Source organism: Daucus carota, chromosome 3 (assembly GCF_001625215.2).
Source record: "Daucus carota subsp. sativus chromosome 3, DH1 v3.0, whole genome shotgun sequence".
NCBI classification, from domain to species: domain Eukaryota; kingdom Viridiplantae; phylum Streptophyta; class Magnoliopsida; order Apiales; family Apiaceae; genus Daucus; species Daucus carota.
This window is the reverse complement of record NC_030383.2, coordinates 21,024,206-21,095,624: the sequence shown is the minus strand read 5'-3', so window position 1 is coordinate 21,095,624 and position 71,419 is coordinate 21,024,206. Positions and strand designations below refer to the sequence as shown.

Sequence of the window (71,419 nt, the reverse complement as noted above, 5' to 3'; positions counted from 1 at the left end):
ATCCTTTGCACAGATTGGAAATGAAATGGTATGGTCGTGGATACTAATTATCATGTTTTGCAATTATTTTGTCTATCAATCCTACTTGTTAATATTTTGTTCATTTTATGATAGAAAAAGAACCAGTCGACCCCTGATACACCTACAAAGGCGGATATATATCCTAAAACGCGCCAAGGTCATGATAAGAAGGTTAGGAATAATATTTTTATAAATTATTGAAATTACTTCTGTCATAAGATTATTATGAATGTTGAATATGTACATGCTGCAATATTGGGGCCATTGTATACACTAATATCTTTACATATTTTGATTTTTGTAGACTGAAAAGGACACTGAGAAGGACAATGAAAAGGACAATGAAAAGGACAATGACAAAGAAACTGAGAAAGACAATGAGGCTGAAGAAGCAGCAAATACAAAAGAAATAGATTTTCAGGCTCATGGACCAAATTGGCTTGTTGGGAGGACTGGTAGAACAAGGAAAACAGTCAACAATCAACAGCGTCAAAGCAAAAAGGCTGAAGAATTGGCAAGCCTAAGGAAGGAGATAGCTGCTGAGATGGAGGATAAGTTGAACAAAAAGCTAAAGAGAATCCTTGGACATTTGGCTGAGAAAAATCCATCGCTCCATATAGATGTGGATGAAATATGTGCATGCTGCGAGAGTGAACATGAGCCGGAGACTGATAGCGAAGCTGCTGATGATTCTTGATCATCAGTAGTAGTATATATATCTATGTTCAAGACTTAATTAATTAGCCTATTTTGATAATGTAAGAAGTTTGATGCAAATGTTCTAGCTAGACTTAAAATCTGTTTTTTGATCAGTCACAATGGTACTGATATTGTTTGTGGTAGTCTAGGACTTGCTTCTGGCATGAGCTTGTGGTTGGTAACAGTCTAAGTACTGTTTTGAATTTGTTGGTGTTGAACCATTAAATTGGTGGATTGATATATTTATGAAATGGTCATGTCCATTTTTTTTTATTCATAATGTTGCAATATGTCATTATAATGTTGCCTTAGAGGTTGTTTTTTATATTATAATTCACTAAAATAACAATACATTAGGACCAAAATTTGTTGCCACAGGTGCTCTATGGCAATGTTTAAATCAAAATAAAGTGTTGCAAATTTTGTTGCAATAATAGAACAAACTACAGCAATGATTTAAATTGCATTGCTATAGAGAAAAACTTGTTGCAATATGTGGCTCTGGCAATGAATTGAACATGTTGCAATACAAGGGTTAATTCATTGCAAAAAGGGCCCTATGGCAACGGGGGCAAACTTAACGGTCGAATTTTTGAAAATTGTTGCAATAGAGGCTATTGCAATGCTTTTTTATAATATAGCAACTATTTTTAGGGGTTGCTAAATGCAATCTATGGTATAGTGCTTGTTGCTTCATTATTGGCTAGATTGAAGTTGGAAACAACTTGTAGCTTCATTCCAGACTCGTTTGAAGTTGAAAACAACTTGTAGCTTCATTTTCGGTTGTTTAAAATTAGAATCGACTTGTAGTTTCATTCTTGACTCGTTTGAGCCCGGAAACAACTTGTGGCTTTATTATTGGCTAGATTGAAGTTGGAAACAACTTGTATCTTCATTCAGACTCGTTTGAGGTTGAAAACAACTTGTAGCTTCATTTTCGGTTGTTTAAAATTAGAATGAACTCGTAGTTTCATTCTTGACTCGTTTGAGCCCGGAAACGACTTGCTGCTTCATTATTGGCTAGTTTGAAGTTGAAAACAACTTGTGGCTTCATTTTCGGTTGTTTAAATTTAGAATGAACTCGTAGTTTCATTCTTGACTCGTTTAAGCATGTAAACAACTTGTTGCTAAATCACTGGCTAGATTGAAGTTGGAAACAACTTGTAGCTTCATTCCAGACTCGTTTGAAGTTTAAAACAACTTGTAGTTTCATTTTCGGTTGTTAAAAATTAGAATCAACTTCTAGTTTCATTCTTGACTCGTTTGAGCCTGTAAACAACTTGTTGCTTCATTATTGTCTAGATTGAAGTTGAAAAACAACTTGTAGCTTCATTCCAGACTCGTTTGAGGTTGGAAACAACTTGTAGCTTCATTTTCGGTTGTTTAAAATTAGAATGAACTCGTAGTTTCATTCTTGACTCGTTTGAGCCCGGAAACGACTTGCTACTTCATTATTGGCTAGTTTGAAGTTGGAAACAACTTGTAGCTTCATTCCAGACTCGTTTGAAGTTGAAAACACCTTGTAGCTTCATTTTCGGTTGTTTAAATTAGAATGAACTTGTAGTTTCATTCTTGACTCGTTGGAGCTTGGAAACAACTTGTTGCTTCATTATTGGCTAGATTGAAGTTAGAAACAACTTGTAGCTTCATTCCATACTCGTTTGAAGTCGAAAACAACTTGTAGTTTCATTTTCGGTTGTTTAAAATTAGAATCAACTTGTAGTTTAATTCTTGACTCGTTTGTGATAGGAAACAACTTTTTGCTTCATTATTGGCTAGATTGAAGTTGGAAACAACTTGTAGCTTCATTCCAGACTCATTTGAAGTTGAAAACAACTTGTAGCTTCATTTTCGGTTGTTTAAAATTAGAATCAACTTGTAGTTTCATTCTTGACTCGTTTGAGCCCGGAAAAAACTTGTTGCTTTATTATTGCCTAGATTGAAGTTTGAAACAACTTGTAGCTTCATTCCAGACTCGTTTGAAGTTGAAAACAACTGTAGCTTCATTTTCGGTTGTTTAAAATTAGAATGAACTTGTAGTTTCATTCATGACTCGTTGGAGCCCGGAAACAACTTATTGCTTCATTATTGGCTAGATTGAAGTTGGAAACAACTTGTAGCTTCATTCCAGACTCGTTTGAAGTTGAAAAGAACTTGTAGCTTCATTTTCGGTTGTTTAAAATTAGAATCAACTTGTAATTTCATTCTTGACTAGTTTGAGCCCGGAAACAACTTGTTGATTTATTATTGGCTAGATTGAAGTTGGAAACAACTTGTAGCTTCATTTCAGACTCGTTTGAAGCTGAAAACAACTTGTAGCTTCGTTTTCGGTTGTTTAAAATTAGAATGAACTCGTAGTTTCATTCTTGACTCGTTTGAGGCCGGAAACGACTTGCTGCTTCATTATTGGCTAGTTTGAAGTTGGAAACAACTTGTAGCTTCATTCCAGACTCGTTTGAAGTTGAAAACAACTTGTGGCTTCATTTTCAGTTGTTTAAATTTAGAATGAACTCGTAGTTTCATTCTTGACTCGTTTAAGCATGTAAACAACTTGTTGCTTCATCACTGGCTAGATTGAAGTTGGAAACAACTTGTAGCTTCATTCCAGACTCGTTTGAAGTTTAAAACAACTTGTAGTTTCATTTTCGGTTGTTAAAAATTAGAATCAACTTCTAGTTTCATTCTTGACTCATTTGAGCCTGTAAACAACTTGTTGCTTCATTATTGTCTAGATTGAAGTTGAAAAACAACTTGTAGCTTCATTCCAGACTCGTTTGAGGTTGGAAACAACTTGTAGCTTCATTTTCGGTTGTTTAAAATTAGAATGAACTCGTAGTTTCATTCTTGACTCGTTTGAGCCCGGAAACGACTTGCTGCTTCATTATTGGCTAGTTTGAAGTTGGAAACAACTTGTAGCTTCATTCCAGACTCGTTTGAAGTTGAAAACACCTTGTAGCTTCATTTTCGGTTGATTAAATTAGAATGAACTTGTAGTTTCATTCTTGACTCGTTGGAGCTTGGAAACAACTTGTTGCTTCATTATTGGCTAGATTGAAGTTAGAAACAACTTGTAGCTTCATTCCATACTCGTTTGAAGTCGAAAACAACTTGTAGTTTCATTTTCGGTTGTTTAAAATTAAGATCAACTTGTAGTTTAATTCTTGACTCGTTTGTGATAGGAAACAACTTTTTGCTTCATTATTGGCTAGATTGAAGTTGGAAACAACTTGTAGCTTCATTCCAGACTCATTTGAAGTTGAAAACAACTTGTAGCTTCATTTTCGGTTGTTTAAAATTAGAATCAACTTGTAGTTTCATTCTTGACTCGTTTGACCCCGGAAACGACTTGCTGCTTCATTATTGGCTTGTTTGAAATTGGAAACAACTTGTAGCTTCATTCCAGACTCGTTTTAAGTTGAAAACAACTTGTAGCTTCATTTTCGGTTGTTTAAAATTAGAATCAACTTGTAGTTTCATTCTTGACTCGTTTGAGCCCGGAAACAACTTGTTGCTTTATTATTGGCTAGATTGAAGTTGGAAACAACTTGTAGCTTCATTCCAGACTCATTTGAAGTTGAAAACAACTTGTAGCTTCATTTACGGTTGTTTAAAATTAGAATTAACTTGTAGTTTCATTCTTGACTCGTTTGAGCCCGGAAAAAACTTGTTGCTTTATTATTGCCTAGATAGAAGTTGGAAACAACTTGTAACTTCATTCCAGACTCGTTTGAAGTTGAAAACAACTGTAGCTTCATTTTCGGTTGTTTAAAATTAGAATGAACTTGTAGTTTCATTCATGACTCGTTGGAGCCCGGAAACAACTTGTTGCTTCATTATTGGCTACATTGAAGTTGGAAACAACTTGTAGCTTCATTCCAGACTCGTTTGAAGTTGAAAACAACTTGTAGCTTCATTTTCGGTTGTTTAAAATTAGAATCAACTTGTAGTTTCATTCTTGACTCGTTTGAGCCCGGAAACAACTTGTGGCTTTATTATTGGCTAGATTGAAGTTGGAAACAACTTGTATCTTCATTCAGACTCGTTTGAGGTTGAAAACAACTTGTAGCTTCATTTTCGGTTGTTTAAAATTAGAATGAACTCGTAGTTTCATTCTTGACTCGTTTGAGCCCGGAAACGACTTGATGCTTCATTATTGGCTAGTTTGAAGTTGGAAACAACTTGTAGCTTCATTCCAGACTCATTTGAACTTGAAAACAACTTGTAGCTTCATTTTCGGTTGTTTAAAATTAGAATCAACTTGTAGTTTCATTCTTGACTCGTTTGACCCCGGAAACGACTTGCTGCTTCATTATTGGCTTGTTTGAAGTTGGAAACAACTTGTAGCTTCATTCCAGACTCGTTTTAAGTTGAAAACAACTTGTAGCTTCATTTTCGGTTGTTTAAAATTAGAATCAACTTGTAGTTTCATTCTTGACTCGTTTGAGCCCGGAAACAACTTGTTGCTTTATTATTGGCTAGATTGAAGTTGGAAACAACTTGTAGCTTCATTCCAGACTCATTTGAAGTTGAAAACAACTTGTAGCTTCATTTTCGGTTGTTTAAAATTAGAATCAACTTGTAGTTTCATTCTTGACTCGTTTGAGCCCGGAAAAAACTTGTTGCTTTATTATTGCCTAGATTGAAGTTGGAAACAACTTGTAGCTTCATTCCAGACTCGTTTGAAGTTGAAAACAACTGTAGCTTCATTTTCGGTTGTTTAAAATTAGAATGAACTTGTAGTTTCATTCATGACTCGTTGGAGCCCAGAAACAACTTGTTGCTTCATTATTGGCTAGATTGAAGTTGGAAACAACTTGTAGCTTCATTCCAGACTCGTTTGAAGTTGAAAACAACTTGTAGCTTCATTTTCGGTTGTTTAAAATTAGAATCAACTTGTAGTTTCATTCTTGACTCGTTTGTGCCCGGAAACAACTTGTTGCTTTATTATTGGCTAGATTGAAGTTGGAAACAACTTGTAGCTTCATTCCAGACTCATTTGAAGTTGAAAACAACTTGTAGCTTCATTTACGGTTGTTTAAAATTAGAATTAACTTGTAGTTTCATTCTTGACTCGTTTGAGCCCGGAAAAAACTTGTTGCTTTATTATTGCCTAGATAGAAGTTGGAAACAACTTGTAACTTCATTCCAGACTCGTTTGAAGTTGAAAACAACTGTAGCTTCATTTTCGGTTGTTTAAAATTAGAATGAACTTGTAGTTTCATTCATGACTCGTTGGAGCCCGGAAACAACTTGTTGCTTCATTATTGGCTACATTGAAGTTGGAAACAACTTGTAGCTTCATTCCAGACTCGTTTGAAGTTGAAAACAACTTGTAGCTTCATTTTCGGTAGTTTAAAATTAGAATCAACTTGTAGTTTCATTCTTGACTCGTTTGAGCCCGGAAACAACTTGTGGCTTTATTATTGGCTAGATTGAAGTTGGAAACAACTTGTATCTTCATTCAGACTCGTTTGAGGTTGAAAACAACTTGTAGCTTCATTTTCGGTTGTTTAAAATTAGAATGAACTCGTAGTTTCATTCTTGACTCGTTTGAGCCCGGAAACGACTTGCTGCTTCATTATTGGCTAGTTTGAAGTTGGAAACAACTTGTAGCTTCATTCCAGACTCATTTGAACTTGAAAACAACTTGTAGCTTCATTTTCGGTTGTTTAAAATTAGAATCAACTTGTAGTTTCATTCTTGACTCGTTTGACCCCGGAAACGACTTGCTGCTTCATTATTGGCTTGTTTGAAGTTGGAAACAACTTGTAGCTTCATTCCAGACTCGTTTTAAGTTGAAAACAACTTGTAGCTTCATTTTCGGTTGTTTAAAATTAGAATCAACTTGTAGTTTCATTCTTGACTCGTTTGAGCCCGGAAACAACTTGTTGCTTTATTATTGGCTAGATTGAAGGTGGAAACAACTTGTAGCTTCATTCCAGACTCATTTGAAGTTGAAAACAACTTGTAGCTTCATTTTCGGTTGTTTAAAATTAGAATCAACTTGTAGTTTCATTCTTGACTCGTTTGAGCCCGGAAAAAACTTGTTGCTTTATTATTGCCTAGATTGAAGTTGGAAACAACTTGTAGCTTCATTCCAGACTCGTTTGAAGTTGAAAACAACTGTAGCTTCATTTTCGGTTGTTTAAAATTAGAATGAACTTGTAGTTTCATTCATGACTCGTTGGAGCCCAGAAACAACTTGTTGCTTCATTATTGGCTAGATTGAAGTTGGAAACAACTTGTAGCTTCATTCCAGACTCGTTTGAAGTTGAAAACAACTTGTAGCTTCATTTTCGGTTGTTTAAAATTAGAATCAACTTGTAATTTCATTCTTGACTAGTTTGAGCCCGGAAACAACTTGTTGATTTATTATTGGCTAGATTGAAGTTGGAAACAACTTGTAGCTTCATTTCAGACTCGTTTGAAGCTGAAAACAACTTGTAGCTTCGTTTTCGGTTGTTTAAAATTAGAATGAACTCGTAGTTTCATTCTTGACTCGTTTGAGCACGGAAACGACTTGCTGCTTCATTATTGGCTAGTTTGAAGTTGGAAACAACTTGTAGCTTCATTCCAGACTCGTTTGAAGTTGAAAACAACTTGTGGCTTCATTTTCGGTTGTTTAAAATTAGAATGAACTCGTAGTTTCATTCTTGACTCGTTTAAGCATGTAAACAACTTGTTGCTTCATCACTGGCTAGATTGAAGTTGAAAACAACTTGTAGCTTCATTCCAGACTCGTTTGAAGTTTAAAACAACTTGTAGTTTCATTTTCGATTGTTAAAAATTAGAATCAACTTCTAGTTTCATTCTTGACTCGTTTGAGCCTGTAAACAACTTGTTGCTTCATTATTGTCTAGATTGAAGTTGGAAACAACTTGTAGCTTCATTCCAGACTCGTTTGAGGTTGGAAACAACTTGTAGCTTCATTTTCGGTTGTTTAAAATTAGAATGAACTCGTAGTTTCATTCTTGACTCGTTTGAGCCCGGAAACGACTTGCTGCTTCATTATTGGCTAGTTTGAAGTTGGAAACAACTTGTAGCTTCATTCCAGACTCGTTTGAAGTTGAAAACACCTTGTAGCTTCATTTTCGGTTGTTTAAATTAGAATGAACTTGTAGTTTCATTCTTGACTCGTTGGAGCTTGGAAACAACTTGTTGCTTCATTATTGGCTAGATTGAAGTTAGAAACAACTTGTAGCTTCATTCCATACTCGTTTGAAGTCGAAAACAACTTGTAGCTTCATTTTCGGTTGTTTAAAATTAGAATCAACTTGTAGTTTCATTCTTGACTCGTTTGTGATAGGAAACAACTTTTTGCTTCATTATTGGCTAGATTGAAGTTGGAAACAACTTGTAGCCTCATTCCAGACTCGTTTGAAGTTGAAAACAACTTGTCGCTTCATTTTCGGTCGTTTAAAATTAGAATCAACTTGTAGTTTCACTCTTGACTCGTTTAAGCATGTAACCAACTTGTTGCTTCATTATTGGCTGGATTGAAGTTGGAAACAACTTGTAGCTTCATTCCGGACTCGTTTGAAGTTGAAAACAACTTGTAGCTTCATTTTCGGTTGTTTAAAATTAGAATGAACTCGTAGTTTCATTCTTGACTCGTTTGAGCCCGGAAACGACTTGCTGCTTCATTATTGGCTAGTTTGGAGTTGGAAACAACTTGTAGCTTCATTCCAGACTCGTTTGAAGTTGAAAACAACTTGTAGCTTCATTTTCAGTTGTTTAAAATTAGAATCAACTTGTAGTTTCATTCTTGACTCGTTTAAGCATGTAAACAACTTGTTGCTTCATCATTGGCTAGATTGAAGTTGTAAACAACTTGTAGCTTCATTCCAGACTAGTTTGAAGTTGAAAACAACTGTAGCTTCAATTTCGGTTGTTTAAAATTAGAACGAACTCGTAGTTTCATTCTTGACTCGTTTGAGCCCGGAAATGACTTGCTGCTTCATTATTGGCTAGTTTGAAGTTGGAAACAACTTGTAGCTTCATTCCAGACTCGTTTGAAGTTGAAAACAACTTGTGGCTTCATTTTCGGTTGTTTAAAATTAGAATGAACTCGTAGTTTCATTCTTGATTCGTTTAAGCATGTAAACAACTTGTTGCTTCATCGCTGGCTAGATTGAAGTTGGAAACAACTTGTAGCTTCATTCCAGACTCGTTTGAAGTTTAAAACAACTTGTAGCTTCATTTTCGGTTGTTAAAAATTAGAATCAACTTCTAGTTTTATTCTTGACTCGTTTGAGCCTGTAAACAACTTGTTGCTTCATTATTGTCTAGATTGAAGTTGGAAACAACTTGTAGCTTCATTCCAGACTCGTTTGAGGTTGAAAACAACTTGTAGCTTCATTTTCGGTTGTTTAAAATTAGAATGAACTCGTAGATTCATTCTTGACTCGTTGGAGCCCGGAAACGACTTGCTGCTTCATTATTGGCTAGTTTGGAGCTGGAAACAACTTGTAGCTTAATTCCAGACTCGTTTGAAGTTGAAAACAACTTGTAGCTTCATTTTCGGTTGTTTAAAATTAGAATCAACTTGTAGTTTCTTTCTTGACTCGTTTAAGCATGTAAACAACTTGTTGCTTCTTCATTGGCTAGATTGAAGTTGGAAACAACTTGTAGCTTCATTACAGACTCGCTTGAAGTTTAAAACAACTTGTAGCTTCATTTCCGATTGTTAAAAATTAGAATCAACTTCTAGTTTTTTTCTTGACTCGTTTGAGCCTGTAAACAACTTGTTGCTTCATTATTGTTTAGATTGAAGTTGGAAACAACTTGTAGCTTCATTCCAGACTCGTTTGAGGTTGAAAACAACTTGTAGCTTCATTTTCGGTTGTTTAAAATTAGAATGAACTCGTAGATTCATTCTTGACTCGTTTGAGCCCGGAAACGACTTGCTGCTTCATTATTGGCTAGTTTGGAGCTGGAAACAACTTGTAGCTTAATTCCAGACTCGTTTGAAGTTGAAAACAACTTGTAGCTTCATTTTCGGTTGTTTAAAATTAGAATCAACTTGTAGTTTCTTTCTTGACTCGTTTAAGCATGTAAACAACTTGTTGCTTCATCATTGGCTAGATTGAAGTTGGAAACAACTTGTAGCTTCATTACAGACTCGCTTCAAGTTTAAAACAACTTGTAGCTTCATTTCCGATTGTTAAAAATTAGAATCAACTTCTAGTTTTATTCTTGACTCGTTTGAGCCTGTAAACAACTTGTTGCTTCATTATTGTCTGCTTGAAGTTGGAAACAACTTGTAGCTTCATTCCAGACTCGTTTGAGGTTGAAAACAACTTGTAGCTTCATTTTCGGTTGTTTAAAATGGGAATGAACTCCTAGTTTCATTCTTGACTCCTTTGACCCCGAAAACGACTTGCTGCTTCATTATTGGCTAGTTTGAAGTTGGAAACAACTTGTAGCTTCATTCCAGACTCGTTTTAAGTTGAAAACAACTTGTAGCTTCATTTTCGGTTGTTTAAAATTAGAATCAACTTGTAGTTTCATTCTTGACTCGTTTGAGCCCGAAAACAACTTGTTGCTTTATTATTGGCTAGATTGAAGTTGGAAACAACTTGTAGCTTCATTCCAGACTCGTTTGAAGTTGAAAACACCTTGTAGCTTCATTTTCGGTTGTTTAAATTAGAATGAACTTGTAGTTTCATCTTGACTCGTTGGAGCTTGGAAACAACTTGTTGCTTCATTATTGGCTAGATTGAAGTTAGAAACAACTTGTAGCTTCATTCCATACTCGTTTGAAGTCGAAAACGACTTGTAGCTTCATTTTCGGTTGTTTAAAATTAGAATCAACTTGTAGTTTCATTCTTGACTCGTTTGTGATAGGAAACAACTTTTTTGCTTCATTATTGGCTAGATTGAAGTTGGAAACAACTTGTAGCCTCATTCCAGACTCGTTTGAAGTTGAAAACAACTTGTAGCTTCATTTTCGGTCGTTTAAAATTAGAATGAACTTGTAGTTTCATTCTTGACTCGTTGGAGCTTGGAAACAACTTGTTGCTTCATTATTGGCTAGATTGAAGTTAGAAACAACTTGTAGCTTCATTCCATACTCGTTTGAAGTCGAAAACAACTTGTAGCTTCATTTTCGGTTGTTTAAAATTAGAATCAACTTGTAGTTTCATTCTTCACTCGTTTGTGATAGGAAACAACTTTTTTGCTTCATTATTGGCTAGATTGAAGTTGGAAACAACTTGTAGCCTCATTCCAGACTCGTTTGAAGTTGAAAACAACTTGTAGCTTCATTTTCGGTCGTTTAAAATTAGAATCAACTTGTAGTTTCACTTTTGACTCGTTTAAGCATGTAAACAACTTGTTGCTTCATTATTGGCTAGATTGGAGTTGGAAACAACTTTTAGCTTCATTCCAGACTCGTTTGAAGTTGAAAACAACTTGTAGCTTCATTTTCGGTTGTTTAAAATTAGAATGAACTCGTAGTTTCATTCTTGACTCGTTTGTGCCCGGAAACGACTTGTTGCTTCATTATTGGCTAGTTTGGAGTTGGAAACAACTTGTAGCTTCATTCCAGACTCGTTTGAAGTTGAAAACAACTTGTAGCTTCATTTTCGGTTGTTTAAAATTAGAATCAACTTGTAGTTTCATTCTTGACTCATTTAAGCATGTAAACAACTTGTTGCTTCATCATTGGCTAGATTGAAGTTGGAAACAACTTGTAGCTTTATTCCAGACTCGCTTGAAGTTTAAAACAACATGTAGCTTCATTTTCGGTTGCTAAAAATTAGAATCAACTTCTAGTTTCATTCTTGACTCGTTTGAGCCTGTAAACAACTTGTTGCTTCATTATTGTCTAGATTGAAGTTGGAAACAACTTGTAGCTTAATTCCAGACTCGTTTGAGGTTGAAAACAACTTGTAGCTTCATTTTCGGTTGTTTAAAATTAGAATGAACTCGTAGTTTCATTCTTGACTCGTTTGAGCCTGTAAACAACTTGTTGCTTCATTATTGTCTAGATTGAAGTTGGAAACAACTTGTAGCTTCATTCCAGACTCGTTTGAAGTTGAAAACAACTTGTAGCTTCATTTTCGGTTGTTTAAAATTAGAATCAACTTGTAGTTTCTTTCTTGACTCGTTTAAGCATGTAAACAACTTGTTGCTTCATCATTGGCTAGATTGAAGTTGGAAACAACTTGTAGCTTCATTACAGACTCGCTTGAAGTTTAAAACAACTTGTAGCTTCATTTCCGATTGTTAAAAATTAGAATCAACTTCTAGTTTTATTCTTGACTCGTTTGAGCCTGTAAACAACTTGTTGCTTCATTATTGTCTAGATTGAAGTTGGAAACAACTTGTAGCTTCATTCCAGACTAGTTTGAGGTTGAAAACAACTTGTAGCTTCATTTTCGGTTGTTTAAAATTAGAATGAACTCGTAGTTTCATTCTTGACTCCTTTGACCCCGGAAACGACTTGCTGCTTCATTATTGGCTAGTTTGAAGTTGGAAACAACTTGTAGCTTCATTCCAGACTTGTTTTAAGTTGAAAACAACTTGTAGCTTCATTTTCGGTTGTTTAAAATTAGAATCAACTTGTAGTTTCATTCTTGACTCGTTTGAGCCCGAAAACAACTTGTTGCTTTATTATTGGCTAGATTGAAGTTGGAAACAACTTGTAGCTTCATTCCAGACACGTTTGAAGTTGAAAACACCTTGTAGCTTTATTTTCGGTTGTTTAAATTAGAATGAACTTGTAGTTTCATCTTGACTCGTTGGAGCTTGGAAACAACTTGTTGCTTCATTATTGGCTAGATTGAAGTTAGAAACAACTTGTAGCTTCATCCCATACTCGTTTGAAGTCGAAAACAACTTGTAGCTTCATTTTCGGTTGTTTAAAATTAGAATCAACTTGTAAATTCTTGACTCGTTTGTGATAGGAAACAACTTTTTTGCTTCATTATTGGCTAGATTGAAGTTGGAAACAACTTGTAGCCTCATTCCAGACTCGTTTGAAGTTGAAAACAACTTGTAGCTACATTTTCGGTCGTTTAAAATTAGAATGAACTTGTAGTTTCATTCTTGACTCGTTGGAGCTTGGAAACAACTTGTTGCTTCATTATTGGCTAGATTGAAGTTAGAAACAACTTGTAGCTTCATTCCATACTCGTTTGAAGTCGAAAACAACTTGTAGCTTCATTTTCGGTTGTTTAAAATTAGAATCAACTTGTAGTTTCATTCTTGACTCGTTTGTGATAGGAAACAACTTTTTTGCTTCATTATTGGCTAGATTGAAGTTGGAAACAACTTGTAGCCTCATTTCAGACTCGTTTGAAGTTGAAAACAACTTGTAGCTTCATTTTCGGTCGTTTAAAATTAGAATCAACTTGTAGTTTCACTTTTGACTCGTTTAAGCATGTAAACAACTTGTTGCTTCATTATTGGCTAGATTGAAGTTGGAAACAACTTGTAGCTTCATTCCAGACTCGTTTGAAGTTGAAAACAACTTGTAGCTTCATTTTCAGTTGTTTAAAATTAGAATGAACTCGTAGTTTCATTCTTGACTCGTTTGAGCCCGGAAACGACTTGCTGCTTCATTATTGGCTAGTTTGGAGTTGGAAACAACTTGTATCTTCATTCCAGACTCGTTTGAAGTTGAAAACAACTTGTAGCTTCATTTTCGGTTGTTTAAAATTAGAATCAACTTGTAGTTTCATTCTTGACTCGTTAGAGACCGGAAACAACTTGTTGCTTCATTATTGGCTAGATTGAAGTTGGAAACAACTTGTAGCTTCATTCCATACTCGTTTGAAGTTCAAAACAACTTGTAGCTTCATTTTCGGTTGTTTAAAATTAGAATCAACTTGTAAATTCTTGACTCGTTTGTGATAGGAAACAACTTTTTTGCTTCATTATTGGCTAGATTGAAGTTGGAAACAACTTGTAGCCTCATTCCAGACTCGTTTGAAGTTGAAAACAACTTGTAGCTACATTTTCGGTCGTTTAAAATTAGAATGAACTTGTAGTTTCATTCTTGACTCGTTGGAGCTTGGAAACAACTTGTTGCTTCATTATTGGCTAGATTGAAGTTAGAAACAACTTGTAGCTTCATTCCATACTCGTTTGAAGTCGAAAACAACTTGTAGCTTCATTTTCGGTTGTTTAAAATTAGAATCAACTTGTAGTTTCATTCTTGACTCGTTTGTGATAGGAAACAACTTTTTTGCTTCATTATTGGCTAGATTGAAGTTGGAAACAACTTGTAGCCTCATTTCAGACTCGTTTGAAGTTGAAAACAACTTGTAGCTTCATTTTCGGTCGTTTAAAATTAGAATCAACTTGTAGTTTCACTTTTGACTCGTTTAAGCATGTAAACAACTTGTTGCTTCATTATTGGCTAGATTGAAGTTGGAAACAACTTGTAGCTTCATTCCAGACTCGTTTGAAGTTGAAAACAACTTGTAGCTTCATTTTCAGTTGTTTAAAATTAGAATGAACTCGTAGTTTCATTCTTGACTCGTTTGAGCCTGGAAACGACTTGCTGCTTCATTATTGGCTAGTTTGGAGTTGGAAACAACTTGTATCTTCATTCCAGACTCGTTTGAAGTTGAAAACAACTTGTAGCTTCATTTTCGGTTGTTTAAAATTAGAATCAACTTGTAGTTTCATTCTTGACTCGTTTAAGCATGTAAACAACTTGTTGCTTCATCATTGGCTAGATTGAAGTTGGAAACAACTTGTAGCTTTATTCCAGAATCGCTTGAAGTTTAAAACAACATGTAGCTTCATTTTCGGTTGTTAAAAATTAGAATCAACTTCTAGTTTCATTCATGACTCGTTTGAGCCTGTAAACAACTTGTTGCTTCATTATTGTCTAGATTGAAGTTGGAAACAACATGTAGCTTCATTCCAGACTCGTTTGAGGTTGAAAACAACTTGTAGCTTCATTTTCGGTTGTTTAAAATTAGAATGAACTCGTAGTTTCATTCTTGACTCGTTTGAGCCTGTAAACAACTTGTTGCTTCATTATTGTCTAGATTGAAGTTGGAAACAACTTGTAGCTTTATTCCAGACTCGCTTGAAGTTTAAAACAACTTGTAGCTTCATTTCTGATTGTTAAAAATTAGAATCAACTTCTAGTTTTATTCTTGACTCGTTTGAGCCTGTAAACAACTTGTTGCTTCATTATTGTCTAGATTGAAGTTGGAAACAACTTGTAGCTTCATTCCAGACTCGTTTGAGGTTGAAAACAACTTGTAGCTTTATTTTCGGTTGTTTAAAATTAGAATGAACTTGTAGTTTCATTCTTGACTCCTTTGACCCCGGAAACGACTTGCTGCTTCATTATTGGCTAGTTTGAATTTGGAAACAACTTGTAGCTTCATTCCAGACTCGTTTGAAGTTGAAAACACCTTGTAGCTTCATTTTCGGTTGTTTAAATTAGAATGAACTTGTAGTTTCATCTTGACTCGTTGGAGCTTGGAAACAACTTGTTGCTTCATTATTGGCTAGATTGAAGTTAGAAACAACTTGTAGCTTCATTCCATACTCGTTTGAAGTCGAAAACAACTTGTAGCTTCATTTTCGGTTGTTTAAAATTAGAATCAACTTGTAGTTTCATTCTTGACTCGTTTGTGATAGGAAACAACTTTTTTGCTTCATTATTGGCTAGATTGACGTTAGAAACAACTTGTAGCTTCATTCCATACTCGTTTGAAGTCGAAAACAACTTGTAGCTTCATTTTCGGTCGTTTAAAATTAGAATCAACTTGTAGTTTCACTTTTGACTCGTTTAAGCATGTAAACAACTTGTTGCTTCATTATTGGCTAGATTGAAGTTGGAAACAACTTGTAGCTTCATTCCAGACTCGTTTGAAGTTGAAAACAACTTGTAGCTTCATTTTCAGTTGTTTAAAATTAGAATGAACTCGTAGTTTCATTCTTGACTCGTTTGAGCCCGGAAACGACTTGCTGCTTCATTATTGGCTAGTTTGGAGTTGGAAACAACTTGTATCTTCATTCCAGACTCGTTTGAAGTTGAAAACAACTTGTAGCTTCATTTTCGGTTGTTTAAAATTAGAATCAACTTGTAGTTTCATTCTTGACTCGTTAGAGACCGGAAACAACTTGTTGCTTCATTATTGGCTAGATTGAAGTTGGAAACAACTTGTAGCTTCATCCAGACTCGTTTGAAGTTCAAAACAACTTGTAGCTTCATTTTCGGTTGTTTAAAATTAGAATCAACTTGTAAATTCTTGACTCGTTTGTGATAGGAAACAACTTTTTTGCTTCATTATTGGCTAGATTGAAGTTGGAAACAACTTGTAGCCTCATTCCAGACTCGTTTGAAGTTGAAAACAACTTGTAGCTACATTTTCGGTCGTTTAAAATTAGAATGAACTTGTAGTTTCATTCTTGACTCGTTGGAGCTTGGAAACAACTTGTTGCTTCATTATTGGCTAGATTGAAGTTAGAAACAACTTGTAGCTTCATTCCATACTCGTTTGAAGTCGAAAACAACTTGTAGCTTCATTTTCGGTTGTTTAAAATTAGAATCAACTTGTAGTTTCATTCTTGACTCGTTTGTGATAGGAAACAACTTTTTTGCTTCATTATTGGCTAGATTGAAGTTGGAAACAACTTGTAGCCTCATTTCAGACTCGTTTGAAGTTGAAAACAACTTGTAGCTTCATTTTCGGTCGTTTAAAATTAGAATCAACTTGTAGTTTCACTTTTGACTCGTTTAAGCATGTAAACAACTTGTTGCTTCATTATTGGCTAGATTGAAGTTGGAAACAACTTGTAGCTTCATTCCAGACTCGTTTGAAGTTGAAAACAACTTGTAGCTTCATTTTCAGTTGTTTAAAATTAGAATGAACTCGTAGTTTCATTCTTGACTCGTTTGAGCCTGGAAACGACTTGCTGCTTCATTATTGGCTAGTTTGGAGTTGGAAACAACTTGTATCTTCATTCCAGACTCGTTTGAAGTTGAAAACAACTTGTAGCTTCATTTTCGGTTGTTTAAAATTAGAATCAACTTGTAGTTTCATTCTTGACTCGTTTAAGCATGTAAACAACTTGTTGCTTCATCATTGGCTAGATTGAAGTTGGAAACAACTTGTAGCTTTATTCCAGAATCGCTTGAAGTTTAAAACAACATGTAGCTTCATTTTCGGTTGTTAAAAATTAGAATCAACTTCTAGTTTCATTCATGACTCGTTTGAGCCTGTAAACAACTTGTTGCTTCATTATTGTCTAGATTGAAGTTGGAAACAACTTGTAGCTTCATTCCAGACTCGTTTGAGGTTGAAAACAACTTGTAGCTTCATTTTCGGTTGTTTAAAATTAGAATGAACTCGTAGTTTCATTCTTGACTCGTTTGAGCCTGTAAACAACTTGTTGCTTCATTATTGTCTAGATTGAAGTTGGAAACAACTTGTAGCTTTATTCCAGACTCGCTTGAAGTTTAAAACAACTTGTAGCTTCATTTCCGATTGTTAAAAATTAGAATCAACTTCTAGTTTTATTCTTGACTCGTTTGAGCCTGTAAACAACTTGTTGCTTCATTATTGTCTAGATTGAAGTTGGAAACAACTTGTAGCTTCATTCCAGACTCGTTTGAGGTTGAAAACAACTTGTAGCTTTATTTTCGGTTGTTTAAAATTAGAATGAACTCGTAGTTTCATTCTTGACTCCTTTGACCCCGGAAACGACTTGCTGCTTCATTATTGGCTAGTTTGAATTTGGAAACAACTTGTAGCTTCATTCCAGACTCGTTTGAAGTTGAAAACACCTTGTAGCTTCATTTTCGGTTGTTTAAATTAGAATGAACTTGTAGTTTCATCTTGACCCGTTGGAGCTTGGAAACAACTTGTTGCTTCATTATTGGCTAGATTGAAGTTAGAAACAACTTGTAGCTTCATTCCATACTCGTTTGAAGTCGAAAACAACTTGTAGCTTCATTTTCGGTTGTTTAAAATTAGAATCAACTTGTAGTTTCATTCTTGACTCGTTTGTGATAGGAAACAACTTTTTTGCTTCATTATTGGCTAGATTGACGTTAGAAACAACTTGTAGCTTCATTCCATACTCGTTTGAAGTCGAAAACAACTTGTAGCTTCATTTTCGGTTGTTTAAAATTAGAATCAACTTGTAGTTTCATTCTTGACTCGTTTGTGATAGGAAACAACTTTTTTGCTTCATTATTGGCTAGATTGAAGTTGGAAACAACTTGTAGCCTCATTCCAGACTCGTTTGAAGTTGAAAACAACTTGTAGCTTCATTTTCGGTCGTTTAAAATTGGGAAAAATCTCAAATTGGTCACTGAAGTGAGCCTGTAGTATCAAAAATTATATCAAACTTAACGGGGTCTCATCCGTACCACTTTAGTAATGAATAATGACATGTCCGTTAGTTTGACTGTTTGACTAAACAGAAAGCTGATGTGGCGAATGTTTTTCTGCCAGAGTGGCTGTCAGACGTCCCTATCTGCATCTACGTGGATTGTAACATTACAAAATGATTAAATACCCTTATCTCCTCTTCTCTTCTCTTTCCCGCGCTATATATATGTATGTATACTGTTGCCAGTGAGGCCAGGCTAAGTGGAGCATCAAATTATGTCTTTAGAAATAGGGCCTTTTGATCCTTACATTGCAAGCTCAGATACCCTCACTCAGGCCACCAAGCTGTACGCCAACGAACAGAAACACAATATTTATATTTACTAATTCATGTAAATATGATTCTCAGAAACTTGAATTTTTATGATATCATGTAATTATAATTATCTCCCAATTTGTTAGTATAAGATTAACTAATTCATTTATATCGATAAAAAAAGCTAATTTATTTATAAAAGTACTTAAAAATTTTAGAATTTAAAAAGTTTGTTATATTTGGATAGTGCATGGAATTTAAAAATTTTGTATAAAATAGTAAGAAAGATAAGAAAATGGGTAACAGGATGGGATCTATTAATATTTTATGCATGCATCTGCAGAAGTCCTTGTAGTATAATAACCACGGACACTCGAAAACGCGGTGAGGGAGACCTACATCATGCTAATCAACAAGAAGCAGCCCACTTTTCATCAAAAGCACGAGTTCCTTAATAGAGCACTGAACGAAAACAATTTAGTTTCATGCATCATTTCTAATGTCTCAAATTTAGTTTCATGCATCATTTCTAATGTCTCAAATTGTAATAGTTTTAGAACTTTAAAAGTGTAATAAGTTTAAATTCTTATTACGCGAGGATTCTTCACTATTATATGCTGCAACTTCAACCGTTGTTGAAGGAGATTCTTCCGGACTAACTCGGCTAGTTACAAACTCGGCTGCGGGTTCATAGTTAATGGAGGCATTATGTGGTTACCATATGAATAGGCGGCCCCCATCCAAAATCTGAATCGTATATTGGCAGTCTAGTCCGGCTGTTGATGTAGGTTTGGGCTTGCGAAGTATTGAGGTCCTCGGACAAGAGCTGATCATAGACCAGGCTGGCATTCCAGGAAGTCGGGTGCTGATCTCAAGTACTCATTTCCCATCTTTGACAATGCAGCGTGAATTCTCTTTGCAGAGTTCACTAAAGGCTCTGATATAATTTCACCTGCTGTGCCAACTGGGATGGCTAAAGACTACATTGCCTAGATAGCCTGGAGGAAGTGGAGGGCTCAGTCTGAACCGTCCATCCGTGACCACGTAAAGATATATATATACACACACTGGGATACAGAAGAGTAGAAGGGTTTTTAATTAGTTTATATTATTACAATCCACGTAGATGTAAATAGAGACGTTAGAAGCCACTCTGTCAAACATACACCCGCCATGTCAGCTTTCCGTCAGGTCAACCAGTCAAACTAACGGACATGTCATTATCCCTTACTAAAGTGGTACGAATGAGACCCCATTAAATTTGATAGAACTTTTGATACTACAGGCTCACTTCAGTTGTAATAACCCGGATTTTTAAAAATATTTTTATTAATATTATAAATGATTTTCTTTAAAGAAAGGAATAAGATTTAATATTTTATTCCAGTTTAACGAGTTTTCAAAAGTTTATATTTAAACCCCGGGTTATTGTGTTATTGATAAATAATTGTATTTTCAAAACGGATTTTCATATATTATTTTGAAAATTCTGTATGAATATTATGTGAATATAGGTGTTATGTGATTAAGTGGTATTGGTGAATTTGTTTGTTAATTAATTATGGTTAACTATGAGTATTATATGATTAATATATGAATTTTGTGATATCTAGTTTATTGAGCTGAATGCTCGTATGTGTTCGTATTTGAGAGATTTCAATTTCTATATGCTCAGGAGAAAATATAGTTTATTTGGATATTTTCATATCGATTTATGGGATATTAGATGATTTTATAATCGATTTACGGATTTAATTGTGTAAATTTATAATTATTTATTAATTATTTGACTTCCGTAAAACCGTTCACTCGTAACGAGGTAGCAAATTTTCTTCCCGGAAGTTTCGAGAAAACTCACCTTTAGCCTAATTTGAATATTCCGGACATTTTTCGTGTTTTGACTTTTTCGATCCGGAGTACGGTTTGTTCCGGAGCCGGTCCGGCGGAGCTTTTCGGTATTCGATAATTATCCAGTTTGTCTCGATAAACGTGAAACGAGATATTTTCTTCATCCTTATCTTGTCATAATTGCCATGGGACCCGCAAACCAATAATTGAGTTAAAAAGCCCCGTTTTGATGATTATCTTGAAAACTAGTACCGATTGGACCCCACTTTCTTAATATAAAGCTATTAAATACGTATTTTCATGCCATAAACGATCCAAAGGGGTACCAATTATTTGTAAATATAAATATACCTTTCTAGAGCTTATTTTCACCCGTAAAATCATTTCACCAGTTTCTCTGCACGAATACCGAGAGAAACCGAGCGGTGTTCTTCGTGTTCTTCATAATCAAACGAAGATTTGAAGGCGTTATTGGAGTCAGAATCAAGCGTGCGAATAGTCAAATCGAAGATATCGAAGAGTAGAATCTATATCTGCAATCAAAAACAACCTGAGATTCACAGGTAGGGAGTAATTGAAGTTTTAAATTTCGAATTAATATGATTTAAATAGTGAATTTTTGAAAACGTGTTTGTTTGATTGTTTTGATGATTCCATGTTGTAGAGCATGTTTTTCTCGTCGTTTTGGTATATTATATGTTGATTTTTGAGTTCCATAACACCTAGAAATAAGGGTTTGATTCTTGGAATTGAGTGTTCTTGAAGTTCTTGAAGCTTTTGGCCGGAAAATTATGAATTTCGGCCGGATTTTCATTCTGTTAAATCTGGGAGGTGGTGGTATATATGAATAGATAGAGGAGGAAAAGGGGAATCGATTGATATAGCTATTTTGTGTGTTGGGTTGCAAATCGAGCCGGTCGGGGAAGGAAAAGGTTCGCCGGCGGCGAACCTTTCTTTTCAAATTCCGGCTGCCTCGGGTGGTCTCTGGTGAAATGGATCGAAGGGATCAATTCCTGGGAAGCTGTAGATCATATCTGGATAGTTTGGTGTGGAACAGAGGCCGGGAACGGAGATTCCGGCGACGGGGGGGCGGCGGCGGCGGTATAATTACCGTTTAGCCCCCCAGTTTTTGAAGATGATGAAGATTTTTCCTTCTGGTTTTGTTTTTGACATTGCAGCCCCCAAAGTTTTCAAAGTTTACACCTGGCACCCTGCCGTACAATTTCAGATTTCTTACATTTTAAACCTTTTCAAAAATTTATTTTGAAAATTGATTTTTAATGATTTATTTTAATTTCAAAAATGTTTTAAATTATTTCTTTATTTAAAAATAAATCTAATTTGATTTATTAATTAATTTTAATTAGTAATTAATTATTTTAATTGGTCAATTAATTTAAATATTAATTGATTAATTATTTTAATTAATTATTAATTGATTTTAATTGATTAATTAATTGGATTTAATTAATCCTGTTTGATTTAAAAATTCCGAAAAATAGTTTCGAGCTTTAAAATATTTTTCTAAATTATGTTCAAGGCTCGTCAATTGTTTATAAATGAATTCAAGTCCAATTTCAAGTATTTGGGACTTGATTATTTATCCGGAAAGTGATTCTTTTATCGATTTTAATTCCGAAAAATGTTTAAAAAATTCCAGAAAATTCCCGAAAAATCATTTTAAACCCAGGAATGGATTTGACATCAATCGGGATGGGAGACTTAATGTGTAATGTGTTGTCTGCTATCGGTGTAAGGTATTATATGTTGAGAGCGGAGTCAGAAAACGGTTTTGGTCATAACTTTTGATCCGTAAGTCGGAATCAAGTGAAACGAAAGAGAGACAGAAGCTTATAAAGTCTAGTTTGATATGACATAATAATATGAGGGAGTCGAGAATGTGAATAATTGATGTTAAATGTGCAGAATGTGATTATATGTTATTTGCTTGCTATTAATCGATGATTACGTGATATATATGTTTAGACTCGATATTATATACATGATAAATGACTTATATGACATAGTGTCATGATTTGATTAATATTGGACAAGGACATATGGATTATAGGAATTGGATTTGGTTGGTTGATTGTTGATTGAGATAAGAGAACAGGTGGATAGTCTAATAAATAGACGAGACGCTGTCAAATTTTCGATAGGACTTATATGATAATTGATTTGTGATATGTTATGTGAAATATGACTTGACTATATGGTGGAGTCAAAGCATGATTACGTGTTAAGTGATATTTGATAGGTTTGAAAGGGGTATATAAGTGGGTATCGATATGCGTGATATGTATATGCGATCGATTGATTAGTGATTATGTTATTATCTTATTCTCGTTAAGGATTGGACGAGACGTGGATGACCGAAGACGTTCAGAAGGACAAGTGGTGTTCCAAAGCGAATAAAGAATGAGTCGAGTAAGCGAAGTGCTGTGGCAAATAGAGTATAGCTAGAGATGGTCTAGAGATTATAAGATGCATATATTGTGAAAGTGGAAAGATGAGATAAAGATGTGAGACTGGAGTCAGATTTAAGGCAAGTATCCTGCACCCTTCTTTTGGATATCTTGCGATTATTCTGATCCATTCTTTTCGTATGTGTTGCAAATATTCGTTCCTCTCTTTTTCATATTTGGCAAGTGCAAATATTTTTATCCATCCTTTTCTAATCCTCAGAAAATTCAGATAATTTCAGTTTTACAAATTAATTCGAAGTTCAGATTGTCACTGAAGCATGTGTTGCTCAGTGATGATTAGAACCTAGAATGACTTGGGATCTTCTTGATTATTCAAACCGCCATTGTCATGCTGGTTTAGCAGGCTAAATTCAGTTGCTTAGCCGATAATGGAGGATACTGAATAGTTAAGGATTTCCTGAACTATGATTTATGGAAGGATGGACTCTGGTTTATGAAAAGTTGATTATCAAATGTTGATTTGGAATTATTTTATCATGGATATTAATTGTGTTTATGTTCTGTTGTTATACGTTGACCTGTTATTGAATTATAGAATTGGATTATTGTTTTTATATAAACCTGTGGACCAGATTCGTGGTCATGTTAGGCCAATGAGTGCCTTGGATCCAGTGATAGAGCATGGCGGGGCCTGCTCGGGGTTAGTGCGGAACTGATCAGCTGCCTAACCTTGGTTTTCATTAAAATATGATAGTCCAATTCAATAATTCTTTTGGAAAGATTGAATTCCTCAGTATTCAATTGCTGCAAGGTAGTGTGATTTTCTTATACAATACCTAAACTCGTGAACTCAGGTTGAATCCCTTTTATATCTTGAATCCGTGAACTTCTGTTATATCATTTCAGAATTATCAATGTTTATTGTTACTTGCTGAGCATTGTTGCTCACCCTTGCTATTCCTTTCTAACCATTTCAGAAAGGCTTAAAGATGAGATGATTGATTGAGATTGTGGATAAGGCTAATGCTAGGCGAGGAGACAGAGTTGAGGATCCAGTGGTCGAGGAGTGTTCAGGAAAGTTGATGAGGTTGGTGCAAGCTGGAATAGTTGACAGTGATTCTTCTTATCGAAGATGATCTGATTCGGTAAGAGATGTTGTGTAATAATAGTGGTAGATTCTAATTTCAATACTGTAACCTGGATGCGATCCTGTTGCTTTTAGGGGGTTTAAATGTTCTCTTTCGAATCATTTATTAAAGTTTAAATGTTCTCTTGAAATTCTCTTATTATGACTTTCAAGTTACAAATTCAGGTTTTGAAATCATTTGATTTATGTTCTTTTTCAAATATTTTCCGGTTTTAAATTCTTTTGATTTTCATTATCTTTTAAAAGAAAAAGAAAATACGGGTTTTCAAAAGTGTTTAAAAATGGGTTTTATGTGGTGACGTCAGAATCCAGACCCCCGGATTCTCGGGCCGTCACAGTTGGTATCAGAGCAACAGGTTACAAGTTATTGAAATTTGAATATAGATCATAGTTATAGGTTTTCTAGAGAAGAATGTGGTGTGACCTCACATAGAGGTATGGTCGGACTATTTAGGATTAGTCTAGAGATGTGAGTGAAGCATAGAGTTAGTTAGATGATCAAGTTAAGTGTGGATATTTAAAGAGATTAGGATTCTTAAGTTTAGACATATGATTTCTAGTATGTTGATTAATTGAGATGGTGAATTGTGAGAAAGGTCAAGATTAGACCTAGATAGAAGAGTTTGATAATGAATGATTGAGTTGAAATTGGTGAAAATGCAGAGTTCAGAGTATTCTGACTATACTGCATATTTGAAATTGGATTATTGTATTGATTTGAGGATGATATAAATGCATGGTTCATAGTATGTTGACCATGTCAGATATTTGGAAGATGTATATTGTTTTGAGTGAAGATATGAAGAGTAAGTGTAGAATATGAGTTGTATTGGATGAGAAGGAGAGATTGGTAGATAGAGGTTGATAGGTGAGAAGTGAATGATAGAGAGTACGTGAAATTGAGTCCAGTTATTAGAGACGGTGTCTACGAGTAAGTTATAACGTTAGTCCTCGACGACAACGCTTCGAGCTAATCGGGATTTCAAATGGCATCAAGGTGGGCCCATAACCCACAGGTTGATGATCCAGACAATCGAAGATACGTTACGTGTTGTGCTATGGAATTCAAAGGCAACTGGATGAAACATGAGAATGTAAACTACATGGGCCAGAGTTATTACGGACGATAACGTCTACGATGACATCTTACGAGGCTATTACGAGTCAAATCGATTGATTATCGAGAACGTTGAAAGAATGACATAAATCGAATAACGATTTCGTAAAGTAGAGTGGGAATTTGAGAAGACCTTGGCAATACCTCTCTCCAACTAAAGATTCTTTTGATTATATGTTTTTCCTCAGTGAGTTATTATGATATCATTTCAATAAATGAGATCTTCAATCTCTTAAATTCTAAGATGACATTGATATTGATTATTGGTATGAGCTGGAAAACAAAGATGTGTGATAAAGGTTTGTTGTGAAGAGATAGTGATGTTCCTTGATATTGTTTGACAATTCTCGACATTCCTTGATACCCTTTCATCTTCCTTGATATCCATTAGTGTTCTTTGATATTGTTGATATTTCTTGATATTCTTTGATGTTCCTTAACATTTCTTCAATTTGATTGGGATGAACAACCCTATTTATAGGGGACACAAGGTATACCTGTCTGTGTGATAGGAGTTGGATGGGACGCCATCACTTGTGTGTGTTGTGATTACAAGAAGGTTAACAACCTTTAGTAGTGTCTAATATGGACACGCAACATTAAGTTCAATTGATCGTATCGATCTCCCAGTCACTCTTATATTCCAATGTGACCTAATTTCAGAACATCTTGTTCCTCCAAATTTCTCAAAGATTGATTATTGGGAAATGAATTCTGCAGTTGCGAAAGCCTGATTCTGTATTTCTTTAAAGTTAAAGGTATGCCAAGGCCGATCCAAGATGAATGATGATACGTTATTACGAAGTGTATAGTGGAATCTTCAAAGTGATACATTTGAGTTTCTTCGGGGGATTCCGAGGACGGAATCCTTATAAGGGGGGTAGAATGTAATATCCCATATTATTAAATTTAGAATGGATTATTATAAATCTATTTGTCTAAATATTATTGTTGACTTTAGTTGAAAAGTGAATTGATTATGTGAAAGTTTTATGTGATTATACTTGTTATGTGGATTGATATGGATTTTACAAATTATGCGTCCTCCTTCTTTCTCGGATTCCGAGGACGGAATCCCTATAAGGAGGGTAGATTGTAATAACCCGGATTTTTAAAAATATTTTTATTAATATTATAAATGATTTTCTTTAAAGAAAGGAATAAGATTTAATATTTTATTCCAGTTTAACGAGTTTTCAAAAGTTTATATTTAAACCCCGGGTTATTGTGTTATTGATAAATAATTGTATTTTCAAAACGGATTTTCATATATTATTTTGAAAATTCTGTATGAATATTATGTGAATATAGGTGTTATGTGATTAAGTGGTATTGGTGAATTTGTTTGTTAATTAATTATGGTTAACTATGAGTATTATATGATTAATATATGAATTTTGTGATATCTAGTTTATTGAGCTGAATGCTCGTATGTGTTCGTATTTGAGAGATTTCAATTTCTATATGCTCAGGAGAAAATATAGTTTATTTGGATATTTTCATATCGATTTATGGGATATTAGATGATTTTATAATCGATTTACGGATTTAATTGTGTAAATTTATAATTATTTATTAATTATTTGACTTCCGTAAAACCGTTCACTCGTAACGAGGTAGCAAATTTTCTTCCCGGAAGTTTCGAGAAAACTCACCTTTAGCCTAATTTGAATATTCCGGACATTTTTCGTGTTTTGACTTTTTCGATCCGGAGTACGGTTTGTTCCGGAGCCGGTCCGGCGGAGCTTTTCGGTATTCGATAATTATCCAGTTTGTCTCGATAAACGTGAAACGAGATATTTTCTTCATCCTTATCTTGTCATAATTGCCATGGGACCCGCAAACCAATAATTGAGTTAAAAAGCCCCGTTTTGATGATTATCTTGAAAACTAGTACCGATTGGACCCCACTTTCTTAATATAAAGCTATTAAATACGTATTTTCATGCCATAAACGATCCAAAGGGGTACCAATTATTTGTAAATATAAATATACCTTTCTAGAGCTTATTTTCACCCGTAAAATCATTTCACCAGTTTCTCTGCACGAATACCGAGAGAAACCGAGCGGTGTTCTTCGTGTTCTTCATAATCAAACGAAGATTTGAAGGCGTTATTGGAGTCAGAATCAAGCGTGCGAATAGTCAAATCGAAGATATCGAAGAGTAGAATCTATATCTGCAATCAAAAACAACCTGAGATTCACAGGTAGGGAGTAATTGAAGTTTTAAATTTCGAATTAATATGATTTAAATAGTGAATTTTTGAAAACGTGTTTGTTTGATTGTTTTGATGATTCCATGTTGTAGAGCATGTTTTTCTCGTCGTTTTGGTATATTATATGTTGATTTTTGAGTTCCATAACACCTAGAAATAAGGGTTTGATTCTTGGAATTGAGTGTTCTTGAAGTTCTTGAAGCTTTTGGCCGGAAAATTATGAATTTCGGCCGGATTTTCATTCTGTTAAATCTGGGAGGTGGTGGTATATATGAATAGATAGAGGAGGAAAAGGGGAATCGATTGATATAGCTATTTTGTGTGTTGGGTTGCAAATCGAGCCGGTCGGGGAAGGAAAAGGTTCGCCGGCGGCGAACCTTTCTTTTCAAATTCCGGCTGCCTCGGGTGGTCTCTGGTGAAATGGATCGAAGGGATCAATATCCTGGGAAGCTGTAGATCATATCTGGATAGTTTGGTGTGGAACAGAGGCCGGGAACGGAGATTCCGGCGACGGGGGGGCGGCGGCGGCGGTATAATTACCGTTTAGCCCCCCAGTTTTTGAAGATGATGAAGATTTTTCCTTCTGGTTTTGTTTTTGACATTGCAGCCCCCAAAGTTTTCAAAGTTTACACCTGGCACCCTGCCGTACAATTTCAGATTTCTTACATTTTAAACCTTTTCAAAAATTTATTTTGAAAATTGATTTTTAATGATTTATTTTAATTTCAAAAATGTTTTAAATTATTTCTTTATTTAAAAATAAATCTAATTTGATTTATTAATTAATTTTAATTAGTAATTAATTATTTTAATTGGTCAATTAATTTAAATATTAATTGATTAATTATTTTAATTAATTATTAATTGATTTTAATTGATTAATTAATTGGATTTAATTAATCCTGTTTGATTTAAAAATTCCGAAAAATAGTTTCGAGCTTTAAAATATTTTTCTAAATTATGTTCAAGGCTCGTCAATTGTTTATAAATGAATTCAAGTCCAATTTCAAGTATTTGGGACTTGATTATTTATCCGGAAAGTGATTCTTTTATCGATTTTAATTCCGAAAAATGTTTAAAAAATTCCAGAAAATTCCCGAAAAATCATTTTAAACCCAGGAATGGATTTGACATCAATCGGGATGGGAGACTTAATGTGTAATGTGTTGTCTGCTATCGGTGTAAGGTATTATATGTTGAGAGCGGAGTCAGAAAACGGTTTTGGTCATAACTTTTGATCCGTAAGTCGGAATCAAGTGAAACGAAAGAGAGACAGAAGCTTATAAAGTCTAGTTTGATATGACATAATAATATGAGGGAGTCGAGAATGTGAATAATTGATGTTAAATGTGCAGAATGTGATTATATGTTATTTGCTTGCTATTAATCGATGATTACGTGATATATATGTTTAGACTCGATATTATATACATGATAAATGACTTATATGACATAGTGTCATGATTTGATTAATATTGGACAAGGACATATGGATTATAGGAATTGGATTTGGTTGGTTGATTGTTGATTGAGATAAGAGAACAGGTGGATAGTCTAATAAATAGACGAGACGCTGTCAAATTTTCGATAGGACTTATATGATAATTGATTTGTGATATGTTATGTGAAATATGACTTGACTATATGGTGGAGTCAAAGCATGATTACGTGTTAAGTGATATTTGATAGGTTTGAAAGGGGTATATAAGTGGGTATCGATATGCGTGATATGTATATGCGATCGATTGATTAGTGATTATGTTATTATCTTATTCTCGTTAAGGATTGGACGAGACGTGGATGACCGAAGACGTTCAGAAGGACAAGTGGTGTTCCAAAGCGAATAAAGAATGAGTCGAGTAAGCGAAGTGCTGTGGCAAATAGAGTATAGCTAGAGATGGTCTAGAGATTATAAGATGCATATATTGTGAAAGTGGAAAGATGAGATAAAGATGTGAGACTGGAGTCAGATTTAAGGCAAGTATCCTGCACCCTTCTTTTGGATATCTTGCGATTATTCTGATCCATTCTTTTCGTATGTGTTGCAAATATTCGTTCCTCTCTTTTTCATATTTGGCAAGTGCAAATATTTTTATCCATCCTTTTCTAATCCTCAGAAAATTCAGATAATTTCAGTTTTACAAATTAATTCGAAGTTCAGATTGTCACTGAAGCATGTGTTGCTCAGTGATGATTAGAACCTAGAATGACTTGGGATCTTCTTGATTATTCAAACCGCCATTGTCATGCTGGTTTAGCAGGCTAAATTCAGTTGCTTAGCCGATAATGGAGGATACTGAATAGTTAAGGATTTCCTGAACTATGATTTATGGAAGGATGGACTCTGGTTTATGAAAAGTTGATTATCAAATGTTGATTTGGAATTATTTTATCATGGATATTAATTGTGTTTATGTTCTGTTGTTATACGTTGACCTGTTATTGAATTATAGAATTGGATTATTGTTTTTATATAAACCTGTGGACCAGATTCGTGGTCATGTTAGGCCAATGAGTGCCTTGGATCCAGTGATAGAGCATGGCGGGGCCTGCTCGGGGTTAGTGCGGAACTGATCAGCTGCCTAACCTTGGTTTTCATTAAAATATGATAGTCCAATTCAATAATTCTTTTGGAAAGATTGAATTCCTCAGTATTCAATTGCTGCAAGGTAGTGTGATTTTCTTATACAATACCTAAACTCGTGAACTCAGGTTGAATCCCTTTTATATCTTGAATCCGTGAACTTCTGTTATATCATTTCAGAATTATCAATGTTTATTGTTACTTGCTGAGCATTGTTGCTCACCCTTGCTATTCCTTTCTAACCATTTCAGAAAGGCTTAAAGATGAGATGATTGATTGAGATTGTGGATAAGGCTAATGCTAGGCGAGGAGACAGAGTTGAGGATCCAGTGGTCGAGGAGTGTTCAGGAAAGTTGATGAGGTTGGTGCAAGCTGGAATAGTTGACAGTGATTCTTCTTATCGAAGATGATCTGATTCGGTAAGAGATGTTGTGTAATAATAGTGGTAGATTCTAATTTCAATACTGTAACCTGGATGCGATCCTGTTGCTTTTAGGGGGTTTAAATGTTCTCTTTCGAATCATTTATTAAAGTTTAAATGTTCTCTTGAAATTCTCTTATTATGACTTTCAAGTTACAAATTCAGGTTTTGAAATCATTTGATTTATGTTCTTTTTCAAATATTTTCCGGTTTTAAATTCTTTTGATTTTCATTATCTTTTAAAAGAAAAAGAAAATACGGGTTTTCAAAAGTGTTTAAAAATGGGTTTTATGTGGTGACGTCAGAATCCAGACCCCCGGATTCTCGGGCCGTCACAGTTGGTATCAGAGCAACAGGTTACAAGTTATTGAAATTTGAATATAGATCATAGTTATAGGTTTTCTAGAGAAGAATGTGGTGTGACCTCACATAGAGGTATGGTCGGACTATTTAGGATTAGTCTAGAGATGTGAGTGAAGCATAGAGTTAGTTAGATGATCAAGTTAAGTGTGGATATTTAAAGAGATTAGGATTCTTAAGTTTAGACATATGATTTCTAGTATGTTGATTAATTGAGATGGTGAATTGTGAGAAAGGTCAAGATTAGACCTAGATAGAAGAGTTTGATAATGAATGATTGAGTTGAAATTGGTGAAAATGCAGAGTTCAGAGTATTCTGACTATACTGCATATTTGAAATTGGATTATTGTATTGATTTGAGGATGATATAAATGCATGGTTCATAGTATGTTGACCATGTCAGATATTTGGAAGATGTATATTGTTTTGAGTGAAGATATGAAGAGTAAGTGTAGAATATGAGTTGTATTGGATGAGAAGGAGAGATTGGTAGATAGAGGTTGATAGGTGAGAAGTGAATGATAGAGAGTACGTGAAATTGAGTCCAGTTATTAGAGACGGTGTCTACGAGTAAGTTATAACGTTAGTCCTCGACGACAACGCTTCGAGCTAATCGGGATTTCAAATGGCATCAAGGTGGGCCCATAACCCACAGGTTGATGATCCAGACAATCGAAGATACGTTACGTGTTGTGCTATGGAATTCAAAGGCAACTGGATGAAACATGAGAATGTAAACTACATGGGCCAGAGTTATTACGGACGATAACGTCTACGATGACATCTTACGAGGCTATTACGAGTCAAATCGATTGATTATCGAGAACGTTGAAAGAATGACATAAATCGAATAACGATTTCGTAAAGTAGAGTGGGAATTTGAGAAGACCTTGGCAATACCTCTCTCCAACTAAAGATTCTTTTGATTATATGTTTTTCCTCAGTGAGTTATTATGATATCATTTCAATAAATGAGATCTTCAATCTCTTAAATTCTAAGATGACATTGATATTGATTATTGGTATGAGCTGGAAAACAAAGATGTGTGATAAAGGTTTGTTGTGAAGAGATAGTGATGTTCCTTGATATTGTTTGACAATTCTCGACATTCCTTGATACCCTTTCATCTTCCTTGATATCCATTAGTGTTCTTTGATATTGTTGATATTTCTTGATATTCTTTGATGTTCCTTAACATTTCTTCAATTTGATTGGGATGAACAACCCTATTTATAGGGGACACAAGGTATACCTGTCTGTGTGATAGGAGTTGGATGGGACGCCATCACTTGTGTGTGTTGTGATTACAAGAAGGTTAACAACCTTTAGTAGTGTCTAATATGGACACGCAACATTAAGTTCAATTGATCGTATCGATCTCCCAGTCACTCTTATATTCCAATGTGACCTAATTTCAGAACATCTTGTTCCTCCAAATTTCTCAAAGATTGATTATTGGGAAATGAATTCTGCAGTTGCGAAAGCCTGATTCTGTATTTCTTTAAAGTTAAAGGTATGCCAAGGCCGATCCAAGATGAATGATGATACGTTATTACGAAGTGTATAGTGGAATCTTCAAAGTGATACATTTGAGTTTCTTCGGGGGATTCCGAGGACGGAATCCTTATAAGGGGGGTAGAATGTAATATCCCATATTATTAAATTTAGAATGGATTATTATAAATCTATTTGTCTAAATATTATTGTTGACTTTAGTTGAAAAGTGAATTGATTATGTGAAAGTTTTATGTGATTATACTTGTTATGTGGATTGATATGGATTTTACAAATTATGCGTCCTCCTTCTTTCTCGGATTCCGAGGACGGAATCCCTATAAGGAGGGTAGATTGTAATAACCCGGATTTTTAAAAATATTTTTATTAATATTATAAATGATTTTCTTTAAAGAAAGGAATAAGATTTAATATTTTATTCCAGTTTAACGAGTTTTCAAAAGTTTATATTTAAACCCCGGGTTATTGTGTTATTGATAAATAATTGTATTTTCAAAACGGATTTTCATATATTATTTTGAAAATTCTGTATGAATATTATGTGAATATAGGTGTTATGTGATTAAGTGGTATTGGTGAATTTGTTTGTTAATTAATTATGGTTAACTATGAGTATTATATGATTAATATATGAATTTTGTGATATCTAGTTTATTGAGCTGAATGCTCGTATGTGTTCGTATTTGAGAGATTTCAATTTCTATATGCTCAGGAGAAAATATAGTTTATTTGGATATTTTCATATCGATTTATGGGATATTAGATGATTTTATAATCGATTTACGGATTTAATTGTGTAAATTTATAATTATTTATTAATTATTTGACTTCCGTAAAACCGTTCACTCGTAACGAGGTAGCAAATTTTCTTCCCGGAAGTTTCGAGAAAACTCACCTTTAGCCTAATTTGAATATTCCGGACATTTTTCGTGTTTTGACTTTTTCGATCCGGAGTACGGTTTGTTCCGGAGCCGGTCCGGCGGAGCTTTTCGGTATTCGATAATTATCCAGTTTGTCTCGATAAACGTGAAACGAGATATTTTCTTCATCCTTATCTTGTCATAATTGCCATGGGACCCGCAAACCAATAATTGAGTTAAAAAGCCCCGTTTTGATGATTATCTTGAAAACTAGTACCGATTGGACCCCACTTTCTTAATATAAAGCTATTAAATACGTATTTTCATGCCATAAACGATCCAAAGGGGTACCAATTATTTGTAAATATAAATATACCTTTCTAGAGCTTATTTTCACCCGTAAAATCATTTCACCAGTTTCTCTGCACGAATACCGAGAGAAACCGAGCGGTGTTCTTCGTGTTCTTCATAATCAAACGAAGATTTGAAGGCGTTATTGGAGTCAGAATCAAGCGTGCGAATAGTCAAATCGAAGATATCGAAGAGTAGAATCTATATCTGCAATCAAAAACAACCTGAGATTCACAGGTAGGGAGTAATTGAAGTTTTAAATTTCGAATTAATATGATTTAAATAGTGAATTTTTGAAAACGTGTTTGTTTGATTGTTTTGATGATTCCATGTTGTAGAGCATGTTTTTCTCGTCGTTTTGGTATATTATATGTTGATTTTTGAGTTCCATAACACCTAGAAATAAGGGTTTGATTCTTGGAATTGAGTGTTCTTGAAGTTCTTGAAGCTTTTGGCCGGAAAATTATGAATTTCGGCCGGATTTTCATTCTGTTAAATCTGGGAGGTGGTGGTATATATGAATAGATAGAGGAGGAAAAGGGGAATCGATTGATATAGCTATTTTGTGTGTTGGGTTGCAAATCGAGCCGGTCGGGGAAGGAAAAGGTTCGCCGGCGGCGAACCTTTCTTTTCAAATTCCGGCTGCCTCGGGTGGTCTCTGGTGAAATGGATCGAAGGGATCAATATCCTGGGAAGCTGTAGATCATATCTGGATAGTTTGGTGTGGAACAGAGGCCGGGAACGGAGATTCCGGCGACGGGGGGGCGGCGGCGGCGGTATAATTACCGTTTAGCCCCCCAGTTTTTGAAGATGATGAAGATTTTTCCTTCTGGTTTTGTTTTTGACATTGCAGCCCCCAAAGTTTTCAAAGTTTACACCTGGCACCCTGCCGTACAATTTCAGATTTCTTACATTTTAAACCTTTTCAAAAATTTATTTTGAAAATTGATTTTTAATGATTTATTTTAATTTCAAAAATGTTTTAAATTATTTCTTTATTTAAAAATAAATCTAATTTGATTTATTAATTAATTTTAATTAGTAATTAATTATTTTAATTGGTCAATTAATTTAAATATTAATTGATTAATTATTTTAATTAATTATTAATTGATTTTAATTGATTAATTAATTGGATTTAATTAATCCTGTTTGATTTAAAAATTCCGAAAAATAGTTTCGAGCTTTAAAATATTTTTCTAAATTATGTTCAAGGCTCGTCAATTGTTTATAAATGAATTCAAGTCCAATTTCAAGTATTTGGGACTTGATTATTTATCCGGAAAGTGATTCTTTTATCGATTTTAATTCCGAAAAATGTTTAAAAAATTCCAGAAAATTCCCGAAAAATCATTTTAAACCCAGGAATGGATTTGACATCAATCGGGATGGGAGACTTAATGTGTAATGTGTTGTCTGCTATCGGTGTAAGGTATTATATGTTGAGAGCGGAGTCAGAAAACGGTTTTGGTCATAACTTTTGATCCGTAAGTCGGAATCAAGTGAAACGAAAGAGAGACAGAAGCTTATAAAGTCTAGTTTGATATGACATAATAATATGAGGGAGTCGAGAATGTGAATAATTGATGTTAAATGTGCAGAATGTGATTATATGTTATTTGCTTGCTATTAATCGATGATTACGTGATATATATGTTTAGACTCGATATTATATACATGATAAATGACTTATATGACATAGTGTCATGATTTGATTAATATTGGACAAGGACATATGGATTATAGGAATTGGATTTGGTTGGTTGATTGTTGATTGAGATAAGAGAACAGGTGGATAGTCTAATAAATAGACGAGACGCTGTCAAATTTTCGATAGGACTTATATGATAATTGATTTGTGATATGTTATGTGAAATATGACTTGACTATATGGTGGAGTCAAAGCATGATTACGTGTTAAGTGATATTTGATAGGTTTGAAAGGGGTATATAAGTGGGTATCGATATGCGTGATATGTATATGCGATCGATTGATTAGTGATTATGTTATTATCTTATTCTCGTTAAGGATTGGACGAGACGTGGATGACCGAAGACGTTCAGAAGGACAAGTGGTGTTCCAAAGCGAATAAAGAATGAGTCGAGTAAGCGAAGTGCTGTGGCAAATAGAGTATAGCTAGAGATGGTCTAGAGATTATAAGATGCATATATTGTGAAAGTGGAAAGATGAGATAAAGATGTGAGACTGGAGTCAGATTTAAGGCAAGTATCCTGCACCCTTCTTTTGGATATCTTGCGATTATTCTGATCCATTCTTTTCGTATGTGTTGCAAATATTCGTTCCTCTCTTTTTCATATTTGGCAAGTGCAAATATTTTTATCCATCCTTTTCTAATCCTCAGAAAATTCAGATAATTTCAGTTTTACAAATTAATTCGAAGTTCAGATTGTCACTGAAGCATGTGTTGCTCAGTGATGATTAGAACCTAGAATGACTTGGGATCTTCTTGATTATTCAAACCGCCATTGTCATGCTGGTTTAGCAGGCTAAATTCAGTTGCTTAGCCGATAATGGAGGATACTGAATAGTTAAGGATTTCCTGAACTATGATTTATGGAAGGATGGACTCTGGTTTATGAAAAGTTGATTATCAAATGTTGATTTGGAATTATTTTATCATGGATATTAATTGTGTTTATGTTCTGTTGTTATACGTTGACCTGTTATTGAATTATAGAATTGGATTATTGTTTTTATATAAACCTGTGGACCAGATTCGTGGTCATGTTAGGCCAATGAGTGCCTTGGATCCAGTGATAGAGCATGGCGGGGCCTGCTCGGGGTTAGTGCGGAACTGATCAGCTGCCTAACCTTGGTTTTCATTAAAATATGATAGTCCAATTCAATAATTCTTTTGGAAAGATTGAATTCCTCAGTATTCAATTGCTGCAAGGTAGTGTGATTTTCTTATACAATACCTAAACTCGTGAACTCAGGTTGAATCCCTTTTATATCTTGAATCCGTGAACTTCTGTTATATCATTTCAGAATTATCAATGTTTATTGTTACTTGCTGAGCATTGTTGCTCACCCTTGCTATTCCTTTCTAACCATTTCAGAAAGGCTTAAAGATGAGATGATTGATTGAGATTGTGGATAAGGCTAATGCTAGGCGAGGAGACAGAGTTGAGGATCCAGTGGTCGAGGAGTGTTCAGGAAAGTTGATGAGGTTGGTGCAAGCTGGAATAGTTGACAGTGATTCTTCTTATCGAAGATGATCTGATTCGGTAAGAGATGTTGTGTAATAATAGTGGTAGATTCTAATTTCAATACTGTAACCTGGATGCGATCCTGTTGCTTTTAGGGGGTTTAAATGTTCTCTTTCGAATCATTTATTAAAGTTTAAATGTTCTCTTGAAATTCTCTTATTATGACTTTCAAGTTACAAATTCAGGTTTTGAAATCATTTGATTTATGTTCTTTTTCAAATATTTTCCGGTTTTAAATTCTTTTGATTTTCATTATCTTTTAAAAGAAAAAGAAAATACGGGTTTTCAAAAGTGTTTAAAAATGGGTTTTATGTGGTGACGTCAGAATCCAGACCCCCGGATTCTCGGGCCGTCACATCAGTGACCAAATTGAGATTTTTCCCGTTTAAAATTAGAATCAACTTGTAGTTTCACTTTTGACTCATTTAAGCATGTAAACAACTTGTTGCTTCATTATTGGCTAGATTGAAGTTGGAAACAACTTGTAGCTTCATTCCAGACTCGTTTGAAATTGAAAACAACTTGTAGCTTCATTTTCGGTTGTTTAAAATTAGAATGAACTCGTAGTTTCATTCTTGACTCGTTTGAGCCCGGAAACGACTTGCTGCTTCATTATTGGCTAGTTTGGAGTTGGAAACAACTTGTAGCTTCATTCCAGACTCGTTTGAAGTTGAAAACAACTTGTAGCTTCATTTTCGGTTGTTTAAAATTAGAATCAACTTGTAGTTTCATTCTTGACTCGTTTAAGCATGTAAACAACTTGTTGCTTCATTATTGGCTAGATTGAACTTGGAAACAACTTGTAGCTTTATTCCAGACTCGCTTGAAGTTTAAAACAACATGTAGCTTCATTTTCGGTTGTTTAAAATTAGAATCAACTTCTAGTTTCATTCTTGACTCGTTTGAGCCTGTAAACAACTTGTTGCTTCATTATTGTCTAGATTGAAGTTGGAAACAACTTGTAGCTTTATTCCAGACTCGCTTGAAGTTTAAAACAACTTGTAGCTTCATTTTCGGTTGTTAAAAATTAGAATCAACTTCTAGTTTCATTCTTGACTCGTTTGAGCCTGTAAACAACTTGTTGCTTCATTATTGTCTAGATTGAAGTTGGAAACAATTTGTAGCTTCATTTCAGACTCGTTTGAGGTTGAAAACAACTTGTAGCTTCATTTTCGGTTGTTTAAAATTAGAATGAACTCGTAGTTTCATTCTTGACTCATTTGAGCCCGGAAACGACTTGCTGCTTCATTATTGGCTAGTTTGAAGTTGGAAACAACTTGTAGCTTCATTCCAGACTCATTTGAAGTTGAAAACAACTTGTAGCTTCATTTTCGGTTGTTTAAAATTAGAATCAACTTGTAGTTTCATTCTTGACTCGTTTGAGCCCGGAAACAACTTGTTGCCTTATTATTGGCTAGATTGAAGTTGGAAACAACTTGTAGCTTAATTATTGGCTAGATTGAAGTTGGGAACAACTTGTAGCTTCATTCCAGACTCGTTTGAAGTTGAAAACAACTGTAGCTTCATTTTCGGTTGTTTAAAATTAGAATGAACTTGTAGTTTCATTCTTGACTCGTTGGAGCCCGGAAACAACTTGTTGCTTCATTATTGGCTTGATTGAAGTTGGAAACAACTTGTAGCTTCATTCCAGACTCGTTTGAAGTTGAAAACAACTTGTAGCTTCATTTTCGGTTGTTTAAAATTAGAATCAACTTGTAATTTCATTCTTGACTCATTTGAGCCCGGAAACAACTTGTTGATTTATTGTTGGCTAGATTGAAGTTGGAAACAAGTTGTAGCTTCATTCCAGACTCGTTTGAAGTTAAAAACAACTTGTAGCTTCATTTTCGGTTGTTTAAAATCAGAATGAACTCGTAGTTTCATTCTTGACTCGTTTGAGCCCGGAAACGACTTGCTGCTTCATTATTGGCTATTTTGAAGTTGGAAACAACTTGTAGCTTCATTCCAGACTCGTTTGAAGTTGAAAACAACTTGTAGCTTCATTTTCGGTTGTTTAAAATTAAGATGAACTCGTAGTTTCATTCTTGACTCGTTTAAGCATGTAAACAACTTGTTGCTTCATCATTGGCTAGATTGAAGTTGGAAACAACTTGTAGCTTCATTCCAGACTCGCTTGAAGTTTAAAACAACTTATAGCTTCATTTTCGGTTGTTAAAAATTAGAATCAACTTCTAGTTTCATCCTTGACTCGTTTGAGCCTGTAAACAACTTGTTGCTTCATTATTGTCTAGATTGAAGTTGGAAACAACTTGTAGCTTCATTCCAGACTCGTTTGTGGTTGAAAACAACTTGTAGCTTCATTTTCGGTTGTTTAAAATTAAAATCAACTTGTAGTTTCATTCTTGACTCGTTTGAGCCCGGAAACGACTTGTTGCTTCATCATTGGCTAGATTGAAGTTGGAAACAACTTGTAGCTTTATTATTGGCTAGATTGAAGTTGGGAACAACTTGTAGCTTCATTCCAGACTCGTTTGAAGTTGAAAACAACTGTAGCTTCATTTTCGGTTGTTTAAAATTAGAATGAACTTGTAGTTTCAATCTTGACTCGTTTGAGCCCGGAAACAACTTGTTGCTTTATTATTGGCTAGATTGAAGTTGGAAACAACTTGTAGCTTTATTATTGGCTAGATTGAAGTTGGGAACAACTTGTAGCTTCATTCCAGACTCGTTTGAAGTTGAAAACAACTGTAACTTCATTTTCGGTTGTTTAAAATTAGAATGAACTTGTAGTTTCATTCTTGACTCGTTGGAGCCCGGAAACAACTTGTTGCTTCATTATTGGCTTGATTGAAGTTGGAAACAACTTGTAGCTTCATTCCAGACTCGTTTGAAGTTGAAAACAACTTGTAGCTTCATTTTCGGTTGTTTAAAATTAGAATCAACTTGTAGTTTCTTTCTTGACTCGTTTAAGCATGTAAACAACTTGTTGCTTCATCATTGGCTAGATTGAAGTTGGAAACAACTTGTAGCTTCATTACAGACTCGCTTGAAGTTTAAAACAACTTGTAGCTTCATTTCCGATTGTTAAAAATTAGAATCAACTTCTAGTTTCATTCTTGACTCGTTTGAGCCTGTAAACAACTTGTTGCTTCATTATTGTCTAGATTGAAGTTGGAAACAACTTGTAGCTTCATTCCAGACTCGTTTGAGGTTGAAAACAACTTGTAGCTTCATTTTCGGTTGTTTAAAATTAGAATGAACTCGTAGTTTCATTCTTGACTCGTTTGAGCCCGGAAACGACTTGCTGCGCTTCATTATTGGCTAGATTGAAGTTGGAAACAACTTGTAGCTTCATTCCATACTCGTTTGAAGTTGAAAACACCTTGTAGCTTCATTTTCGGTTGTTTAAATTAGAATGAACTTGTAGTTTCATTCTTGAATCGTTGGAGCCTAGAAACAACTTGTTGCTTCATTATTGGCTAGATTGAAGTTGGAAATAACTTGTAGCTTTATTATTGGCTAGATTGAAGTTGGGAACAACTTGTAGCTTCATTCCAGACTCGTTTGAAGTTGAAAACAACTGTAGCTTCATTTTCGGTTGTTTAAAATTAGAATTAACTTGTAGTTTCATTCTTGACTCGTTTGAGCCCGGAAACAACTTGTTGCTTTATTATTGGCTAGATTGAAGTTGGAAACAACTTGTAGTTTTATTATTGGCTGGATTGAAGTTGGGAACAACTTGTAGCTTCATTCCAGACTCGTTTGAAGTTGAAAACAACTGTAACTTCATTTTCGGTTGTTTAAAATTAGAATAAACTTGTAGTTTCATTGTTGACTCGTTGGAGCCCGGAAACAACTTGTTGCTTCATTATTGGCTTGATTGAAGTTGGAAACAACTTGTAGCTTCATTCCAGACTCGTTTGAAGTTGAAAACAACTTGTAGCTTCATTTTTGGTTGTTTAAAATTAGAATCAACTTGTAATTTCATTCTTGACTCGTTTGAGCCCGGAAACAACTTGTTGATTTATTGTTGGCTAGATTGAAGTTGGAAACAACTTGTAGCTTCATTCCAGACTCGTTTGAAGTTAAAAACAACTTGTAGCTTCATTTTCGGTTGTTAAAAATTAGAATCAACTTCTAGTTTCATTCTTGACTCGTTTGAGCCTTTAAACAACTTGTTGCTTCATTATAGTGTAGATTGAAGTTGGAAACAACTTGTAGCTTCATTCCAGACTCGTTTGAGGTTGAAAACAACTTGTAGCTTCATTTTCGGTTGTTTAGAATTAGAATGAACTCGTAGTTTCATTTTTGACTCGTTTGAGCCCGGAAACGACTTGCTGCGCTTCATTATTGGCTAGATTGAAGTTGGAAACAACTTGTAGCTTCATTCCATACTTGTTTGAAGTTGAAAACACCTTGTAGCTTCATTTTCGGTTGTTTAAATTAGAATGAACTTGTAGTTTCTTTCTTGAATCGTTGGAGCCTAGAAACAACTTGTTGCTTCATTATTGGCTAGATTGAAGTTGGAAATAACTTGTAGCTTTATTATTGGCTAGATTGAAGTTGGGAACAACTTGTAGCTTCATTCCAGACTCGTTTGAAGTTGAAAACAACTGTAGCTTCATTTTCGGTTGTTTAAAATTAGAATTAACTTGTAGTTTCATTCTTGACTCGTTTGAGCCCGGAAACAACTTGTTGCTTTATTATTGGCTAGATTGAAGTTGGAAACAACTTGTAGTTTTATTATTGGCTGGATTGAAGTTGGGAACAACTTGTAGCTTCATTCCAGACTCGTTTGAAGTTGAAAACAACTGTAACTTCATTTTCGGTTGTTTAAAATTAGAATAAACTTGTAGTTTCATTGTGGACTCGTTGGAGCCCGGAAACAACTTGTTGCTTCATTATTGGCTTGATTGAAGTTGGAAACAACTTGTAGCTTCATTCCAGACTCGTTTGAAGTTGAAAACAACTTGTAGCTTCATTTTTGGTTGTTTAAAATTAGAATCAACTTGTAATTTCATTCTTGACTCGTTTGAGCCCGGAAACAACTTGTTGATTTATTGTTGGCTAGATTGAAGTTGGAAACAACTTGTAGCTTCATTCCAGACTCGTTTGAAGTTAAAAACAACTTGTAGCTTCATTTTCGGTTGTTAAAAATTAGAATCAACTTCTAGTTTCATTCTTGACTCGTTTGAGCCTTTAAACAACTTGTTGCTTCATTATTGTGTAGATTGAAGTTGGAAACAACTTGTAGCTTCATTCCAGACTCGTTTGAGGTTGAAAACAACTTGTAGCTTCATTTTCGGTTGTTTAGAATTAGAATGAACTCGTAGTTTCATTTTTGACTCGTTTGAGCCCGGAAACGACTTGCTGCGCTTCATTATTGGCTAGATTGAAGTTGGAAACAACTTGTAGCTTCATTCCATACTTGTTTGAAGTTGAAAACACCTTGTAGCTTCATTTTCGGTTGTTTAAATTAGAATGAACTTGTAGTTTCTTTCTTGAATCGTTGGAGCCTAGAAACAACTTGTTGCTTCATTATTGGCTAGATTGAAGTTGGAAATAACTTGTAGCTTTATTATTGGCTAGATTGAAGTTGGGAACAACTTGTAGCTTCATTCCAGACTCGTTTGAAGTTGAAAACAACTGTAGCTTCATTTTCGGTTGTTTAAAATTAGAATGAACTTGTAGTTTCATTCTTGACTCGTTTGAGCCCGGAAACAACTTGTTGCTTTATTATTGGCTAGATTGAAGTTGGAAACAACTTGTAGCTTTATTATTGGCTAGATTGAAGTTGGGAACAACTTGTAGCTTCATTCCAGACTCGTTTGAAGTTGAAAACAACTGTAACTTCATTTTCGGTTGTTTAAAATTAGAATGAACTTGTAGTTTCATTCTTGACTCGTTGGAGCCCGGAAACAACTTGTTGCTTCATTATTGGCTTGATTGAAGTTGGAAATAACTTGTAGCTTCATTCCAGACTCGTTTGAAGTTGAAAACAACTTGTAACTTCATTTTCGGTTGTTTAAAATTAGAATCAACTTGTAATTTCATTCTTGACTCGTTTGAGCCCGGAAACAACTTGTTGATTTATTGTTGGCTAGATTGAAGTTGGAAACAACTTGTAGCTTCATTCCAGACTCGTTTGAAGTTAAAAACAACTTGTAGCTTCATTTTCGGTTGTTTAAAATCAGAATGAACTCGTAGTTTCATTCTTGACTCGTTTGAGCCCGGAAACGACTTGCTGCTTCATTATTGGCTATTTTGAAGTTGGAAACAACTTGTAGCTTCATTCCAGACTCGTTTGAAGTTGAAAACAACTTGTAGCTTCATTTTCGGTTGTTTAAAATTAAAATGAACTCGTAGTTTCATTCTTGACTCGTTTAAGCATGTAAACAACTTGTTGCTTCATCATTGGCTAGATTGAAGTTGGAAACAACTTGTAGCTTCATTCCAGACTCGCTTGAAGTTTAAAACAACTTGTAGCTTCATTTTCGGTTGTTAAAAATTAGAATCAACTTCTAGTTTCATTCTTGACTCGTTCGAGCCTGTAAACAACTTGTTGCTTCATTATTGTCTAGATTGAAGTTGGAAACAACTTGTAGCTTCATTCCAGACTCGTTTGAGGTTGAAAACAACTTGTAGCTTCATTTTCGGTTGTTTAAAATTAGAATCAACTTGTTGTTTCATTCTTGACTCGTTTGAGCCCGGAAACGACTTGTTGCTTCATCATTGGCTAGATTGAAGTTGGAAACAACTTGTAGCTTTATTCCAGACTCGCTTGAAGTTTAAAACAACTTGTAGCTTCATTTTCGGTTGTTAAAAATTAGAATCAACCTCTAGTTTCATTCTTGACTCGTTTGAGCCTTTCACTACGCCATAAGTGGGTTAGTGCAATGGTTTCTGAGAAGTGTTACAAGCATTTTGTTGCGGTAGATGTGAAATTTATGGCTTATTGTAACACCACTCATTTAGTATTACAATAGCTGTAAAGCTAGTGTTGCATGGGACAGACGGTGTTGCACAATATGTAACACCAATTACTCGTGTTACATTAGTTACTTTCTTATTTTTAAATATAATAAATTTAATATATTATAATAAATTTATAAATAAAATATATTCTGGATTATCCGTGATAATAGAATATTATATATAATATTATAAACTTTTAAGAATTTATTATTATTCATTCACAAAAGAATACTATTATATTTGTATCACATAAATCATTTTTAATATTAATAAATATTAAATAATTAATAATTTTATTAATTAAAAATAAAATTAAAAGAGAGTAGACAGTGCACGGTTATTGAGGTGAAATATTGAGCGGTAGTTTTCCCCCTAAATGAAAATGCACAGACTATACTTTCCCCCCAAACACCATCTCTCGACTTAGACTAAACACTCGCTACTCTTTCAACTTTCTCTGTCTTTTCTGCCGAATTGAAGAATGATGGATTGAAGACCGGGTATCTAAATAAACATATAGATACAAATTCTCCGATTAGGGCTTGCTAACTTCGGATTTCTTTTGATTTTGCAGGTGATTACAATTTCATAGATTGGGGCTTTTACAGTTGCTCCGATTAAGAGGTAAATACACACTAATCTTGTTACATCTTGTCTTTTAGAGACTCTATTCTGTGTATTCTAAACCATATCTTTTTATTTCAGGCGATTGGGTTTCATAGTATAGCTAATTAGGGTTCAAGCGATTTGCATTAAAGCTAATTTGGTGTTTAAAGCTTGCATTGAGGTAAAAATTGGATGTTTGTTTGATATTTGTATGTTCTTTGTCTGATATTTGTGTTTTTTTGTTTGGTATTTATGTGTTTGATATTTCTCTGCTTTTCATTTGATATCTGCATGGTTGATATTTGTATGTTTATCTGTATGTTTGATTTTTTTTTTGTGCTGTTTGTATAGTTTTTGCTACTTAGTTGATTGGAGAGATTTTTATATGAAGAGAGAGGGTGTTTGTTGTATGTTTGATATTAGGGTGTTGTATATATTGTTTAATTTGTTCTGTGTTTAGTAGTGGTGTGTTTAAGCAAAGAAAATCCAGCAAACATGAAATTACAACAGTATATACAATATTGGAATAATAGTGAAGGGAAATAAGAAAAAGATTAAGGTGCATTGTGAGGGGCGGTGTACGACTATGGTGACCATGCAGTTGTAGTAGTACCCTAACACATAGTAGATTAATTACCTTCTTTAATTGTCTAGTTAAATAACCTTGATATTAATTAGTGAGAACCTTAAACCTTTGACACTTCATAACCTGTAGTTGGTGGCTTAAGGTGATATAATATAAAGTTATCAACAATTTGATTCTTTAATTCTTTGTGGACAAGTTAACAACAATATAATATAATACTTCTAACACTTGTTTAATTCTTTGTGGACAAGTTAACAATAATATAATAATTGTAACATTAGTATAAGTAACTTACGAAAATAATTATTGGTTAAAAGTAAATAATAATTATTATTTAAAAGTAAATAATAATTTGACTAGCACCAACAGTTGTAGTACTTAAAATATGTTCTAGTGTATGTGTGTCTTTCGATCTGATGAATATACAAGTAACTCGAATAGGACCCTGCAGAATACCAGAGGCATTTTAAAAAATTATTAATAAACTCAGGAACTAATATGTGTAATTGTTATTCATCAAGCTACTACTGTGCACACGTGATTTGGTATGTAAATAATGTAATTTAGAGTAAGGCAGAGCAATGCAAGTGATTACTATTAAGGTCTATTGTGGTCTGACATCTCAGGGGATAGAATTACTAACTACTGTCTATTGTGATTACTATATATGTACATTAAATTAATATCAGCTTTATAGGTGCAATCTGTCCAATTGGTGAGGACCTAGGTTAATCATAATGGAACCTGATTATGATTACAGCTGGATAGGACTTCCAAGATACAATAAAGAATATAAGATGGGGATAAAAGCGTTTGTAGATAAGGCATTTCCTCTTTTTGGCGTAGGTGATGAAATGAAGTGTCCCTGCAGAGATTGTAATGATCGTAAGTGGTATAGTCAAGATGTCATTTAGGATCATCTCATTTGTAGAGGACCTTCTCTATTACAGGTTCAATGGATTTGTAAGATTTCACAAGCCAAAGTAAAAAATAGTACTAATTCTAAGGATTTTGAAGCCGGGAATAGTTTTGGGGATAATGTAGAAGCGATGTTTGATTGTACGGGTAAGAGGTTTCAGAATGTAGAACATGGACCAAATCCGGCTGCCAGAAAATTTTATCACCTTGTTGAAGAGGGAAAACAACCACTATAGCCAGGCTGTACAAACTTTTCTCGGTTAAGTTTTATGATTAGACTTTATCATTTAAAGTGTATTCATGGAATTACCGAATCTGCCTTCGGGGATCTACTAGGATTAATTAAATCTGCCTTTCCTGAAGCCAATGTTCCTTTATCTTTCAATGCTGCGAAGAACATCATCAAAGACTTAGGTCTCGACTATCAAAAAATACATGCATGTCCAAATAGTTGCATGTTATACAGGGCAGAAAATAAAGATAAACAAATTTGTGATAATTGTGGGGTTTCGAGGTGGGTTTTACAAGAAAAGAAAGGTTGTGCGGCTAATAATGATCCAAAGAAGTTGATTAGCAAAGTGCCAGCAAATGTCATGAGGTATTTTCCGTTGAAACCTAGGTTGCAAAGGTTGTTCATGTGCAAAGAATATTCTAAGCTCATGACATGGCATGCAACAGAACGAATAAAAGATGGGAAATTAAGGCATCCAGGTGACGCTGAAGCTTGGAAGACAATGGATGCTACCTATCCTGATTTTTCATCTGAAAATCGAAATATAAGACTAGGTGTAGCTGCTGATGGATTTTGTCCGTTTCGTACAAAAGCTAGTCATAGTACATGGCCAATTGTACTAGTAAACTACAACCTCCCGCCTTGGCTTTGCATGAAACAAGAAAACTTGATTCTTTCGACGTTAATATCGGGGCCAGATTCTCCTTCAAACAGTATTGACGTATATATGCAACCATTAATTGCCGAGTTAAAAGAATTGTGGGATATTGGTGTGGAGACTTATGATGCCATAACTGATCAAAATTTCAATTTACGGGCAGGGGTGTTATGGACCATCAGTGATTTTCCAGGATATGCTATGATGTCTGGTTGGAGCACAAAGGGCAAACTAGCTTGTCCAGTGTGCCATTATGAGACATGTTCAGAATACTTGAAGCATAGCAGAAAAATGTGCTATATGAATCATAGAAGGTTTCTTGATCCTTCACACAAGTGGAGGTTTGACAAGAAACGGTTCAATGGGCAGATTGAAATGAGGCAGCCTCCGGAACCACTAACAGGAACTGATATTGAGCAACTGTTGGTTGGATTTGAAAACCAATTTGGGGAAAAGATCAATAGAAAGAAAAAGCGTGACAATAGCATCCCTTTCAAAAAGAAGTCTATTTTTTTCGATTTGCCCTATTGGAGGCATAATGCACATCGACATAATCTCGATGTCATGCATATTGAAAAAAATATTTGCGACAAAATATTAGGTACTTTACTTAATATTGGTGGCAAGACAAAAGATCATTTAGCTGCTCGTTTGGATTTACAAGAAATGGGTATCCGGAAGTCCCTTCATCCGGTGAAATCCGCTGATGGGAAAAGACTTGAAATTACAGCATCAATCTTTGACATGACAGATAAGGAAAAAGACCTCTTTTGCAAGGTATTGAAGAATGTGAAACTTCCTTATGGCTGTGCTTCTAATATTGGTCTTTATGTGCACACACACGAGAGGCGAGTAGCGGGGTATAAGAGCCATGACGCGCATTTTATACTCCATTACTTATTACAATTTGCTGTGAGGAAATCATTAAAAGATGATGTTGCAAAACCGTTGATCAAATTTAGCGCATTCCTTAGAGGTCTTTGGAGTAAAGTTATTCATTTGGATGATGTCAAGCGGTTACAAGCAGAAATTGTTGACATCCTTTGTGAATTTGAGATTATATTCCCCCCTGCCTTTTTTGATATCATGGTGCATCTGCCCGTCCATCTCTGTAGAGAAATCGAATACGGGGGACCGGAACACCTTCGATGCATGTATGCTATTGAGCGGTATCTTGGCAAGCTAAAAAATTATGTCCGTAATAGGAGCAAACCCGAAGGATCCATTGCAGAAGGCTACTTGGCAGATGAGTGTGTCACATTCTGCTCAAGGTTTTTAGGTGGTGAAGCTACTGATTTTGGAAGCTGCTCCTCAAATTCGGTTGAATATCATATTGGAACCAGAAGAAACAAAGATGGAAAGGTTATTCAGTTATACGATTCAGATTGGAAAGCTTGTCATACCTATATTCTATTCAATTGTGGCAATCAAGAAATTGAGTCACTAATCGAGTAAGTTTTTTAATCCTTACTTCATTTAGTGAATATTATAAAATTAAATCATGTATTTCCTTTTAAACTATGACAACTTCATATTTTTTATAGGAAGCATCGGACTTTAGTAGATGGTGATACAAATATAAAAATATATAGAAGAGAACAAACACACTCTGAAGATTTTTGGAAATGGTTAAAGAAAGAGGTGGAAAAAAAGGAAAACATTTCAACTGATCTACATGTGCTTGCATTGGGTCCAAATCGAACCGCTAGAATTTTTAGCGGTTACGTGGTAAATGGATATCGTTTTCATACAAAGGGTAGAGATTCCAAGTGCACAACACAAAACAGCGGTGTATTTTTAACCGCTGAAACCACCAGCTTTGCAAGTTCGAAAGATGAAAATCCAATCGTAGGGGCTGTCAATTACTACGGATCAATTGAAGAAATTATTAAAGTTGACTATTGGGGAGTATTTCCTGTGGTTCTTTTCAAGTGTTGTTGGTACCAAGAAGAAAAGGATTCATTTGGTTTCACCAAAGTGAATTTTAAAAAATTATGCTGCAAATCAGATCCTTATGTCATTGCTTCACAAGTACAGCAAGTATTTTATGTTGAAGATCCGATAGAGAAAATGGTGCATTATGTTATAAAAAAGTTGTCGCGGGATTGGTGTGATGCTGAGGACCTAACTGCTACTCAAGAACAGAATGACCAAAACCATCCTGATATACATGATTTTCATAATCAGGATGGTGACTTTAGTGTGTTTAGAGATGATGTCCCAAAAAAACATATCCCTGTTTCACCAACTACAGTAAAAACATTTCATGTTTAATATGTATTTAAAGATCCAATCCTAAAGACAAATTCATGTATTAGTTTATAATATTCAATTGTATCTAAGTTTCTAAGTGTAAGTTTGTAGCTGTTATTTCTCTACATGTTTTGTCACATGTAAGTGTTTATTATGATCAACTAAGTTAAGTGTTTAATAGGTCTCCTGCTATGTTTTTTGTTTATTTTGATCAGTTGGATTGTTTTAAGGATGTTTTGTTTTTGTTTTATAGGCTTGTTTTTCTAATGTTTGTATATTTATTTTGTGTAGGATGGCAGAAAAACTGATTACTGTAAGATTGCACTATGACGGGATTTTGAAGACGAGTACTTATTATGGTGGAAAGACTATTGGAGTAAATGCTGTGGATTCTGCAGAATTTTCATATACGGTGCTTATGGAATATGTCAAGGATTACCTTCATTTGTCAGAAATTGGAGGAGTATATATCCAAGATGATGGTGCAGGTTGGAAGCTTTTGACACGAGATAAAGAATTAATTGATCTTGTAAATGGCTGTGAAAATGAAGAGGAGATTCATCTGTTTGTTGACACCATTATTGACAAGGAAATAGAGCCAACAGCTCAGATGCAGCCACATGTAATTATACGGCCAAGGAAGGACATAGTTGAAGGTATTCAGATTTATTTTGATAAATAATGTTGTCATTTGTATGTAAAGGGACCCTGCTTTCTAATTTATTCATGGACTATCTGTTTTCACAGGGTCAACTAAGGCACAAGTGAAACGCAGATTTGTGACTGCACACCAGCTCCAACAACAACAAAAAATGAAGAAAATGAAATTGAAGTCATTTGAGGTGCCGAAAAGGATTTTATCACCACGAAAATGTAAGAAGCCAGTTCTGGAGACTCCACCAGTTGAACAAGAAATTGTTAATCCAAAAGGAACAGCAAGAAGGAAACTGAATTTACACGAAGACAACGCACATGGCAAAAGTACGGGCGAGAATGACACTGAGGTAGTAATTTATACTTAACAACATAATATATACTTATCTTTTTAACTATATGTTATGTTATTTGCATCCAATTTAAGTTTAAGTGTTGTGCTCTATCAGTTTTAAGAAAATGCATCTCTCTTTTTCATTAGTAGGAATTAATTTCACATTTTTTTTAATTACAAATCTGGACATATAGTTGAACAGAAATCTGGACATTTTTCTATCTTATTAGCTTTCTGGTTATAATGTTTTGAGTCCACGTATGATACCTATGATGTCTTGCAGTTACCAGCGCAGCCGTTACCAACTGTGAATGAGTATGAGCTAAGTAAAATCAAACGTGTGCAAGAAAACAGGGCAAAGTTTGAAGAACTTGGGTTGGGTAAATATGGGACTAATCCGAATCCACCAGCAGTCCACAAAGGAAAAGGAAAAGAAAAAAGCCAAGAGGTTTCTGATGAATATATCATGGAAAGTGAGAGCGAAAGTGATGATTCATCGACGGTACACTACATCTAAATTAACCATACATTTCATCTGATAGTCATTAATTGTATACATCTCATTCTTACTTGAAAATGTTAGTTGAACAACAAATTTTACAATCTGATTATAATCTGAATAAAATCCACGTAATTAATAAGTCTAATTATCAAATATTTAACTTAGCTTAAAATGTTAATCTGATATGTTCTAATTATAGTTAGTTTAATTATAGTTCAAATATTAATCTAATTATAGTCTTATTAGTTTTACATAATAGGTTGTATATAATATAAACTAGTACAGTAGAAACTCTTTAAATTAATACTCGGTAAATTAATAAACTCTCTAAAATAATAAATTTGTCCGGTCCCGACTTGGGCCAATGTAAAAAATTGGAAAACTCGATAAAATAATAAGATAATAATTTTTCGGGAGATCCCTTTATAATTTTTGGTCCCAAGAAAATCATAAATTAATAATTCACAGAAACTAAAAAAATATATTATACTCTATTGAATTATATTACATTTACTATACAGTACTTCAAAAGTCATTATTGATTTCTAATACATTTGAACCCAATAGTTACTAATTTACGTTGTCATTATTGATTTATAATAAATATGAACACATTAGTTACTAATTCACGTTGAGTCCCAAGGTTCGCTGTAAAGTAATTCTAAGAGGCATAGACTAATTAGTCTTTTTGTTTGGTATGTACGGTGTAATGGGTTAAAAACTCTTTAAATTAATAATTATTAATTTATCGATAAATTAATAACTCTCTAAATTAATAAATTTCTCCGGTCCTGACATTAGTAATTTATAGAGTTTTTACTGTATATATAAATATATTTTGTTTGAGTTAGTATTTTTACTTCATTCTACTTGTTGCATGTACAGAGCATTCAGACCATCAAGAAAAGGAAAACACTGCCTGGTCCCCGAACTCGTTCGCGAGCCAATGCTTCCACTACTATGAACACCAAAGTGAAGCATTCATTTGCTCCAAAACTGATAAAACCAACATGTAGTAAATTGTTAAAACAGCATTGTAATGTCGAAAGTGGTTCAGCTGCTGCATATGTAGCCCTGCGGGAATGTCAGAAGCAAAATCTAGAAGTTGATCCTAGGATTGAGGATGTTGGTGAGTCGAATTTACAAGATGCACATGATGATGAAGAAGTTGAAAAAGGTAATACATATGTAAACCTGAATATGTATTTGTAGGACTATTAGCAAAAAATATAGTAAATAGTACACTCACTTTCTATTATCTCGTTTCTATGTGTTTATGTGACCAGAGCCTAAAAGACGTAGAGGACGGACAAAAATGTTAAAAGTTCATGGTAGGAGTAGTAACGAAAAGCTAGTCGTTACATTCAATAAATGCGGTCAACCAATTGGAGACAAGAAGATTAGATATGAGCTAAGCAATTTTATGGGGACACTAGTTAAAGATCATGTGTCGCTTACTCATGTTAACTGGCATCTTGTTCCGCAAGAATTAAAGAACAAAATGTTGCAATATATTCTGGTAACCTCTATTACCTAAACCTGAGATTGGATTCTTATTAATATATGTTTGTTGAAATAATGCTTTTTATGTTTGACATAATATAGGATAGGTATGATATTCCGGAACACGGGCAAAAATGGATAAATAAGACACTTAATTCTTCTTGGAGAGTGCACAAGTCCCGTGTCAAGAAGGTTCATTATACAAAATATGACACTGACGAAAAAAGGATTGAAAATAGGCCACCTGAAATTCCACTGGATGATTTTAAGATATTGTTGAAGTATTGGGCAGATGAAGGAGTTCAGGTAAAACACATTGACATGAGTATATAAAATAGAATTAAAGTTGAGCAAGTATTTTTCTTCATTTATTTCACACCCAAGGACATTTTGAGTTGAGAATATTTTTTATAACAGTCACTTGCAGAGGATAATACAGCACGTCGTCATTCTTATGTTGACCCCCACACACTTGGTCGTAAAACTCTTGCTGAACTTAAAGATGAACTGGTATGACCTTCTTTTCAATTGTGAAAAATGATAGTCATCTTTTAGTTGCTAAATTATTGAGGTATCTTGCTAGATTATTTTCTTTGTCCACATTTTTATTGTTGTCTTGATTATTTCATATTTTAGATAACTTGTTCTTTATTTGTTATATTGTTTTCTGTACATGCCAGAAAAGTAAAGACCCCAATCTTGCCTCTCCCTCACAAGCTAAAATCTATGTGAAAAGTCGTAAGCACAAAAAGGGGCACAAGTACAAGTCAAATAGGAAAGCAATCAACAAAAGAATTGTAAGTATATTTTATCATAAATAATAAACCTGAGCTTGTTGTAGCTTTAACAAATTTATGTAAATTTCTCATGTAGGATTCCATTGACGAGATGCTGAAAGAAGGAAATGATGCAGATGTGATGCTTCCCGGAGGCAAACATGGGGCAGATTGGTTGGTAGGAAGGAAGGGCACAGCAGTTGCCTTGGAAAAAATTCACGCTATTCCAGAACCTTATGTTGATGAGTTGACTGCAAAGATAACTCAAAATCTGGAGAATGAAATGGAAGCCAAGGTAAACAGAAAAGTCCAGGAGAACATGGCTTGGTTGCTAAAAAAACTAGGAGAGGCAAATCCTAGTATGAAATTTGATATTGGAGACTTTTGTGCGACCTTCTCAAGTGATCAAGACGAGAATGGCACACCTATCACTCCCGCCACTCAAACTCCTGGCACACAAGGCGGCACTTCTTAAATATGTTATCGGATTTGCCTTTATCAAACTTAGTTACTTTTATGCTCTTGTACCTTGGTAGACAGTACTTTGAACTGTTATTTAGTACTTATGTCGTAATTTGGATATGCAGTATTTTGGAGAAGTTGGTGTAGGAAATGAGACTATTTGGAGTAGTTGGTTTTGGAGTACTTTTGTCATGTACTGGAATTGGTTTGGTTTAGAGATGAGATTGTTATGTATTGGTACTTTGTTGTTTTGGTGCTACTGTGGGATTGTTGTTTAAACAGAGCATGTATTTCAAAAATTATAATATTGAGTGTTACATTTTCCTATTCTAGTGTAATTAATGTATGCTTATATATAGTGTTACATTATCAAAGCTGGTGTTTCTTGATTACAACAATGTAGTGTTACAATAGTCAAAACATAGTGTTGCAGTAGACCATGTGGACCCCACACCACAACCGGGACCCACGTGCATGTGGGACCAACCTGCATGTGGGACCAACGTGTGGGACCAGTGGGGTCATCTGGATTCAGCGTAATGTAACACTGACTAGCAGTTGCATTTGGGCATTTTAGTGTTGCAATAGGATGAAAATGTAATGCTTTTGTCTATGTTACAATAGACGAAACCTGTGTTACATTAGAGCACCTATTGTAATGCTCACATTTGTAACGCCCCCTTGTGTTACAATTGACATATTGTAACACTTTTGGGGTCTGTTGTAACATAAAATGGGCATTGCAATAGCCCACTTATGGCGTAGTGTTTAAACAACTTGTTGCTTCATTATTGTCTAGATTGAAGTTGGAAACAACTTGTAGCTTCATTCCAGACTCGTTTGAGGTTGAAAACAACTTGTAGCTTCATTTTCGGTTGTTTAAAATTAGAATGAACTCGTAGTTTCATTCTTGACTCGTTTGTGCCCGGAAACGACTTGCTGCTTCATTATTGGCTAGTTTGGAGTTGGAAACAACTTGTAGCTTCATTCCAGACTCGTTTGAAGTTGAAAACACCTTGTAGCTTCATTTTCGGTTGTTTAAATTAGAATGAACTTGTAGTTTCATTCTTGAATCGTTGGAGCCCGGAAACAACTTGTTGCTTCATTATTGGCTAGATTGAAGTTGGAAATAACTTGTAGCTTTATTATTGGCTAGATTGAAGTTGGGAACAACTTGTAGCTTCATTCCAGACTCGTTTGAAGTTGAAAACAACTTGTAGCTTCATTTTCGGTTGTTTGAAATTACAATCAACTTGTAGTTTCATTCTTGACTCGTTTAAGCATGTAAACAACTTGTTGCTTCATCATTGGCTAGATTGAAGTTGGAAACAACTTGTAGCTTCATTCCAGACTCGCTTGAAGTTTAAAACAACTTGTAGCTTCATTTTCGGTTGTTAAAAATTAGAATCAACTACTAGTTTCATTCTTGACTCGTTTGAGACTGTAAACAACTTGTTGCTTCATTATTGTCTAGATTGAAGTTGGAAACAACTTTTAGCTTCATTCCAGACTCGTTTGAGGTTGAAAACAACTTGTAGCTTCATTTTCGGTTGTTTAAAATTAGAATGAACTCGTAGTTTCGTTCTTGACTCGTTTGAGCCCGGAAACGACTTGCTGATTCATTATTGGCTAGTTTGAAGTTGGAAACAACTTGTAGCTTCATTCCAGACTCATTTGAAGTTGAAAACAACTTGTAGCTTCATTTTCGGTTGTTTAAAATAGAATGAACTTGTAGTTTCATTCTTGAATCGTTGGTGCCCGGAAACAACTTGTTGCTTCATTATTGGCTAGATTGAAGTTGGAAACAACTTGTAGCTTTATTCCATACTCGTTTGAAGTTGAAAACACCTTGTAGCTTCATTTTCGGTTGTTTAAATTAGAATGAACTTGTAGCTTCATTCTTGAATCGTTGGAGCCCGGAAACAACTTGTTGCTTCATTATTGGCTAGATTGAAGTTGGAAACAACTTGTAGCTTCATTCCATACTCGTTTGAAGTTGAAAACAACTTGTAGCTTCATTTTCGGTTGTTTAAAATTAGAATCAACTTCTAGTTTCATTCTTGACTCGTTTGAGCCTGTAAACAACTTGTTGCTTCATTATTGTCTAGATTGAAGTTGGAAACAACTTGTAGCTTCATTCCAGACTCGTTTGAAGTTGAAAACAACTTGTAGCTTCATTTTCGGTTGTTTAAAATTAGAATCAACTTGTAGTTTCATTCTTGACTCGTTTGAGCCCGGAAACAACTTGTTGCTTTATTATTGGCTAGATTGAAGTTGGAAACAACTTGTAGCTTCATTCCAGACTCGTTTGAAGTTGAAAACAACTTGTAGCTTCATTTTCGGTTGTTTAAAATTACAATCAACTTGTAGTTTCATTCTTGACTCGTTTAAGCATGTAAACAACTTGTTGCTTCATCATTGGCTAGATTGAAGTTGGAAACAACTTGTAGCTTCATTCCATACTTGTTTGAAGTTGAAAACAACTTGTAGCTTCATTTTCGGTTGTTTAAAATTAGAATCAACTTGTAGTTTCGTTCTTGACTCGTTTGAGATAGGAACCAACTTTTTGCTTCATGATTGGCTAGAATGAAGTTGGAAACAACTTGTAGCCTCATTCCAACCTCGTTTGAAGTTGAAAACAACTTGTAGCTTCATTTTCGGTCGTTTAAAATCAGAATGAACTCGTAGTTTCATTCTTGACTCGTTTGAGCCCGGAAACGACTTGCTGCTTCATTATTGGCTAGTTTGAAGTTGGAAACAACTTGTAGCCTCATTCCAGACTCGTTTGAAGTTGAAAACAACTTGTAGCTTCATTTTCGGTCGTTTAAAATTAGAATGAACTCGTAGTTTCATTCTTGACTCGTTTGAGCCCGGAAACGACTTGCTGCTTCATTATTGGCTAGTTTGAAGTTGGAAACAACTTGTAGCCTCATTCCAGACTCGTTTGAAGTTGAAAACAACTTGTAGCTTCATTTTCGGTTGTTGAAAATTAGAATGAACTCGTAGTTTCATTCTTGACTCGTTTAAGCATGTAAACAACTTGTTGCTTCATCATTGGCTAGATTGAAGTTGGAAACAACTTGTAGCTTCATTCCAGACTCGCTTGAAGTTTAAAACAACTTGTAGCTTCATTTTCGGTTGTTAAAAATTAGAATCAACTTCTAGTTTCATTCTTGACTCGTTTGAGCCTGTAAACAACTTGTTGCTTCATTATTGTCCAGATTGAAGTTGGAAACAACTTGTAGCTTCATTCCAGACTCGTTTGAGGTTGAAAACAACTTGTAGCTTCATTTTCGGTTGTTTAAAATTACAATCAACTTGTAGTTTCATTCTTGACTCGTTTAAGCATGTAAACAACTTGTTGCTTCATTATTGGCTAGATTGAAGTTGGAAACAACTTGTAGCTTCATTCCATACTCGTTTGAAGTTGAAAACAACTTGTAGCTTCATTTTCGGTTGTTTAAATTTAGAATCAACTTCTAGTTTCATTCTTGACTCGTTTCAGCCTGTAAACCACTTCTTGCCTCATTATTGTCTAGATTGAAGTTGGAAACAACTTGTAGCTTCATTCCAGACTCGTTTGAAGTTGAAAACAACTTGTAGCTTCATTTTCGGTTGTTTAAAATTAGAATCAACTTCTAGTTTCATTCTTGACTCGTTTGAGCCTGTAAACAACTTGTTGCTTCATTATTGTCTAGATTGAAGTTGGAAACAACTTGTAGCTTCATTCCAGACTCGTTTGAAGTTGAAAACAACTTGTAGCTTCATTTTCGGTTGTTTAAAATTACAATCAACTTGTAGTTTCATTCTTGACTCGTTTAAGCATGTAAACAACTTGTTGCTTCATCATTGGCTAGATTGAAGTTGGAAACAACTTGTAGCTTCATTCCATACTCGTTTGAAGTTGAAAACAACTTGTAGCTTCATTTTCGGTTGTTTAAAATTCGAATCAACTTGTAGTTTCATTCTTGACTCGTTTGAGATAGGAAACAACTTTTTGCTTCATTATTGGCTAGAATGAAGTTGGAAACAACTTGTAGCCTCATTCCAGACTCGTTTGAAATTGAAAACAACTTGTAGCTTCATTTTCGGTCGTTTAAAATCAGAATGAACTCGTAGTTTCATTCTTGACTCGTTTGAGCCCGGAAACGACTTTTTGCTTCATTATTGGCTAGTTTGAAGTTGGAAACAACTTGTAGCCTCATTCCAGACTCGTTTGAAGTTGAAAACAACTTGTAGCTTCATTTTCGGTCGTTTAAAATCAGAATGAACTCGTAGTTTCATTCTTGACTCGTTTGAGCCCGGAAACGACTTGCTGCTTCATTATTGGCTAGTTTGAAGTTGGAAACAACTTGTAGCCTCATTCCAGACTCGTTTGAAGTTGAAAACAACTTGTAGCTTCATTTTCGGTCGTTTAAAATTAGAATGAACTCGTAGTTTCATTCTTGACTCGTTTGAGCCCGGAAACGACTTGCTGCTTCATTATTGGCTAGTTTGAAGTTGGAAACAACTTGTAGCTTCATTCCAGACTCGTTTGAAGTTGAAAACAACTTGTAGCTTCATTTTCGGTCGTTTCAAATTACAATCAACTTGTAGTTTCATTCTTGACTCGTTTTAGCCCGGAAACCACTTGCTGCTTCATCATTGGCTAGATTGAAGTTGGAAACAACTTGTAGCTTCATTCCATACTCGTTTGAAGTTGAAAACAACTTGTAGCTTCATTTTCGGTTGTTTAAAATTAGAATGAACACGTAGTTTCATTCTTGACTCGTTTGAGCCCGGAAACCACTTGCTGCTTCATTATTGGCTAGAATGAAGTTGGAAACAACTTGTAGCCTCATTCCAGACTCGTTTGAAGTTGAAAACAACTTGTAGCTTCATTTTCGGTTGTTTAAAATCAGAATCAACTTGTAGTTTCATTCTTGACTCGTTTGAGCCCGGAAATGACTTGCTGCTTCATTATTGGCTAGTTTGAAGTTGGAAACAACTTGTAGCCTCATTCCAGACTCGTTTGAAGTTGAAAACAACTTGTAGCTTCATTTTCGGTCGTTTAAATTTAGAGTGAACTCGTAGTTTCATTCTTGACTCGTTTGAGCCCGGAAACGACTTGCTGCTTCATTATTGGCTAGTTTGAAGTTGGAAACAACATGTAGCTTCATTCCAGACTCGTTTGAAGTTGAAAACAACTTGTAGCTTCATTTTCGGTTGTTTAAAATTAGAATCAACTTGTAGTTTCATTCTTGACTCGTTTGAGCCCGGAAACGACTTGCTGCTTTATTATTTGCTAGATTGAAGTTGGAAACAACTTGTAGCTTCATTCCAGACTCGTTTGAAGTTGAAAACACCTTGTAGCTTCATTTTCGGTCGTTTAAATTAGAATGAACTTGTAGTTTCATTCTTGAATCGTTGGAGCCCGGAAACAACTTGTTGCTTCATCATTGGCTAGATTGAAGTTGGAAACAACTTGTAGCTTCATTCCAGACTCGCTTGAAGTTTTTAAAACAACTTGTAGCTTCATTTTCGGTTGTTAAAAATTTGAATCAACTTCTAGTTTCATTCTTGACTCGTTTGAGCCTGTAAACAACTTGTTGCTTCATTATTGTCTAGATTGAAGTTGGAAACAACTTGTAGCTTCATTCCAGACTCGTTTGAAGTTGAAAACAACTTGTAGCTTCATTTTCGGTTGTTTAAAATTAGAATGAACTCGTAGTTTCATTCTTGACTCGTTTGTGCCCGGAAACGACTTGCTGCTTCATTATTGGCTAGTTTGAAGTTGGAAACAACTTGTAGCCTCATTCCAGACTCGTTTGAAGTTGAAAACAACTTGTAGCTTCATTTTCGGTCGTTTAAAATCAGAATGAACTCGTAGTTTCATTCTTGACTCGTTTGAGCCCGGAAACGACTTGCTGCTTCATTATTGACTAGTTTGAAGTTGGAAACAACTTGTAGCCTTATTCCAGACTCGTTTGAAGTTGAAAACAACTTGTATCTTCATTTTCGGTCGTTTAAAATTAGAATGAACTCGTAGTTTCATTCTTGACTCGTTTGAGCCCGGAAACGACTTGCTGCTTCATTATTGGCTAGTTTGAAGTTGGAAACAACTTGTAGCTTCATTCCAGACTCGTTTGAAGTTGAAAACAACTTGTAGCTTCATTTTCGGTCGTTTAAAATTACAATCAACTTGTAGTTTCATTCTTGACTCGTTTGAGCCCGGAAACCACTTGCTGCTTCATCATTGGCTAGATTGAAGTCGGAAACAATTTGTAGCTTCATTCCATACTCGTTTGAAGTTGAAAACAACTTGTAGCTTCATTTTCGGTTGTTTAAAATTAGAATGAACTCGTAGTTTCATTCTTGACTCGTTTGAGCCCGGAAACCACTTGCTGCTTCATTATTGGCTAAAATGAAGTTGGAAACAACTTGTAGCCTCATTCCAGACTCGTTTGAAGTTGAAAACAACTTGTAGCTTCATTTTCGGTTGTTTAAAATCAGAATCAACTTGTAGTTTCATTCTTGACTCGTTTGAGCCCGGAAACGACTAGCTGCTTCATTATTGGCTAGTTTGAAGTTGGAAACAACTTGTAGCCTCATTCCAGACTCGTTTGAAGTTGAAAACAACTTGTAGCTTCATTTTCGGTCGTTTAAATTTAGAGTGAACTCGTAGTTTCATTCTTGACTCGTTTGAGCCCGTAAACGACTTGCTGCTTCATTATTGGCTAGTTTGAAGTTGGAAACAACTTGTAGCTTCATTCCAGACTCGTTTGAAGTTGAAAACAACTTGTAGCTTCATTTTCGGTTGTTTAAAATTAGAATCAACTTGTAGTTTCATTCTTGACTCGTTTGAGCCCGGAAACGACTTGCTGCTTTATTATTTGCTAGATTGAAGTTGGAAACAACTTGTAGCTTCATTCCAGACTCGTTTGAAGTTGAAAACACCTTGTAGCTTCATTTTCGGTCGTTTAAATTAGAATGAACTTGTAGTTTCATTCTTGAATCGTTGGAGCCCGGAAACAACTTGTTGCTTCATCATTGGCTAGATTGAAGTTGGAAACAACTTGTAGCTTCATTCCAGACTCGCTTGAAGTTTAAAACAACTTGTAGCTTCATTTTCGGTTGTTAAAAATTTGAATCAACTTCTAGTTTCATTCTTGACTCGTTTGAGCCTGTAAACAACTTGTTGCTTCATTATTGTCTAGATTGAAGTTGGAAACAACTTGTAGCTTCATTCCAGACTCGTTTGAAGTTGAAAACAACTTGTAGCTTCATTTTCGGTTGTTTAAAATTAGAATGAACTCGTAGTTTCATTCTTGACTCGTTTGTGCCCGGAAACGACTTGCTGCTTCATTATTGGCTAGTTTGGAGTTGGAAACAACTTGTAGCTTCATTCCAGACTCGTTTGAAGTTGAAAACACCTTGTAGCTTCATTTTCGGTTGTTTAAATTAGAATGAACTTGTAGTTTCATTCTTGAATCGTTGGAGCCCGGAAACAACTTGTTGCTTCATTATTGGCTAGATTGAAGTTGGAAATAACTTGTAGCTTTATTATTGGCTAGATTGAAGTTGGGAACAACTTGTAGCTTCATTCCAGACTCGTTTGAAGTTGAAAACAACTTGTAGCTTCATTTTCGGTTGTTTGAAATTACAATCAACTTGTAGTTTCATTCTTGACTCGTTTAAGCATGTAAACAACTTGTTGCTTCATCATTGGCTAGATTGAAGTTGGAAACAACTTGTAGCTTCATTCCAGACTCGCTTGAAGTTTAAAACAACTTGTAGCTTCATTTTCGGTTGTTAAAAATTAGAATCAACTACTAGTTTCATTCTTGACTCGTTTGAGATTGTAAACAACTTGTTGCTTCATTATTGTCTAGATTGAAGTTGGAAACAACTTGTAGCTTCATTCCAGACTCGTTTGAGGTTGAAAACAACTTGTAGCTTCATTTTCGGTTGTTTAAAATTAGAATGAACTCGTAGTTTCGTTCTTGACTTGTTTGAGCCCGGAAACGACTTGATGATTCATTATTCGCTAGTTTGAAGTTGGAAACAACTTGTAGCTTCATTCCAGACTCATTTGAACTTGAAAACAACTTGTAGCTTCATTTTCGGTTGTTTAAAATAGAATGAACTTGTAGTTTCATTCTTGAATCGTTGGTGCCCGGAAACAACTTGTTGCTTCATTATTGGCTAGATTGAAGTTGGAAACAACTTGTAGCTTTATTCCATACTCGTTTGAAGTTGAAAACACCTTGTAGCTTCATTTTCGGTTGTTTAAATTAGAATGAACTTGTAGCTTCATTCTTGAATCGTTGGAGCCCGGAAACAACTTGTTGCTTCATTATTGGCTAGATTGAAGTTGGAAACAACTTGTAGCTTCATTCCATACTCGTTTGAAGTTGAAAACAACTTGTAGCTTCATTTTCGGTTGTTTAAAATTAGAATCAACTTCTAGTTTCATTCTTGACTCGTTTGAGCCTGTAAACAACTTGTTGCTTCATTATTGTCTAGATTGAAGTTGGAAACAACTTGTAGCTTCATTCCAGACTCATTTGAAGTTGAAAACAACTTGTAGCTTCATTTTCGGTTGTTTAAAATTAGAATCAACTTGTAGTTTCGTTCTTGACTCGTTTGAGATAGGAAACAACTTTTTGCTTCATTATTGGCTAGAATTAAGTTGGAAACTGTTAGGTCCAGAAACGATTGTAGAAGGGGGGGGTTGAATACAATCGTCACAAAATTATCGCGGCGGAATAATCTGATCGGAGTTTAACTTGTTAATCAGATTTAAATTAATTAATATAACAATTTTTAAGTCGTTATATAATTAATATGGTTCGTTTTAGTGTTCACTAAATATCGTAGAATAAATTCGACAGGATGTATTCTAGTTTAGTGAATAAAACAACCGAATGATCAAAGCACATGAAACTGTGGATTTAACGAATAGCAAGTTACAAACAACTTGAAAGTTTACAAAGCTTTTGAACAATTACAAATGAAGAGGTGAAGGCCTATTTATAGGCAAATCACTTGAACTTGTATGACAAAGCTGGTATGACCATGCTACAAAGATCAGAATGACAATGTGAACTAATGTCATGCTACACTAGAGATCAGTATGACAAAGTGAGCATATGTCATGCTGAAAATGGAAATCGGTATGACATTTCAGGACATTGTCATGCTGCAAATTTCGGTATGACAATCCATAGCATGACATATGACTTGTTGGTTAAGTCATGGATCGGTATGACAAACACAGGTAATGTCATGTAGCAGGAGTTCGGTATGACAATCACACGAAATGTCATGCTGATTGAATTCGGTATGACAATGCATGGTATTGTCATGCCAATTCAAATTCGGTATGACAACTGAACTTATGTCATACCACAGACACGGTATGACAAACCAGGTGCGGTATGACAATCTATATGATTGTCATACCGTGCCCAAAATCAATATAAATTGATTTTAATTAATAAAATTAATTCAATAATTATTCACTTAATTATATTAATCAAATAAACTCATAAATTAAATTAATTCAAGTGTGAATCAATTTAATAAATAAATTACATGATTTATATAATTATTTTGAGATGTGAATAAATTAAAAGAATAATCCTATTGAGCACAGTCTTCAGCAGCAGGTCTTCTGACATCCTTTAAAAGATCTGATTCTTTGTCTTGAATGAACGACCACCTATTGTTGATGCAGAATATTTAATCGGAGTAGCTGACACACAAATGTACTGTCTGGTTCATCTGTATCTAGCTGAATCAAATATTCTTTATCAATCAAACATTTGTGAAGTGGCTTGTTCATCGAGTCTTTGTCTTCGTAGTTCTTCTTCATAAGAGAAATAGTTTGGAATCTTCTGAAAAAATAAAGTATTAAAACTTTATACCTTCTGGACTTCTGGACGTGCTACAAAATATTATTTGTACACTGAGGCTTGAACATATTAATGAACTTCTTTCAGTGGTGTGCAGCAGCATCCTGAAATTCTTCAGACATATGATTTTAATAAATCACTTGACGTTCTTCGTACGGATTCCTTCAATAGTGCTTGCTAATTTACTTTCTTTCTTATCAGAGTTGAGTTGATACTCTTAAATACAAATAGGCTTAACATATGCCTTTCAATCTCCCCCTATTTGTTTGTTAACATAACATGCAAATTATCGAGAGGATAACTCAACTAACTGATAAGACAAAGGATTAAACATGAATTGTAAATAGCAAAAAGTTTCTGGTATTTCATTAAACATTCACCAGAATTCAAACAAGTACATTAGATTACATAAGGATGTTCTTACTGAACATATATTACAAATTCCTTAACAAATCTAAAGATCAACTTCTCCTTCTTCGATATCTGAACTGTGAAGGACAGGAGTTGACGGTTCTTCTCTGGATGGCACTTCTGATGTAGTGGACTCACCACGCTTCTTACGTTCTCGTGCCAGAGCCAGTTGATGTAACACCTCCAACTCTACAGGGTCTTCCCGGAAGTCTGATGGCTGAGCCTTTGTAACATTCTTCATCCTCCGGAAATATTGAGAAATATTCCTTCGGGTGCAGTAAGCTAGAATCACATCATCAGCATCAGACTTGGCTTTAGAAGCGAAGCCCTTGGTTCGTAGTAGAGTGGATGCTAGAGCCAGTCGCTTAGCAGGATACTTAGGTAAAGCCTCCTCATTTAGATTGACAGTGCATAAGAGCTCCTTGTGAATGAACTTTACACAATATGGATTCTTGACAACCTGTGGACTGTTGAAGACAGCACAATCCAACAGCTTATCACGAAGGAGTTCGTTCAGGTTGGAGCATCGCTTTACCTTATTGCGAAGTACCCAGAGCTCAGACACAGAGAATGATTTAAGAAATTCAACAGATAATCTGAATGAACCATTTCTCCGTGTATATACAATCAGCTCCCACTGTTCTAGCAAGTTATTGACTCCAACAGTCAAGTAATCAATTTCTAAAGCAAAGGCATGCATAAAGATATCCTCGTCAGGGTTTACCTCTCGAAGATCGTAGATCAGAGATAAGAACTTTCTGTCATTGAAAGGCTCCCTTTGAGGTCCATTGAAAATCCTCTTTGCTATGTCCCAGCTTTTTCCAACTTTCCTTCTTATATCAAGATTCTTCTGCTTGCACGCAGCATCATAGATTTTCTGCTTCTCTATCTTGATTTGCTCTTCAGTTATCAGCTTGTCCTCTAGAAGTTTCTGATAATCACGAAGCTTACGCTTCCTAGCTTCATTCTCAGCTTTAAACTTCCGGACATTCTCTTCGTGTTCAGGGTCAACAGGTTCTTCATCCTGAAACAGATAGCTCTCCTCAAATTTGCCTTCTTCCTCTGCTTGACGGTAGGTAGCATCGAAGACGTCATCATCATCCATGTCTTGTGGAAAATCATCATAGTTATCAGAATCAAAGACATTCTCAGATTGATGTGCCGGCTCTTTGCCTTTAGACTTTCCAGAATTGTCAGGAGCAGATTCAGAAGTATTCCCTTTGTTACTTTGATTCGAACTATTGCCCCTGTCACCTTTGTCTCCATCTCCTCCTCTATCTCTTCTATTCTCCCCCTTAGTTGAGGGATCCTCTCTGGAGGTATCAGCATCTGACTTTGAGTTCTTGAGGAGTTGATCCAGTTTCCTGTCGATATCTTCAAATTTTGACATATACAGTGCATGATTAGATCTCATCTCGACAGTCAACTCATGAATTTCTCCCTTAAGCTCATCCCTGGAAGAACTGGATGGCCTTTCATCAGCTTTCTTCTCTAGGGTCACCAACTGTGCACCCTTTAGCCTCTCATTTTCAGCAATCATTCGGGCTAATTCAGCTCTAAGCTTAGACATTTGTTCCTCAAACAGAGCCGGGTCAGTGTGTGCACTCACCTCACGTACACTCAAAGCTGTTTCACTAGCCTCACGTGCATGTGTATCGCTCGGTGTTTGCCTTTCTTCACTCATAGTATTCACTCTTCCAGCTGTACCTGTGTAAACTACCAATGTCCCCTGAGATGGGTTCAAAGGTAGTGGAGAAACAAATTGTCCTCCGAATGCCTGCGAGGGCAGATTTACTTGCAAGCTGCCAAGTTCCTCCTGATCATCAAAGAAAGTGCGATCAGTAAAGTTTTCATACATACTAATTGGATTTTGAAAAACTGTGCAATCAGTAAACATAGTAACCTGTGTATCTGTTTGGTCTTGCACTAGCGTGAGTGCTAGCGCAGTGCTTGACTCAGTACAGGGTACCGTGGCAGGACGGTCAACTTCAATGGCATCATTCTGTTGAGAGAATGAGTCCAGAGACTGTTTCATTGCCTGTTCCAAGTCCAAGCCTTTTTGGGAAGGCAAGGATGAGGCTGCAGATGTCTCCAGGGCTTCCAATCTTGGCTTCTTTATGGAAGACAGAGCTGCGGGTTGACTCGATAAACTGCTTGTACTCCTTTTTCTGGCAATCTTACGAATAGGTCGAGCAGAAGTGTCGGTTGTTGTGTTTGGAGAAACAAATATTTGTTGAAGAGAATCTTCAGCTAGGTTATGAACCTGTGTGTTGTCAGGTTCATTGCTGGTAGGCTGGAAAACAAAATCAAGGTCACAACCATAATCTGACACATCAACATTAAAGTTAGAAGAGAAGTCAGAAAGTACCTGAGCTACCTGTAGGTCCTGTCTGAAGGACTGCAACTCTGGATTTGAAGTTGAGTCAGCAGGTAGTGGTTGTGAGGTTGATTGTGTTTGTGGGTAAAAGTGGGTGTGTTGTTGTTGCGGTAGTGGTTCAGATGAAGACGGTTGGGTTTCGAAGAAGTTGTATTCCTGACGTTCGTCTTCAGCTGTGTGAGATTGATGCAGAGGGGAATGATGTGGTGATTGGTGTGGTGACTGATGTGGAGATTGATGAGGTGATTGGTGTGGTTCAGGTTGTGGTTGAGGTTGTTGCTGTTGCTGTTCCTGAGCCACTTGAAACTGATGCAGTTGTTGTTGAGCATTGAACTGTTCCAACAGGTATGGAGTTATGACAAGGGGAACATTTTCATGTTTTCTCTTGTTGGTCAGAGACTTCATCAGTTTAGTACAGGCACGGAGAGTTGGTGCAATTGGAGAATTGAAATAAGAGTTCTTTTCCGCGTCTGTCATCTTATCATTCAGAAAGAGCATTAAGAACCGAGGGAAAAAGCACACCACTTTGGGATTCTGTGCAACTGATCGGCTGCTGAGTGGTCCCAACTTCTTTAAAATCGACTGAAGAAGCAACTTGCCAAAGTTGATTCGTCGATTGTTAACAATACAGAACCCAATGATCTGAAGAAGGGAAGATATGATGTTGTAGTTGCTTCGAGTGGTAGGTGAAAAGACTTTTGCCAGCGTGTCGAAGAACAAGTCCCACTCAGGTTTAAGATTCCCTTTCAGCATTCTCGGCAGATGAATCTCTCCTTGATAGTGAATAGTCTGAAAGAACTGGATAATCTCAGCATCTGTAGGAATCTCAGCAAAGTTGTCTCGTGGAAATCCAAGAATCCTATTTACATCATCCACAGATATAGTGATACTTCGTCCAGCACCAATATTTCCCGAGACTCTGAAGCTTTCCAGCAAAGTAGTGTTGATGGCAGAGGAGTAAAAGTCTTGGAGTGGTCGAATCTGTAAATCAGCATGAGCGGTGATCGCCGTGCTGACTAAGCTTTGACTGTTGAGGAATCTTACCCAGGGTCTGAATCTCACTAAACTAATATCAGGGTCCAAGTACCCATTGTAGTTCGTCTCCCCGATCACAAATTGGCCAGCCATTTTTATAATTAAGAATTGAATTAAGCGAGAATTTTTCAAATAAAAAGTTAATTCTCAAATATCTCGCAAATTTCAATTAATAATTAATTAACAATTAATCAATTAATTAATAATTCGAATTAAAAGATTAAACTCGAATTAAAAATTAATTAACTTGTAAATAGCCAATTTCAATTCACAAAATCCAACTAAGTCTTAAAATGCTTCACTTAGCCAAACGAGCCCTTAACTTTATCAAAAACCCCCAAAATTCGAACTCAAAGTTAGGGTTTCAAACTCAGTCGAATCCAAACAAGTGTAAATCGATTAATACTGATAATGCACGGTCACAGGGTCACGGAATCGGTACAAAATCGATCAAACTCGGTCAGAAACGGGGCAACTCGGGCAAACTCAGTGACTCGGTCGAAGAAGGTTTCAAAAACTCAAAAATCCGGCAGCAATTCGACTTTAATCGTGATTTAAGTGAGTAACCAGCAAGTTTTTACACTTGTAAATCAGTAACCAGCAAGTTTTGAGGTTAAAACTTGAAAACCGATCGGAGAAAAGTGTGTATAAACGGAGAAGATGAAGTAACAGTATGACAAAATCTGTTTATGTCATACGAATTTAAAAAATTCGGTATGACAATATACGGAAATGTCATACGGGTTTTAAACTTCGGTATGACAATTGCATCAATTGTCATACCGAGGTTTGAACAGTTGAGAGAATCGCTCAGTATGACAATATAAGACATTGTCATACCGAGATTTGATATAAAGAGTATGCGACACGCTTTATAACCTTAATATGACAATGCTAATTGTCATACCGAGAAACAGATCAGCCAAACAGACTTGGTATGACAATACTAGAGATTGTCATACCGAGTTTAATAAAATTAAAAACAGAAATATATATATATAAATATTATGATTTTTGATTTTCTTTTGAAATAGAACCTTTTACATATAAAATCAAAAACCTAATTCAAATAATATTTAATATATTACACATATATTTTGTAAAATTCAACTTTAATTAAATATAAATATTTATGAATTTAACTTTAATTCATTAAAATGAATTAACTTAAAAACTAATATTTATGCTTAATTAAATTTGAAAAATACAAAATAAATACATATAATTATCTAAATGCATGGAGAATATTACAGGGGAGTATGCAGCACTTAGAAAATTACAGAGACATGCATAAATACACAGAAAATTATCAGATAATTTACAAACAATTATATAAAATCTAATAAAATACATATAATTACACAGAAAATTCACAAAAATATAATAATATATATAAAACAAATATATAATATATACACAGAGAATCATGGCATATTTAACATCCCTAGTTCACAAACCAACTTAGAGAAAGTGGATTCATCAAGTGGTTTAGTGAAGATGTCAGCAATCTGATCAGCTGTGGGTACGAAATGTAACACCACAGTACCATTCATGACATGTTCTCGAATGAAATGATACCTGATATCTATGTGCTTGGTCCTGGAGTGTTGCACTGGATTGTTTGAAATGGCTATGGCACTGGTGTTGTCACAAAATATAGGAATTTTGTCGACAGAAATACCATAATCATTTAATTGATTTCTGATCCAGAGAATCTGAGCACAGCAACTGCCAGCAGCTATGTACTCAGCTTCAGCAGTAGAAGTGGACACTGAGTGTTGCTTCTTACTGTACCAGGAAACCAACCGACGTCCTAGAAATTGACAACTTCCAGACGTACTCTTTCTATCAATCCTGCAACCTGCATAATCAGAATCTGTATAGCCGGTTAAGTCAAAACCAGTATTCTTAGGGTACCAAATACCTAAACCAGGTGTACCCTTAAGATATCTAAAGATTCTTTTGACGGCTATGAGATGTGATTCCTTAGGATCAGCCTGAAACCTAGCACATAAACATGTTGCAAACATGATATCTGGTCTACTTGCAGTAAGATAAAGTAATGAGCCAATCATACCTCGATAGCTTGTAATATCAACTTTCTTACCAGATTTATCCTGGTCAAGCTTTGTGGCAGTGGCCATGGGTGTCTTTGCCGGAGAAGAGTCTTCTAGATTGTACTTTCTTAGAAGATCTCTGACATACTTTGACTGGCAAATGAATATTCCATCTTCCTTTTGGCTTACTTGAAGACCAAGGAAGTAGGACAGTTCACCCATCATACTCATCTCATAATTACTCTGCATTAACTTAGCAAACTTCTTGCACAAGTTATCGTTAGTAGAACCAAATATAATATCATCAACATATATTTGAACAAATATCATATCATTATCATGCAATTTGTAAAAGAGAGTTTTGTCTATGACACCTCTAGTAAATTTATTTTCAATTAAAAATTCAGAGAGGGTGTCATACCATGTTCTTGGTGACTGCTTAAGCCCATAGACAGCTTTGAATAAGAAGTACACAAAATCAGCAAATTCTGGATTTTCAAAGCCAGGGGGCTGTTCCAGATATACTTCTTCTTCTAGCTTTCCATTCAGAAATGCACTTTTCACATCCATCTGATAAACTTTGAAGTTGGAGTGTGCAGCAAAAGCAAGAAATATTCTGATGGCTTCAAGACGAGCAACTGGAGCATAGGTTTCATCATAATCAATTCCTTCTTCCTGAGAATAACCTTTTGCAACCAGTCTGGCTTTGTTTCTCACAACAATGCCATCACCATCTAACTTGTTACGGAAGACCCATCTAGATCCAATTGTAGACTTTCCTTTTGGTCTTGGAACCAGGGCCCAGACTTCTTGTCTCTCAAATTGATTGAGTTCTTCTTGCATGGCAAGAACCCAATCAGGATCAGCAAGTGCTTCATCAACTTTCTTTGGTTCTAATTGTGAAAGAAAACCAGAGAATAGACATTCATTTGTCGTAGCACTTCTAGTCCTTACACCAACATCAGGATCACCAATAATCAGATCAAAGGGATGATCTCTGCTCCAAATCCTTTCCCTTGGAAGTTGTGTCCTTGATGATTCAGCAGTATTATCATTAGGCTGATGTGTATGACTAGTTGATCCACCAGCTCCCCCTGAGTTGTTGCCAGGTTGACTTGATGATCCACCACTAGCATCAGTGGAATCTCCAGCATTATTGCCATTTCCTCCACCATTGCCTGGATCATTATCATTATTGTCATCACCTGTTGCAACCTCAGGTGGCACATCATCATCTGAATCAGAATCTGGATAGTTATCAAACTTCAGAGATTCAGATGGATCAGCAGATTGTATACTTGGAAGTTTAGTGTCATCAAATGTAACATTGACACTAACTTTCACTGACAGAGTATCAATTACAAAAACTCTATAAGCATTATTAGTATAACCAACAAAAATTGCTTCAGATGCCTTTGGCTCAAACTTGTTCAAGTTCTCTTCACCATCCTTGAGAACAAAACACTTGGCTCCAAAGACATGAAGATGTTTGACATATGGTTTCTTGTCTTTATACAAATGAAATGGAGTTTTCATATGATCTTTGTTGATCAAGGTCCTGTTCTGGGTATAGCAGGCAGTAGACACAGCTTCAGCCCAAAAATACAATGGAAGCTTTGATTCAGCAATCATAGTCCTTGCAGCTTCAATCAGTGTACGATTCTTTCTTTCGACGACTCCATTCTGCTGTGGAGTCCTTGGTGCTGAATACTGCCTTCTAATTCCCTTTTCAGAGTAATAGTTGATTAGAGTTTGATTCTTGAATTCAGTGCCATTATCTGACCTTACTGCTTTTACCGGCACACCTTTTTCTAATTCAACTGACTTTATATGATCAATCACTGTCAACGGGGTTTCATCCTTAGAAGCCAGGAAGTAAACCCAAGTAAATTTCGAGAAGTCATCCACAATGACTAAGGCATATCTTCCTCCATCAATTGATGCAACATTCACGGGGCCAAACAAATCCATATGCAACAAATGAAGTGGATCTGTAATGGTATTGATGGTTTTGCCTTTGTGAGATGCTCTCTTCGCTTTTCCTTTCTGACAAGCTTCACAAAGATCATCAGTTGAGAATTCCAGGGAAGGCAACCCTCTCACTAGATCTCTCTTGACTAGAGAGTTCATAGTTTTGAAGTTGAGATGTGAGAGCTTCTTATGCCATAACCAACTATCTTCAGTAGACGCTTTGGCGTAGAAACAGTGAACTTCGTTTCCAGGTCCTGAAGATAAATCAGCTACGAATATATTGCCTTTCCTTATGCCACATAGTGAAGGACGCTTATCTTTGATATGTTTAATGATACATATCTCTTTCTCAAAATGAACATAATATCCTTTGTCACAGAATTGACTGACACTCAGGAGATTATGTTGAAGTCCTTCAACTATTGCAATATCTTCTATGATGATCCTTCCAATTTTGTACTTGCCATATCCCACAGTACGACCTTTGCTATTATCAGCAAAACTGACTGTAGGGCCAGCTCCTTCTCTTATGTCTTCCAGCAGGGATTTATTGCCAGTCATGTGCATTGACGCTCCACTGTCAAGCACCCAGGTAATACGAACAATTCCACTGGCACCCTGCAAAAGACAACTTGATTAAACATTCTTTGGGACCCACACTTGATTGGGTCCAGCATACTTAAAAAACTGATTTCTATTAGGTAATACAACAGAGCCTCTTGGACTGATACTTGGTTCAGACTTGACTGAACTTACTTCCTTAACAACAGCCTTATAAACCTTAGTTTTAGGCTTTGGAACATAAGTCTCCTTCCTAACATG

At 35.2% G+C, this 71,419-nt stretch overlaps 4 protein-coding genes and 4 long non-coding RNA genes across 8 annotated transcripts in view; all 8 read left to right on the top strand.

The window, feature by feature from the left end:
• Nucleotides 1-977, top strand: part of LOC135151048 (uncharacterized) — a 1,186-nt gene extending 209 nt beyond the window's left edge. The window contains exons 1-3 of the mRNA XM_064088536.1: nucleotides 1-28; nucleotides 115-192; nucleotides 326-977. The exon at nucleotides 1-28 is cut by the window's left edge and continues 209 nt beyond it. Of these exons, the coding sequence (XP_063944606.1) occupies nucleotides 1-28; nucleotides 115-192; nucleotides 326-718 (499 nt within the window). The 3' untranslated portion in view covers nucleotides 719-977. The remainder of the gene's footprint in view (nucleotides 29-114; nucleotides 193-325) is intronic.
• Nucleotides 978-20,082: 19,105 nt separating this feature from the next.
• LOC135151223 (uncharacterized) lies at nucleotides 20,083-23,903 on the top strand. Its single transcript, XR_010289827.1, has 2 exons — nucleotides 20,083-20,759; nucleotides 23,603-23,903. It is a non-coding gene; the product is annotated as an uncharacterized LOC135151223 (long non-coding RNA).
• Nucleotides 23,904-26,420: 2,517 nt separating this feature from the next.
• Nucleotides 26,421-30,242, top strand: LOC135151221 (uncharacterized). Its single transcript, XR_010289826.1, has 2 exons — nucleotides 26,421-27,097; nucleotides 29,942-30,242. It is a non-coding gene; the product is annotated as an uncharacterized LOC135151221 (long non-coding RNA).
• A 2,517-nt stretch (nucleotides 30,243-32,759) lies between these two features.
• On the top strand, nucleotides 32,760-36,581 carry LOC135151241 (uncharacterized). The gene is made up of 2 exons (XR_010289843.1): nucleotides 32,760-33,436; nucleotides 36,281-36,581. It is a non-coding gene; the product is annotated as an uncharacterized LOC135151241 (long non-coding RNA).
• A 7,183-nt stretch (nucleotides 36,582-43,764) lies between these two features.
• On the top strand, nucleotides 43,765-46,105 carry LOC135151724 (uncharacterized). The gene is made up of 4 exons (XR_010290611.1): nucleotides 43,765-43,866; nucleotides 43,941-43,990; nucleotides 44,072-44,153; nucleotides 45,256-46,105. It is a non-coding gene; the product is annotated as an uncharacterized LOC135151724 (long non-coding RNA).
• A 30-nt stretch (nucleotides 46,106-46,135) lies between these two features.
• On the top strand, nucleotides 46,136-48,640 carry LOC135151415 (uncharacterized). The gene is made up of 2 exons (XM_064089861.1): nucleotides 46,136-47,817; nucleotides 47,911-48,640. Exons 1-2 carry the CDS (start codon nucleotides 46,136-46,138, stop codon nucleotides 48,638-48,640), a joined length of 2,412 nt encoding a protein of 803 aa, XP_063945931.1.
• Nucleotides 48,641-48,911: 271 nt separating this feature from the next.
• Nucleotides 48,912-51,321, top strand: LOC135151414 (uncharacterized). The gene is made up of 4 exons (XM_064089860.1): nucleotides 48,912-49,275; nucleotides 49,367-49,623; nucleotides 49,891-50,109; nucleotides 50,995-51,321. Exons 1-4 carry the CDS (start codon nucleotides 48,912-48,914, stop codon nucleotides 51,319-51,321), a joined length of 1,167 nt encoding a protein of 388 aa, XP_063945930.1.
• Nucleotides 51,322-51,820: 499 nt separating this feature from the next.
• On the top strand, nucleotides 51,821-53,072 carry LOC135151762 (uncharacterized). Its single transcript, XM_064090952.1, has 4 exons — nucleotides 51,821-51,918; nucleotides 52,030-52,122; nucleotides 52,293-52,409; nucleotides 52,486-53,072. The coding sequence occupies exon 4, from the start codon at nucleotides 52,501-52,503 to the stop codon at nucleotides 52,861-52,863; it is 363 nt and encodes a 120-aa protein (XP_063947022.1). The 5' UTR covers nucleotides 51,821-51,918; nucleotides 52,030-52,122; nucleotides 52,293-52,409; nucleotides 52,486-52,500; the 3' UTR covers nucleotides 52,864-53,072.
• The last annotated feature ends 18,347 nt before the right edge of the window (nucleotides 53,073-71,419 follow it).

Bases quoted from the DNA above. Each gene is read 5' to 3' on its own strand.
- LOC135151415 (XM_064089861.1), top strand. From the start codon at position 46,136: ATGACATGGCATGCAACAGAACGAATAAAAGATGGGAAATTAAGGCAT. The intron at 47,818-47,910 runs GTAAGTTTTTTA...TATTTTTTATAG, and splicing joins GAAATTGAGTCACTAATCGA to GAAGCATCGGACTTTAGTAG.
- LOC135151414 (XM_064089860.1), top strand. From the start codon at position 48,912: ATGGCAGAAAAACTGATTACTGTAAGATTGCACTATGACGGGATTTTG. The intron at 49,276-49,366 runs GTATTCAGATTT...CTGTTTTCACAG, and splicing joins AAGGAAGGACATAGTTGAAG to GGTCAACTAAGGCACAAGTG. The intron at 50,110-50,994 runs GTACACTACATC...TTGCATGTACAG, and splicing joins AAAGTGATGATTCATCGACG to AGCATTCAGACCATCAAGAA.
- LOC135151762 (XM_064090952.1), top strand. From the start codon at position 52,501: ATGCTGAAAGAAGGAAATGATGCAGATGTGATGCTTCCCGGAGGCAAA.